This window comes from Chenopodium album, chromosome 3 (genome assembly GCF_948465745.1).
Source record: "Chenopodium album chromosome 3, dcCheAlbu1.1, whole genome shotgun sequence".
Taxonomy (NCBI): Eukaryota; Viridiplantae; Streptophyta; class Magnoliopsida; order Caryophyllales; family Amaranthaceae; genus Chenopodium; species Chenopodium album.
Genome location: NC_137836.1, coordinates 84,560,897 through 84,626,706, shown reverse-complemented (window position 1 = coordinate 84,626,706; position 65,810 = coordinate 84,560,897). Strand labels below are relative to the sequence as shown.

General features: G+C 35.4%; 8 protein-coding genes and 1 pseudogene across 12 annotated transcripts; 4 read left to right on the top strand and 5 right to left on the bottom strand.

Annotated features, from left to right (window-relative positions):
• Nucleotides 1–9,807: 9,807 nt before the first annotated feature.
• LOC145624675 (F-box/WD-40 repeat-containing protein At5g21040 pseudogene) lies at nt 9,808–15,918 on the bottom strand (annotated as a pseudogene). Its single transcript, XR_014110472.1, has 2 exons — nt 13,675–15,918; nt 9,808–9,893 (listed from the first exon to the last, which is right to left on the bottom strand). The product of XR_014110472.1 is annotated as an F-box/WD-40 repeat-containing protein At5g21040 pseudogene (transcript).
• Nucleotides 15,919–16,973: 1,055 nt separating this feature from the next.
• Nucleotides 16,974–19,441, bottom strand: LOC145624674 (non-specific lipid transfer protein GPI-anchored 2-like). The gene is made up of 3 exons (XM_081677764.1): nt 18,904–19,441; nt 17,608–17,673; nt 16,974–17,319 (listed from the first exon to the last, which is right to left on the bottom strand). The coding sequence occupies exons 1-3, from the start codon at nt 19,280–19,282 to the stop codon at nt 17,174–17,176; spliced, it is 591 nt and encodes a 196-aa protein (XP_081533890.1). The 5' UTR covers nt 19,283–19,441; the 3' UTR covers nt 16,974–17,173.
• A 3,385-nt stretch (nt 19,442–22,826) lies between these two features.
• On the top strand, nt 22,827–25,425 carry LOC145624672 (short-chain dehydrogenase/reductase 1-like). Its single transcript, XM_081677762.1, has 5 exons — nt 22,827–23,086; nt 23,172–23,415; nt 23,988–24,065; nt 24,156–24,341; nt 24,561–25,425. Exons 1-5 carry the CDS (start codon nt 23,058–23,060, stop codon nt 24,936–24,938), a joined length of 915 nt encoding a protein of 304 aa, XP_081533888.1. The 5' UTR covers nt 22,827–23,057; the 3' UTR covers nt 24,939–25,425.
• Nucleotides 25,426–26,104: 679 nt separating this feature from the next.
• LOC145624673 (short-chain dehydrogenase/reductase 1-like) lies at nt 26,105–28,345 on the top strand. The gene is made up of 4 exons (XM_081677763.1): nt 26,105–26,393; nt 27,048–27,125; nt 27,212–27,397; nt 27,598–28,345. Exons 1-4 carry the CDS (start codon nt 26,316–26,318, stop codon nt 27,973–27,975), a joined length of 720 nt encoding a protein of 239 aa, XP_081533889.1. The 5' UTR covers nt 26,105–26,315; the 3' UTR covers nt 27,976–28,345.
• A 536-nt stretch (nt 28,346–28,881) lies between these two features.
• On the bottom strand, nt 28,882–35,200 carry LOC145624671 (uncharacterized). Of its 2 annotated transcripts, XM_081677760.1 has the most exons (12): nt 34,915–35,198; nt 34,661–34,811; nt 34,403–34,480; nt 33,466–33,581; nt 32,892–32,945; nt 31,965–32,052; nt 31,746–31,838; nt 30,906–30,946; nt 30,389–30,442; nt 30,147–30,310; nt 29,768–29,837; nt 28,882–29,286 (listed from the first exon to the last, which is right to left on the bottom strand). In XM_081677760.1, exons 1-12 carry the CDS (start codon nt 35,011–35,013, stop codon nt 29,161–29,163), a joined length of 1,134 nt encoding a protein of 377 aa, XP_081533886.1. In that variant the 5' UTR covers nt 35,014–35,198; the 3' UTR covers nt 28,882–29,160. The 2 variants fall into 2 exon arrangements, with proteins under 2 accessions (XP_081533886.1, XP_081533887.1); XM_081677761.1 differs by lacking the exon at nt 30,389–30,442 and having other exon boundaries at nt 34,915–35,200.
• An 844-nt stretch (nt 35,201–36,044) lies between these two features.
• LOC145620976 (TATA-box-binding protein-like) lies at nt 36,045–39,893 on the bottom strand. 2 transcript variants are annotated; one of them, XM_081675718.1, is made up of 10 exons: nt 39,742–39,893; nt 39,227–39,325; nt 38,060–38,147; nt 37,872–37,943; nt 37,520–37,570; nt 37,375–37,419; nt 37,171–37,263; nt 36,875–36,976; nt 36,711–36,784; nt 36,045–36,412 (listed from the first exon to the last, which is right to left on the bottom strand). In XM_081675718.1, coding segments are annotated over exons 2-10 (603 nt in total). In that variant the 5' UTR covers nt 39,304–39,325; nt 39,742–39,893; the 3' UTR covers nt 36,045–36,411. The 2 variants fall into 2 exon arrangements, with proteins under 2 accessions (XP_081531844.1, XP_081531851.1); XM_081675725.1 differs by having other exon boundaries at nt 39,738–39,879.
• A 1,262-nt stretch (nt 39,894–41,155) lies between these two features.
• Nucleotides 41,156–47,754, top strand: LOC145624669 (protein FAR1-RELATED SEQUENCE 3-like). Of its 2 annotated transcripts, XR_014110471.1 has the most exons (7): nt 41,156–41,279; nt 41,992–44,337; nt 44,432–44,521; nt 45,771–45,920; nt 46,419–46,643; nt 46,952–47,068; nt 47,343–47,365. XR_014110471.1 is itself a non-coding variant. In XM_081677757.1 (6 exons), exons 2-6 carry the CDS (start codon nt 42,103–42,105, stop codon nt 47,385–47,387), a joined length of 2,637 nt encoding a protein of 878 aa, XP_081533883.1. In that variant the 5' UTR covers nt 41,156–41,279; nt 41,992–42,102; the 3' UTR covers nt 47,388–47,754. The 2 variants fall into 2 exon arrangements, 1 of the variants encoding a protein (XP_081533883.1); XM_081677757.1 differs by lacking the exon at nt 46,419–46,643 and having other exon boundaries at nt 47,343–47,754.
• A 545-nt stretch (nt 47,755–48,299) lies between these two features.
• LOC145624670 (serrate RNA effector molecule-like) lies at nt 48,300–57,546 on the bottom strand. The gene is made up of 12 exons (XM_081677759.1): nt 56,985–57,546; nt 55,952–56,067; nt 54,329–54,386; nt 52,780–52,854; nt 52,605–52,679; nt 52,477–52,524; nt 52,292–52,360; nt 51,386–52,186; nt 51,256–51,304; nt 50,056–50,324; nt 49,417–49,578; nt 48,300–48,826 (listed from the first exon to the last, which is right to left on the bottom strand). Exons 1-12 carry the CDS (start codon nt 57,431–57,433, stop codon nt 48,766–48,768), a joined length of 2,232 nt encoding a protein of 743 aa, XP_081533885.1. The 5' UTR covers nt 57,434–57,546; the 3' UTR covers nt 48,300–48,765.
• Nucleotides 57,547–61,405: 3,859 nt separating this feature from the next.
• On the top strand, nt 61,406–63,081 carry LOC145624668 (large ribosomal subunit protein eL30-like). Its single transcript, XM_081677756.1, has 4 exons — nt 61,406–61,555; nt 61,672–61,777; nt 62,446–62,547; nt 62,817–63,081. The coding sequence occupies exons 1-4, from the start codon at nt 61,535–61,537 to the stop codon at nt 62,921–62,923; spliced, it is 336 nt and encodes a 111-aa protein (XP_081533882.1). The 5' UTR covers nt 61,406–61,534; the 3' UTR covers nt 62,924–63,081.
• The last annotated feature ends 2,729 nt before the right edge of the window (nt 63,082–65,810 follow it).

Here is a 65,810-nt window from a genome sequence, read left to right as displayed (position 1 = left end):
ATGCCAAAACCAATGAAATAAATATTTTCTTACATTTTTGGCACCGGTTAACCGGTGCCTAATTGGATATATGGCACCGGTTTTGAACCGGTGCTATAAAGGGGGTATTTGGCACCCCCCACATAGGCAGCGGTTCAAACCGGTGCCTTAGACCGGGTTTGAACCGCTGCCAAACCACTTTTTTCACCTAGTGCACAGACATTTATGGCATCAATTAATGGTCATATATGGTTCCAAACGCCATTACATGACCCAATGTTGTACCCCATAAGGTCTCAAAACTTTTCGCCACCGGGCCCGTAACGTCGAAAATTCCACAAAAAAACGTGGATAATAGCCTTCAATTTTAGAATTTTTTTACTTCTTTCGCCTGGAATAAAAAATTGCTGAGATATTTACCATGGTTCCTAATACCCTCCGGGAGTCCAATTAGGTGGGTGGAACCATCCAATTTTCCTTAAAACGGTCAATTTACCAATTTGCAACTTGCTCCGATTTTATGAGCTCAAGCCTACCACAGAAATTTATTACAACATTTAATGGTCATATATGGCTCCAAACGATATTATATGAACCTAATATGTATCCCTTAGAATCTCAACACTTTTCGCCACCGGCCCCAATAACCTCAAAAGTTTCTCAAAAAGCGTGTATAATAACCTTCAATTTTGGAATTTTTTGACCTTTTTCGCCCGGAAATAAAAATTGGCGAGATGTTTACTATGATCCTTAATATTCTCCGGGAGTCCAATTGAGTGGGTGGAACCATCCAATTTGCGTTAAAACGATCAAATTACCAATTTGCAACTCTCACGGATTTTGTGAACTCAAGCCTACCACAGACATTTAAAACATCATATAATGGTCATATAAGGTTCCAAACGGCATTACATGACCCTAAGATGTATCCCCTAGGGTCTAAACACTTTTCTCCACCGGCCCCCTTAACCTCAAAAATTCATCAAAAAGCGTGGATAATAGCCTTCAATTTTGGAATTTTTTTACTTTTTTTCGCCCGAAAATAAAATTGCCGAGATGTTTACCATAGTCCCTAATACCCTCCAGGAGTCCAATTGTGTGGGTGGAACCATCTAATTTGCCTTAAAACGATCCATTTACCAATTCGCAACTTGCACCGATTTTGTGAACTAAAGCCTACCATGGAAATTTATGACATCATTTAATGGTCATATATGGTTCCAAACGACATTATATGACCCTAAGATATATTCCCTAGAGCCTCAACACTTTTCGCCACCGGGCCCCGTAACCTCAAAAACTCCTCAAAAAGCGTGGATAATAGCCTTCAATTTTGGAATTTTTGACCTCTTTTAGCCCGGAAATAAAAATTGCCGAGATGTTTACCATGGTCCCTAATAGCCTCCGGGAGGACAATTAGGTAGGTGGAACCATCCAATTTGCCTTAAAACGACCAATTTACCAATTCACAACTTGCACCGATTTTGTGAATTCAATTCTACCACGGACATTTATGACATTATTTAATGGTCATATATGTTTCCAAACGGCATTATATGACCCTAAGATGTATCTCCTAGGGTCTCAACACATTTCGCCACCGGCCCCAATTACCTCAAAAATTCCTCAAAAAGCGTGGATAACAGCCTTCAATTTTGGAACTTTTTGACCTTTTTCCGCCCGGAAATAAAAATTGCCGAGATTTTCACTATGGTCCTTAATATTCTACGGGAGTCCAATGTAGTGGGTGAAACCATCCAATTTGACTTAAAATGATCAATTTTCCAATTCGCAACTTGCACCGATTTTGTGAGGTCAAGCCTACCAAAGACATTTATGACATCATTTAATGGTCATATATGGCTCCAAACGGGTTTATATGACCCTAACATGTATCCCTTAGGGTCTCAACACTTTTCGCCGCCGGCCCCAATAACCTCAAAAATTCCTCAAAAAGCGTGTACAATAGACTTCAATTTTTGATTTTTTGACCTTTTTTCGCACAGAAATAAAAATTGCCGAGATGTTTACTATGGTCCCTAATATCCTGCGGGAGTCCAATTGAGTGGGTGGAACCATCTAATTTGCCTTAAAACGATCTATTTACCAATTTGTAACTCTCACTGATTTTGTGAACTCAAGCCTACCACGGACATTTAAGATATCATATAATGGTCATATAAGGTTCCAAACGGCATTATATGACCCTAAGATATATCCCCTAGGGTCTTAATGCTTTTTGCGACCGGGCCCCGTAACCTCAAAAATTCCTCAAAAAGCGTGGATAATAGCCTTCAATTTTGGAATTTTTTGACTTTTTTTTCGCCCGAAAAATAAAAATTGTCGAGATGTTTAACATGGTCCCTTATACCCTCCGGGATTCCAATTGGGTGGGTGGAACCATCCAATTTGCCTTAAAATGATAAATTTACCAATTCGCAACTTGCACCGATTTTGTGAACTCAAGCCTACCACGGACATTTATGACATCAATTAATGGTCATATATGGTTCTAAACGACATTACATGACCCAATGATGTATCCCATAAGGTCTCAAAACTTTTCGCCATCGGGCCCGTAACGTCGAAAATTCCACAAAAAAACGTGGATAATAGCCTTCAATTTTAGAATTTTTTGACTTCTTTCGCCTAGAATAAAAAATTGCTGAGATGTTACCCATGGTTCCTAATACCCTCCGGGAATCCAATTAGGTGGGTGGAACCATCCAATTTGCCTTAAAACTGTCAATTTACCAATTCGCAACTTGCTCCGATTTTATGAGCTCAAGCCTACCACAGACATTTATGACGTCATTTAATGGTCATATATGGCACCAAACGGTATTATATGAACCTAAGATGTATCCCTTAGGGTCTCAACACTTTTCGCCACCGGCCCCAATAACCTCAAAAATTTCTCAATCAATTTTGGAATTTTTTGAACTTTTACGCCCGGAAATAAAAATTACCGAGATGTTTATTATAATCCTTAATATTCTCCGGGATTTCAATTGATTGGGTGGAACCACCCAATTTGCCTTAAAACGATCAATTTACCAATTTGCAACTCTCACTGATTTTGTCAACTCAATCCTACCACGGACATTTAAAACATCATATAATGGTCATATAAGGTTCCAAACGGCATTATATGACCCTAAGATGTATCCCCTAGGGTCTTAACACTTTTCGCCACCGGCCCCCTTAACATAAAAAATTTCTCAAAAAACGTGGATAATAGCCTTCAATTTTGGAGTTTTTTGACTTTTTTTTCACCCGAAAATAAAAATTGCCGAGATGTTTACCATAGTCCCTAATACCCTCCGAGAATCCAATTGTGTGGCTGGAACCATCCAATTTTCCTTAAAACGATCAATTTACCAATTCGCAACTTGCACTGATTTTGTGAACTAAAGCCTACCATGGACATTTATGACATCATTTAATGGTCATATATGGTTCCAAACGACATTATATGACCCTAAGATGTATTCTCTAGAGTCTCAACACTTTTCGCCACCGGGCCCCGTAACCTCAAAAATTCCTCAAAAAGCGTGGATAATAGCCTTCAATTTTGGAATTTTTGACCTTTTTTAGCCCGGAAATAAAAATTGCCGAGATGTTTACCATGGTCCGTAATACCCTCCGGGTGGCCAATTAGGTTGGTGGAACCATCCAATTTGCCTTAAAACGGTCAATTTACCAATTCGCAACTTGCACCGATTTTGTGAACTCAATTCTACCACGGACATTTATAACATCATTTAATGGTCATATATGTTTCCAAACGGCATTATATGACCCTAAGATGTATCTCCTAGGGTCTCAACACATTTCGCCACCGGCCCCAATAACCTCAAAAATTCCTCAAAAATCGTGGATAATAGTCTTCAATTTTGGAACTTTTTGACCTTTTTCCGCCTGGAAATGAAAATTGCCGAGATGTTTACTATGGTCCCTAATATCCTGCAGGAGTCCAATTGAGTGGGTGGAACCATCTACTTTGCCTTAAAACGATCAATTTACCAATTTGCAACTCTCACTGATTTTGTGGACTCAAGCCTACCACGGACATTTAAAACATCATATAATGGTCATATAAGGTTACAAACGACATTATATGACCCTAAGATATATCCCCTAGGGTGTTAATACTTTTCGCCACCGGGCCCCTTAACCTCAAAAATTCCTTAAAAAGCGTGGATAATAGCCTTCAATTTTGGAATTTTTTGACTTTTTTTTCGCCCGAAAATAAAAATTACCGAGATGTTTAACGTGGTCCCTAATACCCTCCGGGAAGTCCAATTGGGTGGGTGGAACCATCCAATTTGCCTTAAAACGGTCTATTTATCAATTCGCAACCTACACCGAATTTGTGAAGTCAAGCCTACCACGGACATTTATGAGATAATTTAATGGTCATATATGGTTCCAAATAGCATTATATGACCCTAAGATGTATTTGCTACGGTCTCAACACTTTTCGCCACCGGGCCCCATAATCTCAAAAATTTCTCAAAAAGCTTGGATAATAGCCTTCAATTTTGGAATTTTTTGACCTTTTTTTGCCCAGAAATAAAAATTGCAGAGATGTTTACCATGGTCCCTAATACCCTCCGTGAGTCCAATTAGGTGGGTGGAACCATCCAATTTGCCTTAAAACGGTCAATTTACCAATTCGCAATTTGAACAGATTTTGTGAACTCAAGCCTACCACGTACATTTATGACATCAATTAATGGTCATATATGGTTCCAAACGGCATTACATGACCCAATGATGTATCCCATAGGGTCTCAAAACTTTTCGCCATTGGGCCCGTAACGTCAAAAATTCCATAAAATACGTGGATAATAGCCTTCAATTTTGGAATTTTTTGACTTTTTTTCGTCCGTGATAAAAAATTGCTGAAATGTTTACCATGGTCCCTAATACCCTCGGGGAGTCCAATTTGGTGGGTAGAACCATCTAATTTTCCTTAAAACAATCAATTTACCAATTCGCAACTTGCACCGATTTTTTGAACTCAAGCCTACCATGGACATTTATGACATCATTTAATGGTCATATATGGTTGCAAACGACATTATATGACCCTAAGATGTATTCCCTAGAGTCTCAACACTTTTCGCCACCGGCCCCGTAACCTCAAAAATTCCTCAAAAAGCGTGGATAATAAAAATTTCCGAGATGTTTACCATGGTCCCTAATACCCTCCGGGAGGCCAATTAGGTAGGTGGAACCATCCAATTTGCCTTAAAACGATCAATTTACCAATTCGTAACTCTCACCGATTTTGTGAACTCAAGCCTACCACGGACATTTAAGACATCAAATAATGGTCATATATGGTTCCAAACGGCATTTTATGAACCTAAGATGTATCCCCTAGGGTCTTAACACTTTACGCCACCGGGCCCCTTAACCTCAAAAATTCCTCAAAAAGCGTGTATAATAAGCCTTCAATTTTGGAATTTAAAATTTTTTTTTCGCCAGGAAATAAAAATTGCCGAGATGTATACCATGGTCCTCAATACCCTCCGGGAGTCCAATTAGGTGGGTGGAACCATCCAATTTGCCTTAAAACGATCAATTTACCAATCCGCAACTTGCACCGATTTTGTGAACTCAAGCCTACCACAGACATTTATGACATTATTTAATGGTCATATATGGTTCTAAACGCCATTATATGACCCTAAGATGTATCCCCTAGGGTCTCAACACTTTTCGCCACCGGGCCTCGTAACCTCAAAATTTCCTCAAAAAGCATGGGTAATAGCCTTCAATTTTGGAATTTTTGACTTTTTTTCGCCCAAAAATAAAAATTGCCGAGGTGTTTACCATGGTATCTAATATTCTCCAGGAGTCCAATTGAGTGGGTGAAACCATCCAATTTGCCTTAAAACGATCAATTTACCAAATCGCAACTTGCACCGATTTTGTGAAGTCAATCCTACCACGGACATTTATGACATTATATAATGGTCATATATGGTTCCAAACGGCATTATATGATCCTAAGATGTATCGCCTAGGGTCTTAATACTTTTTGCCACCGGGCCCCATAACCTCAAAAATTCCTCAAAAAGCGTGGATAATAGCCTTCAATTTTGGAATTTTTTGACTTTTTTTTGCCCGGAAATAAAAATTGCCAAGTTGTTTACTATGGTCGCTAATACCCTCCGAGAGTCCAATTGAGTGGGTGGAACCATCCAATTTGCCTTAAAATGGTCAATTTATTAATTCGCAACTTGCACCGATTTTGTGAACTCAAGCCTACCACGGACATTTATGACATCATTTAATGGTTATATATGGTTCCAAACGACATTATATGACCTTAAGATGTATCTCCTAGGGTTTTAACATTTTTTGACACCGGGCCCCATAACCTCAAAAATTCCTTAAAAAGCATGGATAATAACTTTCAATTTTGAAAATTTTTGACATTTTTTCGCATGATACTGAGATGTTAACAATGGTCCCTAATACCTTCCGGGAGTCCAATTGGGTGGGTGGAACCGTCCAATTTGCCTTAAAACGATCAATTTACACGTTTTCGTATACTCCTCCAGTATTGGCTATAAGCTTTCACGGGGATTGTATGTAGTCGAATAATGGTCATATATGGGTCGAAACAATATTATATGTCCCCGGGATGATCCCGTAATGTTCCGTGAAATTCCCACACCAGGTCCCGACACATCCTAGTTTGTTCCGATTTCGTGTTTTATAGCCTTCATATTTGGCTTCCGTATATCATTTTTTCACCCGGCGAGATTATGCATCCAAGTACTTCCTTGGGTTCCCAAAGGCCCTTGGGAGTCATAAACAGTTTCCGGAACCATCTAATTCATCCTTAAACTTCATGTCTTAAGGCCATTGGGAGTCGTAAATAGTGCTCAGAACCCGATATGCCTTGTCCTTGGGTGCACATGTCTTATGCACATGCCACACGGCCCCTTGCCCACTTGTACCATCCAACATCCCAACACTTAGGCTTTGTGACACCTCTTAATCCCGTACTTCTAAAATATAGGTGTTTTTAGGGAATAGGGTTGGGGGGGGGGGGCGAATCGAAGTGACATAGGGATGGATCTCAGTATCCACCGGGCGAGCTTAGCCTACGACACGTGCCGAAACCCCTACTGTAGGACGGCATCGGGAGGTGGGAGCATGCATCGCTTCTGGCCCGGATTTTGACTTAGAGGCGTTCAGTCATAATCCAGCTGACCAATGGGCGCATCCGATTGATCTCAGTATCCACCGGGCGAGCTTAGCCTACGACACGTGCCGAAACCCCTACTGTAGGACGACATCGGGAGGTGGGCGCATGCGTCGCTTCTGGCCCAGATTTTGACTTAGAGGCGTTCAGTCATAATCCAGCTGACCAATGGGCGCATCCGATTGATCTCAGTATCCACCGGGCGAGCTTAGCCTACGACACATGCCGAAACCCCTACTGTAGGACGGCATCGGGAGGTGGGCGCATGCGTCGCTTCTGGCCCGGATTTTGACTTAGAGGCGTTCAGTCATAATCCAGTTGACCAATGGGCGCATCCGATTGATCTTAGTATCCACCGGGCGAGCTTAGCCTACGACACGTGCCGAAACCCCTACTGTAGGACGGCATCGGGAGGTGGGCGCATGCGTCGCTTCTGGCCCGAATTTTGACTTAGAGGCGTTCAGTCATAATCTAGCTGACCAATGGGCGCATCCGATTGATCTCACCGAGCGAGCTTAGCCTACGACACGTGCCGAAACCCCTACTGTAGGACGGCATCGGGAGGTGGGCGCATGCGTCGCTTCTGGCCCAGATTTTGACTTAGAGGCGTTCAGTCATAATCCAGCTGACCAATGGGCGCATCCGATTGATCTCAGTATCCACCGGGCGAGCTTAGCCTACGACATGTGCCGAAACCCCTACTGTAGGACGGCATCGGGAGGTGGGCGCATGCGTCGCTTCTGGCCCGGATTTTGACTTAGAGGCGTTCAGTCATAATCCAGCTGACCAATGGGCGCATCCGATTGATCTTAGTATCCACCAGGCGAGCTTAGCCTACGACACGTGCCGAAACCCCTACTGTAGGACGGCATCGGGAGGTGGGCGCATGCGTCGCTTCTGGCCCGGATTTTGACTTAGAGGCGTTCAGTCATAATCCAGCTGACCAATGGGCGCATCCGATTGATCTCACCGAGCGAGCTTAGCCTACGACACGTGCCGAAACCCCTACTGTAGGACGGCATCGGGAGGTGGGCGCATGCGTCGCTTCTGGCCCGAATTTTGACTTAGAGGCGTTCAGTCATATTCCAGCTGACCAATGGGCGCATCCGATTGTTTTGCTAAGTCTTTCATTATAAATATATATAAGCCACTTAGCCCACTTGTCCAAAAACACCACTTAGCCCATTTCATAACTCATATCTAATTGTTTTTACATTATAAACAATCTTCCCTTCTTACTTTTTCCATGTGGGATAACCTCTCACACATAACATTATTATTGGAAATATTCCAACAGATATTTTCCTAAAAGAAATTTTTAGTGGCAGAAAAAATATTTTCCTAAATGAAATATCATCATCATATTCATATAACTATTGTACCTCAAAAGTTATGGGCCTGTAACAATTACTTAGCCTAATTCACATCCTAAAAAAGCAGAGAACATTTATGTGCTTATGTTCTGGCATTACTACATCAGTAGCAAAGATTAGCCTGTAAAATCAACATTTAGAGAAAGTTTAAAATCTTCACAATAGAAGCTATAATGCTAGTATGCCATAATCTTGTTTGATCTTCATGAAGGCTGTACATGTTAGCCAGTGCTTGGATGCTTAAGGGATGACAGATATCACCCAATGGCTGACCGGACCAGGCGGAGTCGGCCAGCAGAGAGTTGACAGCCTCAGATGGATTGTAAAAGTCCCACCATACATGAGCTGAAGTTTGATTACAAGCCATCTCCATGTTGTCACACCCGGATGCAGCTCCGTGCCACCCTCTTCCACAGCAGGCTCCTCTTGCATCATCAAATCCTACACCCACCAATATTTATACACCATCAATGCTAACATAATTATATATCTTAACTCAAAATCATAGCCTATTTACATAATTATTGCAGATGTAAAACTAAGCTGGACTACGCTACTACTTATGTACTATATTATAAAACCAACATTATGATTTATGGCATACATAGCTTGTAAAATCATTAGTTAAAATGAGTAGTGCAAGTGTAACAGTACAGAACAAATGTGCTTACCAAAATTCTGTGGACTGGACAAAATTTGCATGAAACCTTGGTAAACATCACAGAACACAAACTGTGCATCAGAGTACTGCAAATTGAGGTCGACGATGTGATCATTCAAGAGACGATTATGCTGCATCATAAGATGATTAATGTCATTAACACAAACCCTCACCCTTCTCCTGTTTCTTCCAGTCAGAAAGTACCAGTTAACCACTGTCCTAGGGGCACATCCAAGAGGGTAGACTCCCATGGTAACAATTTTCTTCACACCTGCATCATACAGGTTTCGCAAGGCATTGGTCAGCTCGTCAACCAGAAGCCTAGGAACCATCTGTGTGTCACCACTGTAACCCGAGGAAAACGATGAGTTCCCAAAGAGGAAGTTGATGTAGTCATCCTTTCCCAAGGAAAGGTAAAAGATCGAGGAGCTGATGAATTGGTGAGCTTCCTGTTCACCTAGTTGTAACTGCAGCAGTTGGATAGTCTCAAATGCCTGCCTTTGCTGCTGGTTAAGGGACTGAAAAGTTGGGATGTTCGCGAAGGGGAGGATCGTGGCTTGAGCTGATCCGTAGTTGATCCCGCTTAGTATGCCTTGAATTGTCCCATTTTGCTCATAGAATGTTGGTGTGTTAGGCAAACCCATCTTCTTGGCTGCATTTACATGTCACAGAAATGTTACTTTATACATCAGTAACTACCAAATTATGAATTCAGAGCAGAAGAAGATTTAATGGTACAAGACTACATACATTGAGACATGTACAACTAACTAATCTTACGAAGTTTTACAAGTTTAATATTATTCAAGCATCAGTGGCATACAATATTCAATTCAAACTACTCATAATATGAAATTATAATAGAGTGATCATATAATTGTGCATAAGATAAGATAATGGCTCAATCACTGATTAAAGTAAGATAAAAAGTTCTGATGCATCAATGAAATTTCTGCATAAACTTCACCCAGATTTTTCAGACAGCAAAAATTCATCATCATACAATAACCCAGAAAAAGCAGGGGAAAACAGAGCATTAAAGTAAACAACATTAATTTCGAGCAATGTAATTAACCCAGGTAGAATTTAAAGCATTCAACATGAAATGAACACCCAGAATTTGAATCAAGAAACCCATATGAAAAAACAGCAAGAATTGAAAATTAAAATAAATCAAGAAAGAGAGAATATACCAAGAATATAGGGGATGAGAGTAGAGTAAGAGCCATTAGAACAAGGAAATAAGGAATGGTAATGGCGAAGAAGAGGGTAAAACAGAGTATTCGCCCCACAATCAACTGAAGAATCCCCCATTACAAAGAAACCTCGAGGTTTCAATGGTGATGAAGTGAACAAATTCGAAGTGTCGTTGTTGTTGGTGTTGTCATCATCAGATTGAATAAGACTGTCAAGAAAGGAAAATGGCGGCGGCGACGAGGACATCGGTGTCGAATGATGAACAGCAGTGCTACCGTAGTGAGAAACATGAATAATCATGGCAATTAGAGCTGTTGTTAACATGAATAACAATGTTCCAGCAATTACTTCCTTGTTCATCTTTTTTTTTTTTTTTTTTTTTTTTTTGGGAGTGGAAGAATGAGAGAGAAGAAGAAAGTTGGCGGCAAATATTTGAGGGTGTGAAGAAGGTTGTGAAGTGAGGATGAAGAAGAAACTGATATTTGGATTCTGTTATAACTAACTGTTTTTATTTTCTTTTTCTTTTTTTTTTGGGTTAGTTAGAATTGCCACTTGTACTTTTTTTAATGGTTAAGTGAGTATACTTGAGTCATGAGTAAGTTTAAAAATAATGTCATTATTTCCTAAACGTTGTTAATTTGCTATGTCACATACTTTTATAAAATTACTAGTGTAATGTAATTACATATATCGTGGTCAAATTGATATACTTAACTAATCTAATTAACTCGACCAATAATCACTAGACCTGATTCACAATAAATTCGATTAGCTCGATTGTACTCGGAACTTAACACGATCATATAATCCATATATGACTAAGGGCTAAAACTCTACAACGGATGTATATATGGACATGCAAATTTTACGACAATTTTTTAAGATAAACTTATTTCATCACATTCATAATTACCATACTTTTAATCTGATTAGTACATACTTATAATTACTCCATATATTGCATAACACAATAATTTACCATCTAATTTATACTTCCTCCGTTTTCATTTAGATGCAACACACCCTTTAGCGCAGTAATTAAGAAAGGTGGAGTTTACATGATATAATAAACTTTAAAATAGTATGAGTGGTTGTTAGGAGTGTAATTTAATGGGCCATGTGCTTTAAATAAGGGAAATGGTATAGTTTTTCCCTAAATAACTTTCCTTTTATAGTGTGTTGCAAGTATTGTGACATTTCCTTTTTAGGGAAGTGTTGCAAGTAAAAGAAAACGGAGGAAGTACATAATACATTACAGGTGTCATATTGTCATAATAATCGAATACTTAGAATTAAATGCAATTAAAATTACTATAAGCTACATAAATCTTGGTACATGGTGATGGCTTAAGAAGATTAAATAAGAACTAATTAAAATGCCAATCACATAACATAAAGAAGAAAAAAAAACCAGCAAATTATTTAATGCTAAGCATAGAACAAAAACAGAGAATCTAAGCGCTGAAAGTAATATTTAATGCTAAATTTTAGTAGATTTTACGAGTTTAATCTCAGAATCATCAAGAAGCATAACAAAAATAGAAGTAACCCAGTTGAAAATTAGCAAGAAAAATGAAATTATAAAACAGAGGAAAGATAAAATACCCAGAAAATGAGGAATAAGAGTGGATTGATGAGTCTTTGAGCAAGGAAACAGAGACAAATTACGGCGAAGAAGAGGGTAAAATAGAGCATTCACCCCACAATCAACAGTAGAATCTCCCATCACAAAAATAGCCGGCGATTTCATTGGTTCTGCAGAGTTGTTGTTGTTGTTGCCATTGTTGTTGATGATGGTGTTCTTCCGAACATTAGACTCAACCAGAAATCTAGGAAATGAAACAGACGGTGACAACGAAGGCGGAAACGAAGGTGCAGGGGAAGGAGGAGGAGGAGGAGGAGGGTGAGACTTTTGAGTGGTAGCAATGATGACTAAGACAAGGGCAAGTATAGCCATTCCAGGATAAAATACATAGTTAAAAAGACGTTCTAAGTCTATCATTTTGGTTAAAAAGAAGAAGAAATTTCAGGGTTTCTGGTAACAATGAAGTTGGTAGGAAATAGTTTTGAGGAAGAAGATGAAGAAGGAGGAAGTTAAGTGGGAGAGTATATTATGATGAATATCAAACTAATTTTTGGGTTTATGCGTAACTAATTTTAGAATTTTATACTTTTTTTTTTTTTTTTTTATAATTTTTAATAAATGGGCAAGTGGCAGATTATGAGTTTATTTGTTATGGAGTATTGTGCATTCAAAAATATTGGAGATTAGGGGAGTAATTTGATTAATTTGAATATGGAAATGAAATTATATGCAGTTATAATCATCACAACTTAATACGTTGTTAAAGTTCATGTAATTTTCCAAAAAAAAAAAAAAAAAAAGAGACACAATAGTTAACAAAGTCTCCTCACAAGACTGTTCCAGTCGAATTTAATTGGATTACATGCAAGTCCGTTATTATTTAGCTGATTAATTACCATTAAATGACACACATTACGATTATACTCCCTCCGTCCCTAAATTACATTCTTATTTCTAGCATTTATGTTATTTCTCACATAATAGAGGAAAACATGAATGTAATTTAGGGACGGAGGGAATTCGGTGATAAAGTACGAGTAGATTGAGCCATATCCTAATTCTTAAACCCACAACAACTTACTCTAAAAAAATGAAGTAGTAATGGTCCACAGATAAAATTCACTTGTTCAAACACTTAATTTTCATCAAAACTAACCAAAACAATCGATAGTATGAAAACTCCTTTGGAATGCTGCACTAGCTGAGGAACTCAAATGCGCCTAAAGATAAAGGCTAGGACCGAATTCATCCAACAAATTTGCTCCAAAGAGGCAGGCATACATGTTCAACATTTTATGGATCCCTGAATCAGCTATATTCAACCAAAAGCAAAGTCGCAAAGACATAACAGCATCAATCACACTAGACGCAAAAAACCCATATATGTCGTATATAGTTACAAACATAACCATATTGTTATGTTTGCGGCTGATTTCAACCGAAGTAGTAAAGCAATCACAGTATACCTCAAAAAAAAAATGACAGGGCCATACGAAGGGGGAGGAGAGAATACTCCATAACATGAAAAATTAATATTTCCTTGAATGAGCAATCACATTAAATTAGTACTAAAGCATGCAATAAAACACTGATATAATGCATCTGTCAAGTAGATCACATCAGAGTCAGAATCTGACTTACGAAGTTGTACCTATTTTGTACTTGATGTAACTAAAAAGAGTATAAAATCTTGAGAGACCTAGAAGCAAATCCTTGCGTACAAATTATTCTGCTACGCCTTCACCTTCCCATTAACACTGCGCTTACTATGCCAAATGCCATTTCGGTCTCCGTTTATGGGATTCTTCTTTGCTGCCACTGAACATTTATCGGCCTTGCCACTCTTTGCATTCATCTCAGCTTGGAGCCTACGCTGCCTCAACCTGTTCTCCAACCTAATAGCCTTCTGAGCACGAGATCTCATTTCTTTCTCTAAAGCGTGAGAGAAGTCCCACAGCTTCACGACACAATCTTCTCCTCCACAAACAATACGATCACCACCAATATTCACAGAAAACAAACTAGCCCCAGAACCATGCAGCATCCTCTGAGGAGGCTCAATTGTTGCCTCCTTCCTGTTCCGATATTTCATCAGACAACGCCGGTTGGATTTCAATAGTTTCCTAACATCAATCAGAGAAAGGTTCCCATCACTAGAAGCTGATACAACCCATGGAAACTCGAATGCAAGCGAATTCACAGGTCCTGAATGTGGGATCCAAGAAGCCACCTTCAAGACGCCATCATCAGCACACTCCGAGATTTCAAACATGTGTATTGATCCATCTTCTCCTCCAGTAAAGAGAAAGTCTCCTGAATAACTCCTTGCTATGGCATAAGTGTTTCCTGCATGAGCATGAGGAATGATGGCAGCCAGAGTTCCATCAGTAGTGTCCCAAATATAAACATCGGAACCTGATGTGCTAGCTAAAGTAGTGCCATGAGGTGCAATACTCCATACCCAGTCACTATGCCTTAAGACCATAACACACTGCAACGAGGCACGGTCCCATATCCTCACAGTCATGTCCCAAGATCCACTATAAATCCTTGAAATATCCAAAGCGAGAGAAGCTACCGGTCCCTCATGCTCCCAGAGTCTAAACTCAGAGTGTTCACAGTAAGAACCCTTAAGGTCGAACAAGTGAGAGACTCCCTCAACAGCCTTCCAACATTGGATAAAACCATCAGTCACCCCAGCTACCAGCAGATTTGTATCAGCAGCCACAGCACGAATTGTGCAACCAAGAGGCCTCGATGAAGCAATAGACAACCCTTCTTCCATGTCCCAAATCCGGACTACAAAATCATACCCAGCAGTGAAAACAAGCTTTGCAGACACCAGGAGGAATACAGCACGAACTGGTTCTGTGTGGCCAGTCAAATAATCACGCCTACAGCGCCCTAGATAGGTCTTGCTCCTAAAATCTCTCTCCACAAAGAGTTCCTTCCATGACTTCTCCTCAGGTAAACCGGGATTCAGAGTCTTAGTTATCGGAAGACCCCATCTCTCACAATAGAAATCCTTCCACACATGATGATCAGATGCAATCTTATAAACGGTAGTTGAAACACACGAAACAATGCCAAGCTCTTTCGGGTCTAAACAGTTCAGAATCTCCACAACCAAAGCCGGAGGAAGGTCGGTAATAGACCGACGACTTTCCAAGGCATCCCCCTCATCAGTTGTCACCAAATTCCCAGTACCAACTAAGTTTCCAACAATCTTATCACTACCAAATCCTGATTTAGGCACTAATTTTTCAGACCCCTCAGCTTTCTTTCTCCAAATACCTTTCTTGCTGTTACTATAACAACGAACAGGTGTTTTTCCAAATTTCACACCCCCAAATTGTTCTTTCAATGGATTATGAGCAGTAGAATTCAATAATTTCTTCGACAAACAAACTTCAGAAGTATTTTGGCATTCAAATGCCATAAAAGACTCTTCCTAACCCTCTAAAATTATTGTACAATTGAATACCTAAAGTCCCAAAACTTGTCAAACTAATCAAATACACTCAAACTAATCAAACCCTTTTCAAATTTTGTTTCTAACAAAAAAAATTAAGCGAACCCCAGAAACTGTACCCTCAATATCAATCAAAATCGAGCATAAAAACCCCAGAAATCAAACCCTAAATGTAATTGGAAATTTTGGGGCAGCAAAAGGAAATTGGGATATAATTTGGCAGATAACAATAGAAAAGGCAAAGAAATTAAAAGGGTAAGAATCCAAATGTCCCAAGAATTAAGGGAGATTGCGAAGATTACCTTTACAACAACAACGAGAAAGCAGCAACGAAGATCGAGCGAAAGAATGAACGTAGGAAGAAAGAATGAGAGGAGAGAGAAAATAAGAGTCCCGGCACCAATACTGATGGACGGTTTATGATGATTTGATGACGCAATTTGAGCCGTTTGATTTGATAATTTTTTCACATTCACAATCTCCACACAATTTCTCAACTTAATTATCTAGTATATGATGGTTAATTGAATGTTCTTAACTTCTTATTTAAAAAAAATGTTGCTAATTGATTTTTTTTTTTTTTTTAAACAATTGAATTTAGTTTAATGAGGTAAACTTAAAGTAAAATGTGGAAATCTATAAAGTATAGGTGTACTCAAGTATGTATATACGAAGTACAATCATGATCAAATAGAATAAATTTTTCGATAATATTAATTCATTTTGAATTTATTGTAAATAAAAAGTTGATGAAATTGGCGGTGATTGTGATACCGTAATAAATTGATAACATAAAGTGAAAACATACTAAACAAGGATAATATTAGTACCTTTAATTTATCCTCTAGGAAAACATTTCAATTTAGTTAGGCATCAAGGTGTAATCTATGCAGTATGCACCCAAAAGACCATGCTATTTGGTGGTCAAATACTCAAAGTCATCTAATTTTAGTCTTGATAGTTGATACAGGACTTTGCATCCCTAGTAATAAACTAATAATGTCTTAAGTGGCCTACTTTGGTCATACCAAGTTTTATTAGGATCATATTCATGTCTTGTCATCCCAAAAATACCCTAAGACGAGTCAAGATGCTACACTTGATGACGATATTATAGGTGTTTTTTTTTTAAGGATGAAGCGTTTTTGTCAATGATTCATGCTGGCGCGTTGGCTGTTGAGTCATTGACTAAGCTACAGCGCCACTAGACCAATGTCCATGCCTTGACCTTGTGCCTTAGGTAGTTGGGTGGACAACAGCACCGCCTTTGGGCCTTAAGCTGGCCATGGACAGCACCAGCCACTAAGGCCTATATCTAATTTGGATCAATTTCAGAAAAAAAAATTCATAGATATCACATTTTCTGGGGGATCAGGGGATAATGCATTCATATTTCACAACATAAATTCTTCAAAAACATAATTGGTCAACACTTAAAAATGAAGTATTCCGTACTCCATATTCCATACTCCATAGTATAATTGAATAAAATCTCCTGCCTTAATTATTATTATTAATTTGAATAGTTGAACTAGGAGCTAAAATTAAGTACAGTAACAAATTCCAACAGCAACAAATACAAATGTGAATGGTCAAATAAATAGGGAAGTATAATTAAAACATTATGCAAACATGAACTAAATGATCATCCTTCAAAGGACATAATTTGATCTACTCTTCAAAGTTTAAATAATGTGAATGCCATTGCAAAGCCAGCAACAAGATAAGCTACATTGAAATGTGCACTTGATGAGGCTCCATTCTTCCCTGAGTCTCCTCCTGCTGCCTCCGGCGACATCCCACCTGCGTCCGGTGACATCCCAGCTGCACAACAATGTTATTTGGATTAAAAGATGTATCAACAAAAACGACTTAAGAGAGTTATTAGTTATACAACTTATATGTCCAGCTACTTATATTGTGTGCTTGCTAAGGAAATCGCCTACTTCTCCTCAAGTTTTACACTCAACAAAGTACTCCCTCCGTCCCTTATGGAGAGAGTATACAAAAGAATGACGAAATTAATAATCTTAAACAAATATTAAAAAGAAAAAAAAAAAAAACTGATGTTCTTATTGATAAAATGTGTGTAACCAAGAATGGTGGAGTTACCTAGTGGTGCTGAAACTGCTGATGAAGGTCCTCCTGCTGATGGTGCACCTACTGGGTACCCAGCCGCTGTAAGACAAAATTAACTAAATTTTAGTTTTTCTTCTAAATTTTGTCACAAAAATATTTCAAGATAAAGTTTCACAAATGAATTCATTTATATGATCATATTAAACCCAAATTTCCTAAAAAATAAGCTAACATTATTTCACATTACATAGTCAAATTATAGGAAATTGAACATTAGCATGTGATATAGTGTCATAGTCATAGTCCAATGAGCCTTGGCTAGTCTAATTTGCAAAAAGTTGTGTATTGAGGTCGCAAAATTTTACACAACCTAAAAAGGAAAAATGGTTTGACCCAAAATTAACCTAAAACCGACCTACATTAGACCGGATTTATTTGACCCGAAACCGATTGACCGACTCATTTGACAGGTGTTGTTGGAAATAATAATCAATGAAGTAGTGTCATGATACTGTAATTGCAGGAGTGTTAGTTAACTTAGTACTGATACAAAATTTAATGGCTAACTTCCCAAACCCCACCAACTTTAAGATTCAGAATTGCTATGAAATAAATGTACTGTTTACCAGATAACCATATCGTGTCTTATGCATTTATGTTACAGCTTATGAGTTGGAGGGTGGAGCACACAATTCAATGCTTCAAGAGATTAGGTTTCATTACCTTGTTTGGGAGGTTAGATCAAGTAAATTTGGGTTTGGTGTTGAATAAATTTCAGTTTTTGAAACTTAAGCTACAATAAAAGTGTGTTCATCTTGAGAAAAAATGAGTTTAAACCGTGCAATCAATTGAATTCCCCGTATATTGTCCTAAACATACTCTACTATAACATGATTTTTAAAGAATCCGACTAATTAACAAGTGGTGAAATGTCAACAATATACTTATAACTACAAAATGACTCGATTTTTTTGAAGATAATTAGACCTTCTTTTTACATATATTGTACATTCCTAAAGGTGCCCTTGAATTAAATTGCAATGATATGCTAGTTATAATAAATTAACTACATTTAGAATACCATCATATGATTATCATATTAATCACACCATACCAATCAACTTTACCAATTGCAAATAATATAAAACCATATATTATAATTGCTAGCTAACTTTGTTAATCATACTTCCAAATCATTCTACTATAACTACTATATTTAAGACCACAAAAAAAATTAGCATACTTAAATAACTTAATATACCAACCCAAAATAAGAACACATTTCACTAAAAATGTTATAACTTCAAAATCGAACAAACAAATTCATACCTGAACACAAGCTAACATCAGGAGTTTGAAGACCACAAACAGAAGGCAATTTAAGAGCTTTCTTAAGATCCAAATCAATTGGAAAATCCTTACTTTTACCCAACATTTGACACAAACAAATTGGATTAGTATCCAACATTCCAGCTAATTCAGGGCAACAATTTTTATCAGGTTTTGCTGATTTACTCCCTTTCTCAACATAAGTCAAACAATCTGACATATTGTATATCAGACTCATACAGTCTGACCCCGCCGTTCCCGGCCCCTCCGCCGGAGCCGACGCCGGCGCCATCATCTGACCCTCCACATTCAAGCTTCCGATTGAAATTAGCCCAAAAATCACAACTACCCACATCATAGTTTTCGAGAAATTCGCCATTTTTAACTTCTTTTCTTGCTCCCCTGTTTTTTGGGGTTGCTCTGTTTTTTTGGGGTTGCTCTGTTTTTGGGTGTTGAGAGTGAAGAGAGTTAAATGGTGTGGTGTTGATATATATGAAAGAATATGATGGTACTACTATATGATATACTTGTAGACGTTGTAGTTATATTAATTTCTAGAGTAAGGTATAAATAAATAAGAATTTTATAGATGAAAAATTAATAAATGTGAAAACCTAACTTCTAACTATCTTATTGTTTTTGGACTTCAATGTGCTCACCTCACTCTTGCCTCTTCCATGAAAGATGCCGTGACAATTACAAACTTTTCTTTTTTATTTTTCTCTTTTTCAACTTTTTTATTTTTTTTTTATTTTCTATTTTTCTAAAGTAAAATCATTTTGAAACTAATTAATTAGTACTATTACTGATATGGAGTTTTAGGTCAAACAAGTCATCATTAAATTACTAGTGTTTGTTCAACTCAATTTCCATTGCAGAATAAATGGTTAAAGATTGATAAATATTATTGAAAGATAAAATTTGTCGCAGATTTAAGATAAAACATTATATATTTTGTGTACTTATCATTTTAGATTTCTAATGTAAGATAAGATTGTGTACATCTGAACCTCTCTAAACTCTAACTATTTAAACAGTTTATCAAGAGTAATTTAGAGATAAACAATACTAATTATAATTTCTCTTTTAAGTAAAAATATTTTTAAAAAAATGTGACTTTTATTTAAGGAAAAATACACTTTAATAATCCCAACTATTGGGGATTTACCTAGAATAATCCCAACTAAAGATTATTTTCTAACAGTACCAACTTTGCCTCTTATTTTCTTCCAGCGGTCCCAGACCGGTAACCTATTGAATAGGTAATTTTTTTAAAATTTTTTTATAAATGCCACGTGTCAACACGTGATTAGTTTATAATTTAAAAAATTAGAAAATTAAATAAAATCAGAAACTTCAAAAAAAAATCAGAAAATTGAAAAAATAAAATTAATAAAAAAAATCAAATATTATAAAAAAATCAGAAAATGGAAAAAAAAAAAAAAAAAAAAAAAAAAAAAAGAAAATTAGGGGAAATTTTTTTTTTAAAAAAAACAGAAAATAAAAATACAATTAGAAAATTCATTTAAAAATCAGAAAATTAATAAAAAAAAACAGAAAGTTAAAAAAATAAGAAAATTAGAAAAAAAAAAAAACAACAAAAATCCCAAAACCCTCCCAGCCACCCTCCCTCCCCTTTCCCCGCCGGCGGCCAACCCCCAAAACATCCCGAAATGGCCGGCCGACACCCACCCATATCGGAAAACACTCGACCGACCCAAAACCACCCTCCGAAACTACTTCTCGCTATTCCCCGACCCCTAAAACCACCCCCTCTCACTTCCCCGGTCATCAAAACAACCCCTCCTCCTTTCCCTTACCGCCGATTTTGACGGTGGGGGAAAGGAGGTGGGGTTGTTTCGAGGGTCGGAGAAGAGGAGATGGTGGTTATGGGGGTCAGGGAATAGTGAGGGGGGGTGGTTTCGGGGGTATTTTGGGCCGACCGGATAGTTTCCGAGTTAGGCGCGGGTGTCGGCCGGCCATTTTGGATGTTTAAGGGGTTGGCCGCCGACGGGGGAAGGGGAGGGAGGGTGGCTGGCTAGGGTTACGAGTTGGTGGGAGGGTGGCTGGTGGGTTTTGGGTTTTTTTTTTTGTTTCTTTAAATTTTCTGATTTTTTTTCTAATTTCTGAATTTTTGTTTATTAATTTTTTGAAATTTTTGTAAGTGTCTGATTTTTTTTTTAATTTCTGATTTTTAATTTCAGTTTTTTTTTCTGTTTTTTTTTTTTATTTTCTAATTTTTTTATAATTACTTTATGTTTTTTTTAATGTTATATTTTTTTTTGTTTTTATTTTATTTTGGACCAGGTGTGTTGACACGTGGCATATGACTTGTACAACAGGTTATTGACCCGTAGTTGACCGGTTAGGTCTACTAGAAGAAAATAAGAGGCAAACTTGGTACTGTTAGAAAATAATCATTAGTTGGGATTATTCTAGGTAAATCACCAATAGTTGGGATTATTAAAGTGTATTTAGACGGTGGAAGATTATAATACGAATTGCCTTACACTGAATTATAAGAGAATGATACACCATCCAACCACCAACGAAACTCTAATGTAAAAGCCCACATGCAAGAGGACCGCAATATTTGTTGTCCACAAGTTATACCAAGCAAATTTGCTTCCTTTCTTCTTCTTGAAGATACTCCAATGTAGGTTGGACTTAGAAAGTTGTGAGGTTTTTTTTTTTTTTTTTTTTTTTTTTTTAACCAAAAAGTTGTGAGTTTGTGACAACATTTTTAGGCAACCGTCTTCTTGTTAATAACATAAGCATTGCCAAAAAAAAAAAAATGTTAATACCATAAGGTATATACAATGTTAAATGTTTTTCCACCCCAAATATAAAACTAGGAAAGAAATTTTTTAAACTTTCTTGAGATCATGGTCATTTTGGTTTACGTTTTCGGGAAATTTTCCTACTTCGTAATTTCGTATTAGATTAGAGAGTGGAGAGCACTTAAGGAGTTGGGGGAAAACACAAAATAGATTTTTTATTTTTTATTTTTTAATGACCATTGCACCATTGTATGTACATTCATTATGTAAATTAGATTTTTGTAAGTTAGATTCTTCTACATTGAATTTAAGTATAATTAATAAACTACACGTTTCGAGTTCAACTAGTTAATTTTAGAATTAAAATTCTTTTGAGTTTAAAACGAAAATAATTTAATTATTACTCCACATAATTTAGAAACTTATTTGAATTCAATAAAATAAATTACGGATTAATAATTATAGACAGAGTATAATGTATTAAAATATAAGTAGAGGTCTCTCATTTTCATCTTGCTAAAAGACAGCATAAATAATGCGTTATTTGGGCCTACAAATATGCACTGCTTGATTTGTTTCCCACAAGTTATTGGACCTTATTTTTATTTTCTTTAGTTTTTTTTTTATATATATAAAAATTCCTTTAGTTTATAATTATTGGTTAGACATAATTAGGCAATGTGGAAGCGTTTTTTGTGACTTGTGGTAGATAGCTGGTATTGAATTGATCCATATGAGCTGTTTACATTATAACAATATGGATGCATTAAATGAAAAATCTTCTAAACTTGGAATTGTTAGGAATGAGATATGGAGCTGCTCCAAGTTTGCAACACCGACCAACAACGCGACCACTAGTGTACAAAACTCTCCAATTCCTTCCAATTGAAAAAACTGGTACCTAAAATAACGGTCGGATATGCATGATAGCAAATTAGTAGAATTCATTAAGATTATTTTTTTCCGTTTCTACCTTAATCTTAATTAATGGGAAAAAATAAAGACATTGCTTGTGTAATGATTAACCTTGAGAAAATTACTTTTGAAAAAATCATTAGTAAGTTAATCATGTGATTGCTCTTTAATTGCAACCTTTTCAAACAAAGAAAGGGACAATATATAACGGATATATAGAACTTTGTTTTTACCTCATAAAAAAAGTCTAAAGTTTTGTTGTTCACTATGGTTTACTTTGATAAAAACAAAATTGTATTATTTGTAATCTTGTCATATTAATATACAAATTGTTAATGTGTCCAAGAAAAAGCTAAACAAAGTTCAATAATTTACGTACATCTAATACTTCGTAGTATTATATATGTTTTTTTTAACTCAAATAAAGTATCCTTGCTAGACTCTACAGTTCAAACCAAAATGGCCACTAATGATGAGAAATATGAAAGGTAAGATATTCTATGTAGGTATAGAAAAAAAAGCTCCTTGATTTGTATGATAAATCTTTAACGATGGTATATATATTTATGACAGGATTGCAGTGGTCACCGGGGCTAACAAAGGCATCGGATTCGAGATCGTTAGGCAGTTGGCGGCGGCAGGGGTGACGGTGGTGTTGACGGCGAGAGATGAAAGGAGAGGGGTGGAGGCCACCTCAAAGATTCATAGCTTAGGCCTCTCAAATGTGGTGTTCCATCAGTTGGATGTCACAGATATTAATAGCATCACCTCATTGGTTCATTTCATTAAGGCTAAGTTTGGGAGACTAGATATCTTGGTATGTTTTCTTTTATCAGATTGGGCACAAGGGTAGTTAAATTGGGCACAAGGGTAGTTAAGTTGGTACTTGGTAGTTACCCGTCGGTCTAGGGGTGAGACCCAAGGTTGAGTCCCCACGAATCGATGGGTTTGGGAAATCGATAGGTGGGCTTGGCTTAGGCCGAACCATCTATAGATCTAATTGAAAAAAATTTAAATCGGATCAAATGCTAGTTTACTTAGTTGTAAACAATTTGTAAATCTTTTTACACACGTACACGTATGTGAAAAGAACAATTGAACATTTGCTACTGAATCAAAAGATAAGTTGGACTATTGGCAATTAAACTTGATCAAAGAGCAAAAAAAGAACATAGTGTTGGTATTTTTTGACAAAACACAACATATGAGAGGGTTTCATGCGGAGCTTACCAAATATATATAACCATTGGGCTAGGCCTAGCATGTGTTTTCAATCAGGCAAGCAAGCGGCTTGTAAGTACGAGCCACGCCATTTGAGCTGAACCCGTGGTCTGCAGGTTACTTCTGCTGTCACTGACTGACTAACAATAAGATACTGCATGCCCACAGGTGAACAATGCTGCTGCTTCTGGAATGGAGGTTGATGATGAAGGATTAAGAGCCTTAAATATTGATGCAGCCACCTGGGTAAGGCTAACACATACATTAACATTCAAAGCATCTGTCCTAAATGTAAACAAGCTTGATGATGGTGTTTGTTCCTGCTCTTAATACTAGTTATCTGGAAAAGCAGCTAGTTTGGTTCAAGAGGTAATGAAAACAACATATGAGAAAGCAGAAGAGTGTTTTAACACTAATTACTACGGCGTTAAAGGAGTAACTGAAGCTTTGCTTCCATTATTAAAGCTTTCGACTACTGCTGCAAGGATTGTAAACATTTCCTCTCTTAGAGGAGAACTGTGGGTATGTGCATCAAGTAACCTTTATTTTTCATAAATATTTTACACATGTTTCTCAAGTACTAGAGCTAGTCTTGGCCTGAAATGTGACCTTACCTGATGAGTCAGGTCCAAACGAGTGGCTTGATGCAGTGGTGCCTAATATCTGGTTCATTCTGGCTTGGACCATCAGCTCTAGAAAACAACAGAAGCATATATCATAATATTAATTCTTCGTATGCAGAGAATTTCAAATGATCAAATCAGAAGCGAGTTTACTAATATAGAGAGCCTTACTGAAGTCAGGATTCAAGAGATACTGCAAGAATTCTTGCAAGATGTGAAGCAAGAAACATTGATAGAGAATGGATGGCCCTTGATGCTGCCTGCATATGGCATTTCCAAGACAGCACTTAATGCATACACCAGACTTCTTGCTCGGAAATACCCTGAAATGTACATAAACTGTGTTCATCCGGGCTATATTGATACAGATTTAAACTGGCATACAGGACTAATGAGTCCAGAAGACGGAGCCAAAGCACCTGTCAGTTTGGCCCTGTTACCTGAAGGTGGACCTACAGGGTGCTACTTTGATCAGACGAAAGTAGCTAGCTTCTGATCTCATCTAGCAAGAGGGAACTACAAATTGAGGGCTGTTTGACTCCAAAGAACACTAGGTTCTCATCTGTTTGTCATTGAAATTCAAATGTATTACTTAAAGAGACAAATTTGTAATAAAAGTAATAAAATCTTCTGGCCACAGGTCATAAAATGGTAGTATCATAATCTAATCCTCAGCATAGATTATAGTTACTACATGTCATATTGTAAATTAAAGCAGCAAACATAAAGATCAAACAGTTCTATGTAAAATATAGGCCCAAATTCATCTTGCTAAAAGACAGCATATAAAATGTGTTATTTGGGCCTATAAATATGCATTGCTTGATTTGTTTCCCACAAGTTATTGGACCTTATTTTTATTTTCTTTAGTTTTTTTTTTTTAGTTTATAATTATTGGTTAGACATAATTAGGGTGGAAGCGTTTTTTGTGTCTTGTGGTAGATACTAGATAGCTGGTATTGAATTGATCCATATGAGCTGTTTTATATAACACTTAAATGAAAAATCTTCTAAACTTGGAATTGTTAGGAATGAGATATGGAGCTGCTCCAAGTTTGCAACACCGACCAACAACGCGACCACTAGTGTACAAAACTCTCCATTTCCTTCTAATTGAAAAAAATCTGGTACCTAAAATAACGGTCGGATATGCATGATAGGAAATTAGGAGAGTTCATTAAGATTATTTTTTCCGTTTCTATTTTAATCTTAAGGGGAAAAATAAAGACATTGCTTGTGTAATGATTAACCTTGAGAAAATTACATTTGAAAAAATCATTAGTAAGTTAATCATGTGATTGCTCTTCAATTGCAACCTTTTCAACCAAAGAAAGGGACAATATATAACGGATATATTGAACTTTGTTTTTACCTCATAAAAAAATTCTAAAGTTTTGTTGTTCACTATGGTTTACTTTAATAAAAACAAAATTGTATTAGTTGTAAATCTTGTAATATTAATAAATTAATTGTTAATGAGTCCAAGAAAAAGCTAAACAAAGTTCAATAATTTACGTACATCTAATAGTATTATATATGGTTTTTTTTTTTAACTCAAATAAAGTATCCTTCCTAGACTCTAGAGTTCAAACGAAATGGCTACTAATGATGAGAAATATGAAAGGTAAAAATATTTTAGAAAAAAAAAAAGGTCCTTGATTTGTATATATGACACATCTTTAACGATGGTATATGTATATTTGACAGGATTGCGGTGGTCACGGGGGCTAACAAAGGCATCGGATTCGAGATCGTTAGGCAGTTGGCGGCGGCTGGGGTGACGGTGGTGTTGACGGCCAGAGATGAAAGGAGAGGGGTGGAGGCCACCTCAAAGATTCATGGCTTAGGCCTCTCAAATGTGGTGTTCCATCAGATGGATGTCACAAATATTAATAGCATCACCTTATTGGTTCATTTCATTACGGCTAAGTTTGGGAGACTAGATATCTTGGTATGTTTTCTTCCAATCAGATTTTTAATTGACGTAGTAGTAGATTAACTGGAACAAGGGTAGTTAAGTTGGTAGTTACCTGTCGTTCTAAGGGTGAGACCCGAGGTTGAGTCCCCCACAAATCGATTGTATTGGGAAATTACTAAAAAGCTAGTTATTACACTTAAGATAAGTTTGACTTAGGCCGAACCATCTCTGGATGTCAACTAGCTTAATTTAAAAAAAAAAATAAAAAAAATTAATGAAGTAGATCAAATGCTAGTGTACTTAGCTGTTAACAATTTCTAAATCTCCTACACACGTACACGTATTACATTGTGAAAAGATATATTGAACATTTGCTACTGAATCAAAAAATAAGTTGGGAATATTGGCAACTAAAATTGGTCAAAGAGCAAAAAAAGAACATAATGTTGATATTTTGTTACAATACATAAGCAAAAACACAACCATAACATATGAGGAGGGTTTCATGTGAAGCTTACCAAATATAACCTTAGGGGCTAGGCATAGCATGTGTATTCAATCAGGCAAGCAGGAGGCTCATAAACACGAGCCTGTCCTTATGAGCAACGCCATTCGGGCTGACCCATGGTCTGCAGGTGAGCTCTGCTGTCACTGACAGACTGACAGTAGGATACTGCATGCCCACAGGTGAACAATGCTGGTGCTTGTGGAATGGAGGTTGATGATGAAGGATTAAGAGCCTTAAATATTGATGCAGCTACCTGGGTAAGGTTAATACATACATCAATATTCAAATCATCTGTCCTAAAAGTAAACAAGCTAACTTATGGCGTTTATTCCTGTCCCTTTAGAAATCTGGGAAAGCAGCTAGTTTGGTTCAAGGGGTAATGAAAACAACATATGAGAAAGCAGAAGAGTGTTTTAACACTAATTACTACGGTGCAAAAGAAGTAGCCGAAACCTTGCTTCCAGTGTTAAAGCTTTCGACTACTGGTGCAAGGATTGTAAACATTTCCTCCCTTAGAGGAGAATTATGGGTATGTGAATTAAGCAACCTTTATTTTGTCACAAACATATTACACATGTTTATAAGTACTAGAGCTAAGTTGAACGAGTCAGGTCCGAATGAGATGCTTAGTGCCTAATATCTGGCTCATCCCAGCTTGGACCATGATCAGCTCTAGAAATAAAAAAAAAAAATGATGCATATATCATAATATCGATTCTTCTTATGCAGAGAATTCCAAATGATCAGATTCGAAGCAAGTTTACTAATATAGAAAACCTTACAGAAGCCGAGATTCATGAGATACTGCAAAAATTCTTGCAAGATGTGAAGCAAGAAACATTGATAGAGAATGGATGGCCCTTGATGTTACCAGCATATGGCATTTCCAAGACAGCACTTAATGCATACACCAGACTTCTTGCTAGGAAATACCCTGAAATGTACATAAACTGTGTTCATCCAGGCTATGTTGATACAGATTTAGCTTGGCATACAGGACCTATGAGTCCGGAAGACGGAGCCAAAGCACCAGTCAGATTGGCCCTGTCACCTGAAGGTGGACCTACAGGGTGCTACTTCAACCAGATGAAAGTAGCTAGCTTTTGATCTCATCTAGCAGGATAGAATAACAAATTGGGGGCTGTCTGATTCCAAAGAACATTAGGATCCAATCTGTTCATTTCTGAAAATTCAAATTTATTACTCAAGAGACAAATTTGCAATAAAAATAATCAAAACTTCTGGCCACAGGTCATGGTAGTATCATAATCTAATGGTCAGCATCTACATTTCATATAACTCATATTGTAAATAAAAGCAACAGAGATAAAGATCAAACACCTAGCAGTATCTGTAATCATCTTATATTTTCCAAGAACCAAACATATTGCGAATTGCAGAAGCACAGGCAGAATCAGATTCATCATCTGACTGATCTTTTTTCTGTTGTATCATCATTCAATTCGCAACATGAATGTTCTTTTGGTACTTTTTCATGTTAGTGCTAACCTCCAAGACCAATGGATGTAAGAAGCTGATGGAGAAGCTTGTGTTCCTAGGATTTTTTTTAATTTTTTTTAATTATTGGCTTGAAGAAGTCCTGCATAGCCGGATCATTAAGCTGGCCATTGAGTATGTGAACTCTAAGAATCTCAGAGCCTCAGACAATTCTTGGAAGAGATTTTGATGAAGAAGCCGGGTCCTCTGACGTATGTAGGCCAAGATGTGCCAGGGAAAAACATCTGCGGCTTCAGCGCCCATCAAATGAGCAAAAACGAAGTGATACAATTGAAAAATGAGTGATTATGGAAAGAGATGCACTTAAAAAAAAATAAAATAATAAGGGAATTAACAAAATTTGCAATAATTAATACCTTGAAAAACTACTACCTCCAGTAATAACTAATATAGTCAAGCAATTCCCAATCAATCATCGATTAAGCATAAAATAATTTCAATCACAATTTTTTTAATAATTGAACCATTCTCAAAATCTTCCTCAATAACTAGATCTTGGTGAAGAATAGTAAAATCATTCACAAAGCATTATTAACTACTTTAGCATATGATTATTTTTTCAGTTCGTTCTAAAAATTGTACAAGTGACTAATATATCCAAATGGAAGGAATAACTTGCTTGCCACGGATATAGTCAGAAGATAAAAGCGAAGCGCTGCAAATCATTTGTTACCTAGATCTAAATCCTGAAAACACTGGATATATCCCCTTTTCTGCATCTTGGAAGCTTGCTAAACAGTATTTTTATTAAAGTTGATACAAATAATTTCTTGATCAAGTAAAGAGATCCTGTAAATCAAGGATATCAGCAAGGACACCAGCTGCTGTCGTGTCATTACCAGCTCCAGCTCCTTGGATGATCAATGGCTGCTCGCTATAACACCTACTGTATACTTCCAGCTGCAGGTATCACACTTCAATAGTCAGGATTACAGGTTACAAGCACCTTACCAACTTAACGCTCAATACAATTATAAAACTTCTACAAATCAATCTCAAGCATCAACAAAAGCATTGAAATGCCCACTGTGCCAGGAAGGGCTGAAACAAAACACAGTATCACGAGGAACGACCTGTGGGCCTTTTTATATAAAATAAAAAATCATTGGTTTAATTTACACAGCTATACATAATTTTCATTGAAAACAAGCGAGTATGACACTTGGGTAGATATCCATGTGACCATGCCTGACACAAGTACCTGAATTCAAGTAGCATAGCACAGATACCATATCCAATTATAGATAAAGAGAATAAGATCCAGGAAAATCAATGTATTTATAAGAGCTCCACACCAACAGACAAGCACTATACTGAATTGCTGTCATAAGATGATGTCATATACAGTTGGGCATTACACACCAAATTTGCAAATACTTACCACATTGTCACTTCCTCTTAGTCTTCCCAAGGCAGAATTTTTGGGAAGTTCCTGAATCCCAACCTCGCACCTACAAAAGATGAGAGCCACAGCAGCAGAACATCTTTCAGAACTACACAAGATTAATCCCCTGGCTAAAATAGCAATAACACTTGTTCAGTACCAAAGTCTCCTAAATTATATAGGATAGTAATGGTGTTTTAGTCAAATTTCTTATAATGACTTCAAATAACAGGGCCTATTATTTAAGGATGGAGGGTGTAAATCTAATTTAGTATCTGTCGTCTAAAATTGGTACCTGCTTTGGCTAGAACATTCTTTTCTTTTTACAAGTATTAAATGCATAATCAGGACAAAAAGAAAGAAAGATAATAAATACCTAGAACCCTCAATGACACAAACATAGCGTAGCACATTTCCATTGGAAGCTGCTTTTTCAACTCTATCTGCAAGACTGTTATCAAGTTGTGAAACACCATTAGCAAGAAAATCTTCCACGCTCATTGCATTAGGTCCCATTTCAGCAGGATATAAACTTTCCACCTATATATCATACAAAAATTAGGAGCTCATTCATGCTTTGCCTTAGGCATAAAAGGTTCAAAACACATAAATGCAAACCTTAATGCTGTCCAACTCAAGTCGTTGTCCAAGAAGACGAGCAACAATCAAAGCCTATTTCAAACCCACCAAAATAATTTCAGAATACAGACACCACAAGGCCTGTAGTTATAAGCGTCAACAGCTGATTAATAGTACAAAAAACAGCAGCCAATTTAGCATCACAGAATGATTAAAATAACATTGAGTCAACGCATACTAGTAGTTACAAACTAGCTTCCTGGCTGAAACAATTGCTAGTGAGTTCTAAATAATATTTTAAGCATATAATGAATTTTCAAGCTAGTGAATTGATCGAAGACTGATGGGGCCACTGGTCTATGAAAGTACTTTCCAGATAACAAATGCTCAGTATGCAACAAATAGCAGTAAAGGATTGCTTAGTGAATTCTTGGGCATTGTTAGCAATAAAAGTTCATATTATTATCATGATAACTGAATGACCAAACAACGATACAAGACATAGTAACAAATTAATAATACTCCGAAGCTAATCATGCTTGGTTCTAGCACAAACCTTTCTTGCAACATCCATACCACCCAAGTCATCTCGAGGATCTGTTGTCACAAGAATTGAATCAATCAATCACAATTAAAAGGCACTTTTGAGACATTGTGTCTCAATTCTGAAAAGTGAAATATTCAACTCCGGTCAATTCTATGATGAGACAAACAATCATATATGTCGTATCTATTGACTGTTCAATATGTATTAAAAAATACACTCGGTACCTTAAGATCGCAGCAAAAACATAAGTAAATCATGTTCAACTTTAGTTCAACCTATTATAACAATTAATGCCAGATGCCCAGATCTAAAAAAGAGATCCCTTTCATCATTACTCATTTACTCTTCCATACCCCATAACGTTGGGGATGGAAGAAGAACAGAGGTTATAGAGTGTGGAAATGGCCATAGGTCATAAAATGGCAAGCATTATAATCTTACAATAAGCATTGGCTTTAGTTACTATATGTCCAAATAATGTACAGTAATGCACCGGAAACAGATATTAGACCAAATGTTTCACATTTTGTAGTTCTATCACTTCTATATGTACTATCTTACCTGTTATGAGAAGCACATGGTCAAATCATTCATAAAACAGAGAAGTGACATACCTAATTATATCTCATTGTGTATTTTTCTCACCTTAAGCAGAAAGAGACAAATTACATTTATAAATAAACCACAGGTCACACAGTAAATGATCATCTGACCAATAATAGATAGCTCTCCAATGCTAATAAAATGCACAACAGCAACAAGTTGCATCATATTTTCCCAAATTTAGTATACCACATGCAAAAGCCATGAATACATGATTTTTTCGATAGAAAGAAAATAACTACACACCTGGTTCTGTGTAACCAAGAGCTTTAGCAGTTTTTACAACTTGACTGAGAGGCTTCCCATCTTCTACTTCACTCATGACATACCCCAATGTACCTATCAGAAAGAGAAATGATACACTTAAATACTTCATGCACTAATTATGGCTTACAGGCTACAACAAATTTAATTAAGATGAGAGGAAAGTGCAGGGTCAGCAGCAACACAACAAAGTAGTAATACCACTCAAGCTGCCAACAATACGATGGATAGTGTCCCCAGATGAAAGCAAGCGATTAATGGACATTATTACTGGAAGACCAGCACCAACCTACCAAAAATACAAGACCCCCATTAAAAAAATGACACAATTGCATTTAATATAAATTGAAAGGGCTGGAGCACAATTAAAAAGTTTAAAACACACAAAGCATTACTACATGAATCTTAGAAGATCAAGGTTGATTCATACAGCATATGTTGTGTAATAAAATATCATGATGAATTAATTCATGGAATGGGACTTTCTATATAAATAATGCAAAGCAGCCAAAAAGACAAGGCAACAGAAAAAAGATGTGTAGCAATACAAATAGCATGCAAGATAGTGGATAAGAGGTATAGACCTGATGTCTACAGCCTGCTAGTGATGGATTTGAGGGTTAAATAGTGTAAATGTAATTATGATGCATTTACAAAATTTCGTACTTCGGATGAGAGATTTTTTTCAAGAAATGGGGAAGAGAAAGCATGGAATAAGTATTACTAAATCCATCCCAGTAAAACTGTCAGCTTTAACTTTTCACATCTAAAAATTTGTTATTTTTACTTGTCATTTTTTATGTATTTGCCAGAAGTGTATAGTTTGAAACATGAATTATGTGGTTGTGACTTGTAATTGAATCAAGTGTTGTATCACTCACACTTTGAGAAATAAGTAAAAGTATTATGGAATATTGATTGAGATAGTAACTTTCAGACTAACACTAGTTTTAGTAAGTGGACATTACCTCCCAAAAGGAAAGATGGCCATTTTTTATTTTATTTTTAGGGGAGAGGGGTAAAAGTGTAGGCTAGAAAAATCAAAATGGAGGGGATAGGATAGCCAAATTCATTCAACACATTCCATTCACCATACTTAAGGTCACTGGTAAAAGGAATAAAACTTACAGTTGATTCATGTCGAAGGCGACGTGGGTGCAATACCAACTTATCATAATCTTCCTGCAATCCAAAAGAGCATCTGTTTAGATTGGACTTGATCAGCATGCTAACGTATGAACAATACACCAAAAGGAAAAATTCTACTTTGCACTAGAATATCATGGTGCTTAATATGCAAAATTACAGATGATACCACAAAACAAAAGAAAAGCTGGACTAGTGGCAGAATTTTCAGGACATGGCACTGCTATATCGTGAAGAAGAAGATATCAATGGAGGACCAAACTGCAAATAATACAGGTGCATAGGGGAAAAAATAAAAATAATAAAGGCTTAACTTCATTCTGTCTAGTTGAAGAAATAGTCTGAAAAGTTCATACATCCAAGGAGGAGAGATGAAATGTATATATCAGACAACAATTAATAGATCCATCAGTCTTCTAATGTATAGGTAAATCCGTAAATTTAAGATGCTAAGGGATAAAAGAAGAACGGGAGAACCTAGAGGAACCACTTCTTCAATATTCTTAAACCCCAAAATTAGAGAAGGCGCACACAAAAAATGAAAACAAATCATTACCATTGAGGATGTTAGGGGCTTCTTATTTGCAAGTACAATGCAGCCATTCATTTCAGCTACCTTCTGCAATATCCCTATAGTGTCTGAACTAGCAGAGCAGTCTACAACAGCCAACCCTGTCAAGCCAAGTTTCAAATGCCACAAAGCTTAGTGTTAACTACGGACGCAAAATGGGTTCCAAGCTTTAAGCAAGGTTTTATCACAAAATGAAATTATAAAAATAAATTTGTTTGGCTTAACAGTTAGGAGTGTAAGTTACTACATCACAACTTATCATGATTCATACATAATAGCATGATGGGTAGACCTCCTATCATGGATTAGAGGGTATATTACTATTCTTCTTTTCATCTTATTGCAGGGTAGAGACGAGTGAGAATAGGGAAGCAATGCAATTAAGTGATGCAAAATCAAAGTTCGTAAACCAGCCTTGTTTTAGGAAGTGCCTAGTAAGCATCTGAACTACAAGTTTCAGGGAAACAGGAATAGATTGAATTCAGTAAGCAGAAAATATCCAACAGAGATCAATTCCTAGTTTCCTACACCTCCCTCCAACATCCTACACAAGTGGCTGTTACTCAAGAGGGTAGATAAATGTCACTTTGTCGAAGTCATTTCTTTACCTCAAAGCTCATTTAATAAAGGAAAGTAACTTTCTTCCCAAATTTACAAGAATAGGTAAACCACTACTAATTATACTAATGTCAATTCAATCATTATTACTATACCAAGTTTCGTTAGCCGTCATAAAATGTTTACATTTAACTTCTTGTATCTTCCTTTAGTGGTAATACTAGAAGTAGTAGAATGTCAATGCAATATTACTTGTCAACTAAAATTACAAACACCGTATTACTTATTAGTGATTACACTAAAATGCCATTGCATTACTATCAAATCCCTAGGTTTACATTTCAATAAAGGACTAGGAACAAACCTGTGGATCGAACCAAATGACTAGCAATCTCAGTAATATTAGTGATTGTCTCAGAATTGGAGAATACTTGGTAATCACCTACATTTAACCAAACCCATCAAAAAACAAACCACAAAGTTTCATATTCATTTCTCAAAAATCACAACTATCAATAAACAAAGATAAATAAATTATGGGGTAGGTGCTACTACACCGGTACACCCCAATACCCGAGATCAAATCATGTCTACATCATTATCCGTGACTCCAAATACTCACCATAAGATGTGAGAGAAGAAAGAGAAGAACCATTGGATTTGAGGCGACAAATTTCATCAACAGAATGATCATCAAGCATAGTGGTGAAGATATCCGGCACAGAAAGCAAAGACTTGCTATCTGCAACTCCCACCACTCTTAATCTTACTCCCTGTAAAAATCAAACAATCAAAATGAAACCCAGAAAAATTCAAAGAGAATATATTCAATTCTGAGAATAAATTCATGGAAAAATAAATTTTAGGGGGTCTCACATAATTTAGGGCATGAATGTCTCTGCAAGAAACAATGTGTTGGAGAAGCTGACGCCCAACACCTCCACAACCCATCAATATCAAAGGAATGCTCTTCATCTTTGGTTAAATTCTGACTGAGGTTTTGGGTTTTAGTTGATTTTGACTGAGACTGGTAGAATGATAGATTGATAGATGATGTTGAGATTTTGGGTTTTTATATTTTGGGTTTGTTTTTGCATTGAATGACTAGTTTTTGCAAGAATGATGGTGGATGAAGCGTTGTGTTGCCCGTGTTGGCATTAAAAACTCCACTATACATGTAGATCGCTCGTATCGGGTTTATTTTTCCAATAATAAAGTTGATTCTTTACATTATTGGTGTTTTTAAGAAAAACTAAATTGAATTAATTCTACGTCATTACTTTTCTGCGCTCTTATTAAGACTAAAAAATTATGTATTCGCGTCACACGTTTTCTATTTGATTTGTGTTTAAACTCAATCAATTTTGGCCGTTATTTATCTATAATAGTTTGGCGATTATACTTCTCTATCAGTTTGGCATATACTCCGTAGTAGTTTAATCTCGTTTCATGCCAAATCCATCCGGTATTACCATATTAGTTTATGGTTTCAAATGTGCTCTTGCACAAGGGATTTGAGCCCCCCATTTGCGATTTGCGACTACCCAAGTTCTCATTTATTTTTGCTTAAAATATTTCAATCTAAGAAACACCCATCATATCTTGATGGTACTACAAATCACGCAACAGAACTTATGGACCTGTTGAAAGATTAAATGGATAACAAGGTAGGGTTTTACAATCAATACAAGGTCACAAAACTCACAACTGCGTAGTATATAACAAAGCGATAGAAATGTATCCCAGAGGCTCAGGGCCTCTATCTCCTAGCTACTTCGATCATATCGGATTTTAAAGCTAAACCTATATGCTTTTACTGAAAAATTCTTTTATTTTGACAATTAATAGTGCACATATTAGACATACATATAATTAGGTTACACACTTACACATTAACACATTATATAGTCTCAACAGCCTCAAGAAAGAACTAGGAAGGCCTGAGTAACATAACATAATCTACAAAAAGATTAAAAAAAAATGGAAGACAATAACAAATCAAAAGATGTAAAAAAGCATCCAAAGAAAGTAGTATTACCGGGATTGATTATGATGAGCACTAATCCAGACAGTTTCATTATTAACAGTAAAAGAAACTTCAATACCAAGCTCAGAAGTTCTAAATCTAGACAACCTTCAAATCAAAGTTTAAATTCTACTTGTAATTCTAGACAACCTTCAAGTCAAAGTTTAGAAGTTCTAATTCTAGACAGCATTTACTAACGCGCAGCTTATCCAGGGGTGGAGAGATAACTCTAATAAACCCACAGCGTTTATCTTCTACAGAAAACAGTACTGCATGCCGCATCCCCTTTCATCTATATACAGTTTGCCAGAAATTTGCATGGCATGCTCAGCAACTTCTGTAACTTATCTGCCATAACGGAAGAGCAATTTCAGTTAAATAAGTCCATAACACTGCTCATAAAAGAAAGGACACTGATAAGAAAAACAAACAATCAAAATAGTTATATATCCACTCGTTACAGGAGCGGGTGGAACTAAAGGTAAAATTTAAGTACTTATCCTCCCTACCCCAATCATATTCTCAGCAACTTATCAGAATAATTAAGACTTAGTATGTGACTAGTAGCAACAACATTCAGTAAAATTTCAATGGACAATAAATTAAAATAATACGAAGTATAAACGAAAGATAAGAAATTCAGTACCACTGCTGGTTTTTCTTAAACTCAGTAAGCACTGGATATATGTTCTCAAAGGCAGTGTAAGTCTCTTCTCTCACCTGCATGATATCCAAAGTTAAAATTAATCCGTGGTAGAAACCCTGGGTCAGAATTTGACACAAAATTCACAAAACACAAGATAAATTCACCTTAGCTCCTGTCAGAACTATCTTTCCTGAGACGAATATAAGCAGCACAATCTTTGGTTGTTTCATTCGATAGATCAAGCCAGGAAATAGTTCTGGTTCATACTGTAAACCAAAAACATTTCATGGAATTCCTGACATTGTTAATACAACATTCCATTGAAATCTCTGACTTTGTTATTACTAACACTTTGTTGGCCATTTTACGGAGGAACATGACATATATTAACATCAAAGACCTGATACTTCCAATCAGAAAAGAGACAATGCCAGGCTCAAACAGAGATGATATTACTCACACTAGAAAAGGCACCATGAGAGTATGCAAGCCCCTCCAGTCTGATAGGAAATTTTACATCACACGATGCCACTATGTTCTGGATTCTGAAATTCTGCAAAAGGCAACTAAAGCGTGAGATTTACTTGCCTACAAAAATAACCCTGCAAATTAGAAGGCAAGATTTAAGGAAAAAGGATGCACAAACAAAGCAAATAAGGGAAACCTTGAATGTGGCAGGGAATCCCAGCTTCTGAATAATTCGAGCATACTGAAAAAGAAAATAACATGAGATATAATAACCATACATCAAGAAACAAAATAGTCAAGTACACAAATCTGCAGCAACATAATAATGCAAATTGACTTACCTTACGAGCAGCTAGTTTTGAGTCTGCCTCACTCTTAGCTCCAGTGCAAACCTAGATATCCAGATAATCATCAGTGAATGAACACACATAGAATAAAAACCCACTCAAAGACATTTTTAATGAAAATTTCTTAACTTAACTAATAAGAACAAGGAAGAAAACCAATATAAAATGGAATCATAAGTGAAGCTATGGTTTAACATGCATGACAACTCATATTCAAGCGCTATAAGTGAACACGAAACAATCAACACGGTAGTCTGATGAACATAATGAGAAATTCATTCTTTTTTAATAATGCATATATATAAATATCCTTCCCCATATAGAAAGAGCTAAGATACAAGCTCACCATCTTTCCAGAAGCAAATACTAGGGCTGTTGTCTTTGGCTCCCTTATCCTCATAATGACAGCCGCAAAACGCTACAGAACAGCAGAGTAGGAAACAAAAAAGTATTTTAGGTAATTATAAAAAAAATTATACAATTCATTGAATGTCAGACACGTCACACTGCACATCACAAACCCTAAGAATCTACCTTTGGATTATACTCTGCATTACGAGCTTGCAGTGCAATAGATTTCAATTCCAACTTGCAGTCCAAGTTGACAGTTGATACAATGTTCCTACAAAATAAACACGTCAACATGATAACAACGTTCAGATTTAGAAACAGTCTGCATGTTGACGTCAAAGCTTTGTATCCCGCCAATAATGAGGCAGGAAGACCAAATCAGAAACAAACACATACAAGGAAACATAAAATTTAACCCAGAACATTACATCATATGCATCAACTCATGCATAAATACTAAAATCAAAGAAAAAATATCCCTCATCAAATAACTACCATAGCACTATCACACCCTAACTACATCTACCACTCAGAAACAATAATCAGATACAGTCCCTCCCTACCTGAATTTTCTTCACTTTGACTTCAAACAATATACTTCATATAAGTGATATAACACTGTACTTATCCCTTTGTCCCATAATACATGACACAATCAAACGTTGCACACATGCCAATGCTTAGTTTGACTCCATTTTTATATAATTAAATATTAATGAAAATTATTTTTAAAATTATATTAGGAAATTTTATATCAAAACCTATCTAACATCATATTTATTGATAAAATATATTTTTATTATGTTAGTAAAAAATTATGGTCAAACCTAATGCATGAATAGTGAAAAAAAGTCCAACGTATCATGTATTATGGGACGAAGGGAGTATAATACAAGAAGCAGCGAATAACTCGGGTTTACATTATTATGTAAAATTATTCTAGGTTTTGTTTAAACTATATTTGTGAGGCAAACAAAATAGAAATAACAAGATTACTCTTAGAGACCATTAAAAGAGGGTGTGAAGAAAATTCAATTATAAATCTTCGATGAATAGGGTAATCTTTGCGGGAAACGACAAAAATCCTTCAATTTCGTAAGGCAATTAAACCAATTATTGCTGGTTTGACTCATATTTCATTCTACAATCCAGATGCAACATTGAAGTATCACTTTGTAATATCAATGCATGATTACATAGGTCGTTTTGCACTACTAATACAATATAATCTACCAATTTCTAAAAAAATTAAGTACAGTATAATTTGAAGCATATTATTGATGATTCCACTCAAAATAAACCCTAACTACCAACATCAAGGTTCAAAAACCCAAATTCAATCGAACATACTGGAGAGTAGGGATGATCCCAGATGGATGTCTCGACTGATCTACAGGTTGACCACCTTCCAAGCCCTGTTCTTCCATGTCAATTCCTCTTTCTTTCCTTCTGTTCAAAATCAAATTAGGGGAAATTATCAACTAATTCACCACTAAATCAAAATTAAACCCCAATTTCCTAACTACTAAGATTCTCTTTTTTAACGTTCTATTTTAATTCCATTCGCTTTTAATTTCTGTTGAGAAAAAAAATGACAAAAAAAAGAAATACCCAATTCATCATCATGCTTGAATCAACGAAAATTGTGAAATAAACAAGAGGGTTTTTCAAGAAATTCTTCTTTTACCTACATATAATTAGGGTTTAAGTAAAATCCGACTATACTAAAAATTGATGAAAATTGTTGGCTAATTTGTGAAATTAAGATCGTTAAATCTAGTATTAATTGCAATTTCAGGAAAAAAAAAAAAAAAAAAAAGGATAACGGAAATTGAGAAAATGGGTATTAAAGAAAGCTCACTGACGCTAAAACGGTGATCTGATCGTGAATTGCAGGTGAAGTTAGCAGATCTGGAAATCGCCGGTGAAAGAGAAGAAGAGGAGAGAGAAAAGGAAAAAAGAGGAAAAAGAAGGGTCAAATAAATTTGAAAGATTGGGGATTTTATATAAGTTTTCTAAATATCAAGGTATTTATAATAGATTATGATGCATAAACCGCCTCTATTATTCTCTTAATGGCCTTTTTCTTAATTGGACTTGGATTGTACAAAGTTACAAACCTCCTTTTATTTTCTTCATTAGGGCTTGTTTGTTTTCGTTTTTTCACTTGTGCAATGCTAGTATCTTTTACATACTCCGTATTATGTTAAACTTTATCAGTCTCAACTTATAGTCAATCCAGAGCCACACAGGGCGGGGGTGACAATCGATCCCAAGATCTCCTGGAACCGGAAGAGAAGCTCTAACCACTTGAGCTATCCCTCACTCTCGTAAAAATAAACGTTGAATGCAAGTAAGTAGTCGATATTAATGTGTTTCCAAAAAAAAAAAAAAAGATAGTCGATATTAAAATTAACCTCAAAATCTTATTTAATTACAAAATACACATGATATTAAAAATTTATATGAGTGGTGTTGTTTGTAAAAACTTTGTATAACACTTAAATATATAACCCAAGACTAATTAGCTCAAAAGCCTTAAGTCTAAAATTGAAGTCTTCGATTTAACTATCGTAGCTTACTTTTAGATCATATTGGCATGCTATTTACCATTATAAATCATGATATGTAAGTAAGTAATGATTTATCGTGGAGTGAATTAATATTCCAAAATTTTCATGCACTAATTTTCACTAACCCAACTAGATTTCCTATAAAGGTATTTCGATTGGTTAATATCCAAAGCAAAATTAGTCACCCAAGTTCAATAAAAGCGAACTAAACTAGCCAGTGACCAAATATTATCTAAACATGCCTCATATCTAGGTCATGAGAATCTATACCAAATATGATATAAAGTATTTAAACATATTACGTATGATATACGAAGTACGAGTAATTGATATTTGTATTTATTTCTCTTTAATCTTAGACCGCATACAAAAACATCTAATATTAATTAATCACACTTAATATTATTTTTATTATTATTACTCGTATTATATTATAAAATAATTATACATATACAAAATACTTTGTATCAGGTTAATTTAACATTTTACGTCATAGGGTATCACACGGACCCAACTACCTCATACTTGTATTAGTTCATTAGTTGTACACTTATACATACATTAATACATAGGAGTAGTTATTTATAAAATAATCATATCGCGAGAACAAAACTTAAATAAGAATGAACGTAGATCGCCGATAATTAACATTTACATCCGACGGCTGACAATATATGCGTGTCATTAATCATCTTCCAATGTTTTAATTTTAATTGCTATAATTCACTTTTTCGCTGCACCTTTTTCTCTCTCCTCCATTGAAGCGTTGTCTGAATTCTCCATTGAAGCACCTTCCGAGCTTTCTCTCCTCCGTTGAAGCAGCTTTTGGGGTAAGATTTTTTTTTATTCTAATCATCGAATATAAATTTTAACATTAGGTTTATATTTCACACTTATGTTATTTTATTTGTCAATAGTCAATTTAGGGTTCATCTAAGGTGGATTATTGAACTATTATTGGTTATAATTACTGAAGTATGAAAGGTTATAGTGAGCGATTTTATTGCTAGAATTTTGGTATGTGTAATTTACGTTGATGTTATGAAGTGAGAAGAATTTGTGTGATTTTTTTAGCCTAATTTATTGATTTGAGTATTGCATTTATTGAGCCTAATCTAGACATTTGATGAAAAGTAATTGTCTTTTATTTTGATTAGTTATCTGAGCTTCTTAAATCGTTTTTTAAATTCAGGAATTCTATGTATTTTGTGATAATATTGCCCCTTAATTTAACTGGTTATGATGCTTATTGGTGTTCATTCAAAATTTAAATTTTAGATAATTTTGGTAAGCTGAGCTTCATTATAGGGGTTTTAATTTCTAGCTAGTATTTTCTGGATTGCTTTAAGTGGAGGCTAAAATTTTAATTTTTGTTGTTGTTTCTGTTGTTAATAATGTGGGAATGATCTTCTTAAATTGCTGAAATTTTTAATTTTTGAATTGAATAATGAAATTTTGATCATTGCCTTCAATTAGAAATGTGCAATGTGCTACATTGCTATGTATCCTCATTCTTCAATTCTACTTGGTATTGTTTTGCAGTTGGGAGTTGGTTGTATTTATACATTTTGTGTCGTTGCATTGGAAGGATATGAGGTAGATTTCTTGGTAGATTAGTGGTGCATATGTTTTGGCCTTACAATATGAATTGGCATGGGTGTTGATATTATTGATGTAGAGGGCGGGAACATGAGGATCCGTGCCTCGACGGATAATGGAGATGCTGAGGCGATGGGAGTTGAGGTGTCTCCTACTGGTGTTTATGTAGCTCAGGATGAGGTCCATGTCCTCGAGCCTCATGTAGGGATGGAGTTTGAGTCTGAATCTGCTGCCAAGACATTCTATGATGATTATGCTAGGCGTACGGGCTTCAGCACAAAAATCTGTCAGACTGGCCGCTTCAGACCCGATAGTGCTGTCACATCTCGACAGTTTGTGTGTACAAAAGAGGGGTTGAAAAGGAGGCCTTCTGAATGTGAAGCCATGCTGAAGATAGAGTTGAAGGGTAACAAGTGGGCAGTGACAAAATTTGTCAAAGAGCACAACCATGCCCTAGAGAGCCCTAGTAAGTTGCATAGTATTCGACCACACAAGCATTTTGCTGGTGCTGTGAAGAATGTTGCTGAAGTTTATCAAGCGGGTGTTATGGTGCCAAGTGGTGTTATGTATGTAACTATGGACGGAAATCATGTAAGCCAAACATCTGTTGAAGCAAATCGCCTAGCAAGAAGCATATCTCCTCTAGAATCAAGCCGACTGGTGAAAACCTCTAATTGCATAAATCATGCCATCAAACCTGCTACCCCTAAGAGGACATGGGGAAAAGATGCTCAAAATATGCTGGACTACTTCAAAAAAATGCAGGCAGAAAACCCTGGGTTCTTTTATGCTATACAACTTGATGAAGATAATCGAATGGCTAATGCTTTTTGGGCAGATGCAAGATCAAGGACAGCTTACAGTCATTTTGGTGATGTGGTTACGCTGGACACTTCATACAAAGTTAATCAGTATAAAGTGCCTTTTGCTCCCTTCACTGGAGTGAACCATCATGGCCAAACAATTTTATTTGGTTGTGCGTTGCTTCTAGATGATTCCGAGGCTTCTTTTGTTTGGTTGCTGAGGACATTTGTTACCGCTATGAGTGATCGCCCTCCAGTGTCTATTGTTACTGATCAAGATAGAGCCATACAGGCTGCAGTCAGTCAGATGTTGCCAAAGTCCCGGCACCGCATCAACAAATCGCATATCTTAAGAGAAGGCCAGGAGAAGCTAGCTCATGTTTGTCACATGCATCCTAATTTTCAGGCTGAGTTGTATAATTGTGTTAATTTAACTGAAACAATAGAGGAATTTGAATCTTCTTGGGACTTTATTATTGATAAATATGATCTCAGAAGGAATGACTGGCTTCAATCACTGTATAATGCTAGAAGACAATGGGTACCAGTATATTTTCGAGATACATTTTTCGCTGCAGTTTCCCCCAATCAAGGAGTCGAGTGTTCTTTTTTCGATGGTTATGTAAATCAACATACTACCCTGCCTATGTTTTTCAGACAGTACGAAAGAGCTATGGAGTACTGGTTTGAAAAGGAAATAGAAGCAGATTTTGATACAATATCCAATACACCAGTTCTAAGTACACCCTCTCCTATGGAGAAGCAGGCTGCCGACCTTTACACCAGGAAAATCTTTACAAAGTTTCAAGATGAGTTGGTAGAGACTTTTGTATATACTGCAAATAGGATTGATGGGGATGGTGATACAAGCACATACAGAGTTGCAAAATTTAAAGATGACCATAAAGCATACACAGTAACTCTGAACATCTCTGATATGAGGGCAAGTTGTAGCTGCCTAATGTTTGAGTATTCAGGCATTCTGTGCAGACACATTTTGACAGTATTTACAGTAACTAATGTTCTGACCTTACCTCCACATTACATTTTGAGGCGTTGGACCAGAAATGCCAAGAGTGTGGTCTCATTGGATGAGCCTGGTGCAAATTATGCACAGGAATCAACCCCATCAAGGTATAACAGTCTTTGCCGAGAAGCTGTTAAATATGCAGAAGAAGGGGCAACAGCTTCAGACACCTATACTGCAGCTTTAACTGGTCTGAAAGAAGGGGCAAAGAAGATTGCTGCTGTGAAGAAAATTGTTGCGAAGGTTGTTCCTCAGACTCCTAAAAAGTCCACTTCTGGCTATGATGATAAGAATATATCTGCAGCTGATTCACCTTTGTTATGGCCGAGACAAGACGAAGTTACCAGGCAGTTCAACCTTAATGACTCTGCCACCCTTCCTCATTATGTCAGTGGCATGAATCTTCTGCGCGTGGCCCCCACATCTGTTCAACGGGATGATGGCCCCACAGACAACATGGTATGCTGGAATATATTATGATATTCTTTTTTATTGCTCCTCTATGCATCAATAACAGTGTTGCTGACTATGGCCTTTTTATCTCCATGACTAGGTTGTACTCCCTTGCCTTAAGTCAATGACATGGGTCATGGAGAATAAGAATTCGACACCAGCAAATAGAGTAGCTGTAATCAACCTAAAGGTTTGTATATTCTGGTTGTGATTCCCTTGGAACTCTTCAGCCGTCTCACATAGTTATATAATAAGAAATTTAGATGCTTGCATTTCTTTTGGTGAAAAGATAAGTTAAAAGGTTGGAAGAGGTTTTCCGTGTTGGCACCCTTGAGGCCTTGACTCCTTGAGACCTTGACTATTGGCCAAAACAATGAAGAAACTTTGTGGATGATATTTGTTCTTCCTATCCACGAAACTAAACATTTGGGGAAATAATTGGAATTATTTGCTTTCAACTTTGAAGAAAGAGAAGGGCTGCACGCGTACCCCATTGAAAGAGATCTCTCGTTGTCTTACTTTTTTTAGGTTATACTAGGGTTCCCTCCCATATCATTGGCTAATGAGATCTTCATCACAAAGGGTGAATAATGGCAATGAATCAGTAAATGATGAATGTGCATGCAAGATGGTAATTGTTTGTTTACTGGTGTAAAGCAGTCTACCACACAATTTTTTACACAATTTTTAATGCTAAAATTTGTGTGTTTACCAGGGAAAAGCAGAATAGTCTGTGTGAGCTTACTTTTTATCAATTGTTTACGAGACATACATCATTGCTTAGTGATTGTCTCGCTAGATGTTTCAAATAAGGCATTCTAATCAAGGGACAGAACCAAAAACTTGATGGAAGTGGGGTGGGCCAAAAGACTCAAGGGACTATTGTTTCTTTGAATTTTTCATCTCCTGTACTTTTTTGGAATTCGAACCACGTAATGATTGAAGTAAATTCTATTTTGGATTCTGCTGTTATCCTTCTCAGAACAAACAACCCTATTAGTGTAAGAAGTGTTTTGGTTGTCTTGATAGTTACATGGATGCAAGTATCTCGGATATTGTATTTGACTTACCGAGTCATTGAATTATACATCCCTTCTCCCTCTAGTGTTGAATGATGACTGTATTGCTTCTTGTGATGGATCATTTAATTAATCCTCTCTTTCACATGATGTGTGATTTTAGACTGCTTGGGATCTGATGCTGGAATATTCAGTCAACCCTTAATTAACATTTTGATCCATCCTCTCTAACTTTGGGTTAGGTTAATTTCCAAGTAAAAAGAGCAATTGGTGCATTTAATGAATTAGTACGATACAATTAGTTTTTTCAACCCCTCTGAGTTGGTCAAGCGCTTTAATCCTGATTACCTGAGTTTATATTCACATTCTAAGAACCTGACATTGACCCTCCTTTCTCCTAACTATGTTTTGTTTTTGCAGTTGCAAGATTACAGTAAGAGCCCTGCAGTGGAGTCTGAAGTCAAGTTTCAGCTCTCGACGGTCACATTGGAACCTATGCTTAAATCTATGGCCCAAATCAGTGAACAGTTGTCCACCCCGGCTAACAGGGTTGCTGTTATCAATTTAAAGGCATGTTTCTCTAATTTGGCAGTCTTTTAATTGGTCAGAGTTATTCTCATGGTTGATCATAATCACCCGCTATGGTACTTTTATTGGTCAACAGCATAGCAAAATATTTGTAAATTCATAGACTATGGCTGCTGTAGTTCCTTTTAGACTGCCCAAACCTTGTCTTTCCTTTCCAGTTGAAAGGTAAAAATTAAGGTCATCTTAGAAGCATGTGTTACTATCTAACTGCTACATACCTAACTAGTTTATGTCTTGTAAGATTTTGAGTGTGTGATGGAGAAATGCATATAGCAACTTCTCAAAGACTGCTCTCCTCTTTTTTTTTTTTTCTTTTTATATATATATATATATATATATATATATATATATATATAGAATGTACTAATGCCCATAATGTGATATCTTAAAGTATGATTCGACGTAAAATAGACCTGACTGCTGAATATTAAAAGTGCATAAGAATGCTTGCCTTTAAAACTAATCACATCTTTGTCATAGCTCTTATATGGAATTCTGGAGAAGTTACTACAAACGCCTTTCTTAAACACCCAAGTGATGGGAGGAACTGTGTGACTACTGGATTCATTTCTTCTCTTCTTGGATAATTCTAAAGATTATTTTCAATCAATTAAAGATATTGCTTGAAGGAACTTTTAAGAGTTGCATGTTAACCTGGATTCAAATTCATCTTGTTATGCATTGCTTTGCTTCAACTAATCCAAAGTAAGTAGTAGAATCATTTCATTATGGTAAAAAATCAAATATGTAACAAGCTAATGAGCTAATGTTGCTATTAGTTCATTATCTACCTGTTGCCATGTTTGGGTTATCATTGTAAACAGAACATGATACTTAGAAATACTTGTCAGCTATGTCACACTATGAACAAGAAATCTTTTGAGAAGTTAAGCTTAGGCGCTTTTAATGAATCTTTATACGCATTTAATGCTTGTTTAACCAATCTCAATGCATTGTATTATCAATCCTGGCTATGTTAAGTAATCCTTATACGTGATTTTCTTATATTTTAGCTCCAAGACACTGAGACGATCTCTGGAGAGTCTGAGGTGAAGTTTCAGGTTTCCAGGGATACTTTAGGTGCCATGTTGAGATCAATGGCCTATATCCGTGAGCAATTATCAGTTTTGGTAAGTTTTCTGACCTCATTATGTGATCTGGAGAGCAATGTTGACTAATTTCTATACTACAAACTTGCAATAAAGCATTATGGCTAGCATGCACCTCCTTTCTTTTTCACCCATACCAATCTATCATAAATCAATTTCCTAATCTCCCACTCTAAAAGAAATTTGATGTTTCTATTGCTGTGGCTTGTGCATTTGATTGTTTTTATTGTTAAATAAATATCTAATATCAAACTACTATACATACTAAATTACTATACATATATACCTTTGGCAGGTTGAGGCACAGATAGAACAGCCATCAAAAAAGCAGCGCAAGTAACTGCTTGGATTTTGTAATGCATGTGTAGAATTAGGTTTGTGGCTCCCACTTAGGAGTGACTCTCTTTTTTAGTTAGGTTTTTGTTCTTTCTCCCTCTCATCCAACCTTTCAATCCAAGGCCACAGGTACATAAAACAGTTTGCCATTTGTTGAACAGTTGAAATGGAGATGGGGAGGTACTAGTTTTGTTTCATAGCGGGTAAGGTCGTCTGGTCACTTTCCCTTGAACGGGGTGTCACAAAGTTGTACATACTCTGTTTTTTCATTACCCTGTAATCATAATTATTGTTCTTTGGTGTTTGTGTGCTCCAAAAAGCACATATGAATACTTATGAATGTTATTCATTATGAAATATGTTTGGCACTCTTTGACTCTGTTGCATTGGACTTTTGGAGTTTATGGATTTAAATGATTAAACAAGGAATGTAGGATTAACCAAGTGAGTTCTCAATAAGTAACGCTTTCCGATTTCTGTAGCAAAATTACCTCGATTTATATTTATTTGACATACTTTTAACATTGAAAACTAATCTTTAAAATATTTTTAATTAAAAATTATGTAGTATTATTTTAATATTAGCATTAAGGTATATCCAAATCTTACTAACATTTGTTTTTATATAAGCAACAAATAATGATTTAAATTGTGTTAAAACTCGAAACTTGCCAAAACTTTAATTCAGCCCTCAATTCTTCAGTCAGTAAATTGGTGATCGATTTTGACCTAATACTTGATTGCAATGAGATTGCGAAAATATCTTTCAATAATAATACAGATGATGATGGCATTACTTAATATCATATAGATTGAAACTATAAATTCAGGGGATATTTCCCAGGAAGATAGTATGAGATTGTACACAGCATGAGATACAACTAATGTGAAGTTAATAAAACTTAGCTTATGAATCTTATCAACAGTCCATAAATAAATTATCCTCATTGAAATATTTTGTTTCAAAGTACTGACAAATGCAAATCCTGCTAATATCTGACTGTCTACCGTAGAAATAACTCACAATGGAGACATTGGAAGCCAAATTAATGAATTCTTTGTACTCTATCTACTCAATTTCAGCTTCTCTTTTCCACAACAGGCTTCGGAAATTAAGATGTAAAAGTAAAAAGTGCCTCCAAAAATGACTACAGTCGGTCTCAATTTACACGAATCATCAATTCAAGATTGAAGTCCGGGATTTGACCTAAATCACAAACAGTAAACACCCCCCCCCCCCTCCCCCCAACCCAAATTATGAAGACACGGCAGTAAACATTGATCACTGTCTAAATCTCAAATCCAAGCAGAAGTAGGGTCGGTAAGACAGCAAGTGCACCACAAACCCCTTCAGAAGGCAAAATTATTTGATTCCATCAACCTTACAAACTTCGGTAGTCGATCACAGTGACTTCATCTTCTGGTGCATCTAAATCTTGGTAGCTGTATCAAGAGCAATTATTGTGTAAGTTGATTAACAGCAAAATTTATTCTTCATCAAGTTACCAAAAATACAAAATTTATGGTACAGATGTACAGTGAAAGAGATTACATGATACCGTGTGAAAACAAGGGGACCAGCATACCACATTTAAGAATTAGCAAGGCCTCACACTAGTCTAGTACTGAGTAGGTCATAGAGTTACAAAAGGATCACATTTCTACTTAGCCATGCAGTAATTAATAATTTCAAGTATATTTAGGTTAAGATTCACCTATAATCTGTATCGTTCATGCTATCTCAGGGAACAGTTTTTTAAACAGAGACAAAATAAAAGTACAGCAATATTTTTTTTGGCATCCAGCACTGCAATATTTAACATAGGACACGACAACATTTTCCTTGTGTCATCCTTCAAAACAGTATATCCTAAGAACGTCTAAGGCATTTAACACAAGTGACTCATTTCAACATAGCCTAAGCTAACAGCAAACCATTAAAGATGAAAGTTAGAAGATGCAGAGTATATACTAGAAAGAAAACCATATTAAGCCAAGAAAACGGGATAGTGAAATCTTCAAAAAATAAGTACCTTCGCAGACGTCTAGGATCCTGCCGAAAAGAAGGCGGTAGAATAATCGGAGGTGCGCCCATCCCATTTCTTCCTGGCGCATCAAAAGGAGAGGGTCCACCCTGCTCACGTAGCATCCGCATTGCAACATCAGGAGGAGCTGGCACAAAGGGTCCCAATGGGCTGCATTCACAACTCAAACTATTAATACTGATATCTGCCTCAAGTTTCTAACAGTAGCCACCATAGTGATCCTAATAAAGATTAGCTAGTACAAAGAGTCATAGCCTACGAACCCTCTAAGAAGTCTAAAAATCTCATCAAAACATAAATCTTATGCAAAATTATTGACTGGCGTATCACATAGACAAAAGCCTAAGCATATCATTACAGTTGAATGATATAGTGTCCATTAAACATTTAAAAAAGAGGGAAAACTACGAATCATGGAAGAGGGAAGGAGAGAGTTGGTAAATAACTTATTCTCCTTGTTAAACTGTCCCATAAATCCCCTTTTTTAACTTGATGCTCTACGTAGAGAGAAACTTGGTCTCTAAAAAATGGCATCTTCCATTGAGTTATTAACAAAAACAGCTTTCTTCAACAGTCAACAGACAGACACATACACACACCAGAGAGATACAGATAATCCATACATACCCAGCACCAGGAACAGGCATCAATACAGGTGGGGGGGCAATATCAGTGGCAAAAGGAGCAACGTGCATGCCCTGTCCACCAAAATTCTCAAACATTGGTTCATCAGGGTTGCCCTTCTCTGGAGCATCTTTGTTTGGAGGAAATTCATTCTGAGGATTCTCTAATCTTTCAAATCTCTCACCACCATTCCGGTCTCTTTCTCTACGGTTGCCTCGATCATCTTTCATACGGTTGTCAGCACCAGGCCTTCGTCTTTGCAGCTTGTCTTTCTACATGAAACAATAAAAGATTAAAATCAATATAGAAGACCTAGCTTGGGTAATATCAATTATGGACGCTAGTAGGTGAGTTAAATTATCATGCAACTGTATAAACAACCTCTATTGTAGGTAATAGATTTCTGACATATCTCTATTGTCCATATAATCTCTCCATTCCTATAGAATATAGATGACTGTTAATTAGGTGTCATTTTGGACAAATTGAGTTGATACACCATAACTATCCTTCTGTAAGAAAGTTTTGACATCACCAAACCACAAAGAAATTTCATTCAAAGGTGTCACCAAGATAATTATGGGCAAATGGAAAGTTGAACTTACAAAATCTATACAGTGGCCATTTCATTTGAAGATAAGGAGCAATTAACTCAAAAAGAAAGCTGACAATTCGCAGAGTTGACAATGCTTTACAACCTTTTCCACCAAACCCTTATTTTAACCTAACTGATTCCCACTTACCCTTCATGCTTTATTCCAAGCATAGCCTTGAAGTGATATATAGGAATAGAAGATCGACCATGATCCATTAGCTTCAGCATAACACAAAAAACATGCATGAAAGCTTTATCCTTATCTAATTTTTAACTTACTGATAAATTAAAAGTTCTCTAATTGAAAATTAATAAATGTTATTTAGAGGAACAGCCCTTTATTGGTAAAACAAAAGACATGATACAAACAGTATCAAATCAAACAACGTTTACCTAGGTAGGGACATGAAAGAAGATTATTAAACTCCAGGTAAACAACTCATAAGGTCTAACATTAAGAAACAAGTATAGAGCTTGTACTTTGCTTATGACTCACTGGTTTGACTTTAAAGTGCAAAGTTTACTTTATTCAATATATAATGGTAACAAAAAATGGTATTTATCTAGTATGCATCTTTTAATATATTGAATAACTCAAAGGCACATACCGGGACAAATTGCTGCATCACAGGTTGCCCACCGGGGGCATCTGGGTCACTGCAGAAAGAAAACATGTAAGCAATTGAGGATCCTACAATCAACATAACACTGTAGAGAAGAACCAAGGGAAAGGCATACCTCATATAGTTCTGGAAGTATATATCTTCTCGTACTTTTGTTGTAACATCCATCGAGAGTTCTGGATGTTTAAGTTTCAAATGCTTGTGGACATACTCAGCAGCATGGAAGAGCTTAGTGCAACTTTTAGCACCACAACCATATTTCCACCCATACTTTTCATCCCTAATTTTTCTAACAAAGGGATCCAAAGCTTCAACAGCAGCAGCATCTATCTTCTCCTTGGCAGTCATGACCTCAAGTGGATCCTGACTACGCAACCTGTCTTGCCAATGTGAATCAAGCTTCTTTTCCCAATCTGCAGCACTACTAGAAAAATCAGAATTCTTCCCCTCAGCTCTCACATGCCGGAGGCCCTTAGGTTCTGCTGTTTCTACCATGCCATAATAATCCACCCCATGAACACGCCAAAGGTAAGTTGCAAGAGTATCTAAAAGCTCAACGCCTTCAAGGCCCTTAACAGAAGTTAATCCACGTATGATAATAACAGGACCAATTGATCCACTATGCGATCTATCTCTACTCATTTTGTCAGCATCATCTTTGGATAAAATGTTGTCCTCAATTCCCTTTTCAGAGTCAAGTTTTGTGATAAGTGCTTGAGCTAGTTCAATGTCGATTTGAATACGTCTGGGCTCAGAACTAACAGGATGAGCCTTAGGTGCAGCTGATACATCAGCATCCTTCGCCTGAGCTCGACCATGCCGCCTCCTTTTACCATTAACATCTGTCTCATCCTCAGAGTTTGGTTCACTAGTCTGACCTGATTTATTAATGGTCAAGGCATTTGCACCTGGGCCCCTGGAAATGAATATAACAAAGAATAAATATCTGAATGAAACATAAAAGCATCTAATCCTACTCCGCACAAAATATTGCCTCAGAATAAAAGAACAGGAATCTCACATATCAAGGCTCCCACTGTGCAAGTCCAACAAAAAATCTTTCGCAACTTTGCGTGCGAGTTCATTCCTCCTATATATCAAACAGCATGAATATAAGAGGCATTGAGATATACACTTGAACATATATTTGACAAAAGAGCAAGCAGTGGCAATGATCAACATGCTTCATATAGAGATGCACCATACCTTTCAATGACAGTCAGCAAATTTGTGGGGTGATATTTATTCTTCAACCTGAATCGGAAGTTCAAAAGCAATTAGCAAATTGCAAACTTGAAACATTATTGCCTATTAGAAGGAAGAAAGATAAGTACCATTCTTCATCTTTGTGAGCCTCAAAGTATGTACGTTTCTGAGTTGAGATGTACTCTGACTTGTACTCCTGATACCTAGATATCATCAAATGACATAAATATAACATCAGGTGTAAAACAACTGTCAATATTTTATCTTCAATATGGCAGTTTTACAAACTAAAACTTTATATACCTACGCTCAGCTTCAGCTGGTACTACATCATCTTCAAGTTCCTGAATAAATTGCTTGTAAGACATCAACCCTTCTCTGGAAACCCCCGAAAAAAAAAACAATTGATTAGTTTAAAAATATTTGTAAACTGAATTTAAAGATTGCAAAGAAAAAGTAAATAGTTGATCACCAGCCCGTACAATGCTGTAGCTATAAGCAGGTGAAATTATAACTTCACAATCTAAATTTAAAAATAAATAAATAAAAACTGTATGAATGGAGCTTTCCCAGTATAAAAACATATAGAGCTTCACTTATGCTGCAAAGTTGTTGTAGGGTGTCATTAGAGATGCAAACCAATGGTCATGCACATTTATAGCATAATTGTCCAAAATACGGTGATCACAAGTAAACAACCCAAACCTCTATCGTCAAATTGAATTCAGCTAAATTTTCCTATTGCTCTGTACCACTATTATATTGTGCAAAATGAAACAATCCCCGTACAGAGGGAGCATAGACCAATAATAGGTATTATTTAAGCAGAAACCAAAAGATACGAGCTAACTTTAAAATTCAACACACTCAAATTCTGCAAAAAAATGTACAGAAAAAATGCACCGTGTTGAAAATTGTAATTGCTTGCAAGTTGTATTGACTCCAAAATCACACAAAATTATACATGCTCATATAGTTGATATGAACTTTGGACCTAGAAGTGCTGAAGAAAGGAAAAGGAAAAAATAGTGACATAGAAGGATGGCTAAACCTCCTTTTATTTAATCTTTTATCTATTCCCCTTCTATTTTCCCTTAGTATCAAAGGACAGATATAAAGGTATGTGCATGGTCAATCAAATTTCATCACCCTAATTTCCAATAGAAGTTAAGGCATTCCAACCCACCCTCCTTCACCACTAATAAAACTAATAACAGAGACAAGGTATTTCTACCAAAAAAAACACAACGGCAAATATAACCTCTGACCAAATTCAAAACAGCTCCTTACTTTTAACTAACAGCCAAAAATTAAGTCTGGTAGTAACCATCAGTTAAAGGCCTTCAAACTCCAAGGGAGTCAAATTTTCACTATTCAATGACTGTTAGAAGTCTTAGAAAAGACAAATAAAATAGCTAATTAACATCCAGTACTTCTTTTACAGTAAAGACAGCTAATCTGGGTTGACTAGATCAGATACCCTGCCTAGATACATAAAAATAGTTTTAGCTGACTTTTTGAATAAACATCAAGGTAAAGAGGACACGGACTCTATAATAGCATAGAAGTACTAAGCAAATGATTTTCAACAAGCACTGTTTATCCCTTGCATTTCAATGTAAATACAATGTGGTTTACTATAGTCATGTAGTGACAAGTGTAAAATCTGAGAAAAAACCTATGAATAATCTCACTGATATTCAATAATAATAAGTGTAAGAAATAAGAATAAAGATCCATTAAAGGACTCACATAAGATCTACCAAATCAGAAAGCAGTTGAGAAAGAAACACGAGATATAAATACGGAGAAATTTTAATGATATAAGTAGAAGTAGATATCAAACACTTACCTTTGAGCATTCCCAGCATTTGATGAGTCACCATAACCACCACGTCCGGCCTCCCAATCTGGCAGGTTGCAATACAAATTACTTAGAATAATGGAAGAATAACAGCAAATTCAAAATCTAGCATAAGTACATAGAGACAATCAAAACAATATCTAATACAACATAAACCAATATCCATTACCAAGCATGATATTGGGACTTAGAAGAATCAGCACTATGGCTGAAAAAGAAATTTGGCTGCAGGCAAGGGTGGAAACAAAAAAGAAGGGAAAGCGGAAGAAGGTTTGAAAAACAAAAAAGGTAAAAAGGGACAGGACAGCATGTTACTATATGAATGCAATTAAGCAATCAGCAAAAGCAGGGAATTATATGTTTTAGCTCATTCACATCACTCACACCTGCAACCAATTATTTAGATCACTTGAATAAAAAGGGGAAATTTGACTGTATATCACCAAGAAGAATGACTAGATCTGGCCCGTCTGGGCAACTTGGACTCTGCTTGGAAAAATAGTATCACAAATGGTTGAAGAAGAAATCCTCAATCCAACCATTTAAAACACTATTTCTTCAAGAACTGTCCTAGCCCAACAAGCATAAGATATCCTCACAAGTGTCTAAACAACTCATCAACCAACATTCAACAAGTGTAGAGCTATTTCTAAGGGTGAGAAGAAATATGCAAACTTGTCTCTGAGAAAAGGTGATCTTGCAATATTTGACAGGTCATAAGGGCTGGCAGCACCATTACATAAAATATACCGAACTTCTGGAACCAAGCTCAGAAACCCAAGTTAATTCATAGCAGAGTTCATTAGGTTCAACCCTATATCAGTGACATATTTCTTTGCCTCTTGAAAGGCGATAGTGTTCATAACATGTCCACACTCAACAGCCCAAAGGAAAGTAATCCAAATGATGCAAGAAACTTCAGTAAAACAAAAGCTGGTTGCACCGCTTAACAGCCTTCCACCAATGAAGTGCATCTACAACAAAAAATGAGAGCATAGCAGGACAAAGCTTGAAGGATCACTTCAAAGTTCCACAGCCTTTATATCTAACAGCAAGTAGCTCCCTTTTTAAAGAGCGAAAAAATAAAGATGCAAGGATAAGGTAGATACACTAGACTTTCTCATGGTATAAAGCATACAGTACAACCCCATTTGTAATTCACAAGAATAAACAGTCAATCTAATGTGACGTGTCAAAATGACCAACTAGCTACAAATCTACAATACTGGTATCCATGAAAAAAAAGGAGTTTTTCAAAAGCATCACTTGGCTTACATGTCAATAAATTAAACACAAACCATGTAAATTAATCAACTAATTAAGTTAACAAGGCGTTGAAATTGCTACATCTTGCTGTTTCAAAAAAACTTGAGAGATAATTAGACTCCTTTGAAGAATACTTTGTAATTCATATTATTATTTTTTTGTCAAATTAAATTTGTGAAATACGTAAAATAACTACTAGTCAGACCCTAATAACCTCATGAAGAGCAAACACTTTAGTTCTTAGAATTGGGACACAAAAAGGCATCCCAAAGTGACCACAGCACCAAAAAAGTGAAAAGCAATAATTTATCCCGAAAATTTGAAGATTAAAGAAGCAGTAATTACCAGATGGTCCGCTAGGATATCCACCGGAACGAAACCGACCATGCGGCCTGTCATCACCGTAACCTGGCCTGCCTCCCATTTCACGGTCATACCCACCAGGGTGATCATAGCCAAACCTGTATTATGGAAAAACATTGGCCTATAAATAAAAATTATAATTACTTTACTGATACATGACTAAAGTTGAGGATCGTATCCATTTACAGGCAAACAATACTACAAGAAGCAATACAAAAACAAATAAATGCAGCCAAACACTCGAGATTTGAATAAATCAATTCCCCCCCCCCCCCCGGGGGGGAGGGGGGGTAGAGATATACAGCCAACATGTGTGTGACATAACATAGAGCCTTCTAAAGCCTTGAGAGATGGAATAAATTAATAAAGCAATTCCTATAACTTGCCCTAATTATATAATCAGCAAGCTTGTGGCTATAAGCACAAAGAAACACTCACAGCTAACGGGGAGATAGACAAGGACCTTCTGTAACGTTTAACAATATGCACAAAATCTATACCCCGTCTTTAATAAGCAACTCATTGGATCCCCAATAGGCAATAGCGAAGCCTACTGGTGCATGAAAATCACCAATCAATTACAACAGAGTAAGACACTCGTCTAACAAATCCTTAAGGCTATGGCTGTCGATCCAATGTTCAACTTACAACTCACGAAATTAAACATGACAAATTCCAAACCTTCGGCTTTACACTAAAATGTCGGGATCATCAATCAATATAATCAGTCTAAAGTTCTACCCATCAATGAAACATAACAAAAGAATCCACTTTCATCCAAGCCAATGAAGAAACAAAAAAAATTCACAGATTTCCCAGTTAAAGCAAACAAAAGTCCACCCAATTCAACAAAAATAAGCCTAATCTACTTAAAATTGCATAAGCAACACGGCAACATCCCAATTCATCAAAGTGCATAATATTAAACACTCAATTCAACTGCAATTACCACTTAACTAAATCACATAACCAAGAAAAACAATCAACCCAACCATAAATTCAAAACCAAACAAACCTTCGATCACCGGGGCCGTAACCACCACCACGAGGACTACCTCTTCTACCATCATACCCATCGTCTCGCCTCGAACGCTTAAACGGAGGATAAGGAGGAGATCTTCGAGGAGGAGGAGAATAATTATTGCGACGATTATCTCGATAAGGAGGAGGATGAGGAGGACTAGGGCTAAGACCTCTACTTCGCTTATTGTAATCTCTATCCCTATCTCCTCCACCACCACCACCACCACCTCCTCGATTATTGCGATCGTAGTAGCGATTTGGTGGAGGACGGTCGAAATCTCGGTCATCTCTTCTCTCTCTGGAATCGCGATCTCGGCGACGGTGCGGTGGTGGAGGCGGAGGAGGCGGCGGGGAGGAATCGGCGGGAGTATCGTCGGGTTTTTCCTTGCTGCGACGGCGATTGTCGACGGAATCGACGGGCATGTTCATGACTTCCGCCATTGATGAAAAAATAAGGGGAACGAAACGAAACGAAACCCTAGGAGAGAGAAAAAAGTGTGAGGAATTTGGGGGTGAGAGAGAGTGAAGAGGAGGAAGAAAGAGGGGATGAGGAAAGAGAGCGCGTTAATCCGAATTGGGAAACTGGGTTTTTTACGGGTTAATTTTAAGGAGTATTCGGGTCGGTGTGGGTCAATGGGTTATTAGATTGAATAAGGATTATCACTTGTTCTCGGGAATCTCAGCTCAATAAATCTGAACAAACCTTAAATCAATTTGAATGAGATAAAATAAGGGTTACTGTAATAAGTTTGGTTTATATATGGTTTTAAGTCAGTTTGAATAAGATAAAATAAGGATTAATAAGGTTGGTTTATATATGGTTTTAAATCGGTTTGAATAAAATAAAATAAGGATTAATAAGTTTGGTTTATACGAAGTATCCTGTTTTAAATCGGTCAGATAAAGTAAGGGTTAATAAGTTTGGTTTATATAATAAAACTAGTTTTGTGCCCGTGCGATGCTCGGGTTATTTATTGAATTTTAAGATAAATTTTTAATCTATATGTCAAATTTTAAATATATATCGTTTATACAAAATTAGTTAGGAATTGATGTGTTTTTGTGACAACTTAAACTATGTAGTAGACATGTAATGATTAATAATAATAATAATAATATTGGTGAAAAATATTTCTTGACCCGTAACCGAAATTAAATAATGACCCTGTTTGAAATGACTTGTAACCAGATTCGATTGACAATGACTGGTCTACACACAGTAATAAAATTATATTAGATTGTGAAGTATATATTATTTAAATGGATTAGAATATATTATAAATAATGGATGTGGTGCATTTTGAACTAATTCCTTCTCTCTGAAAAATATTATGATACAAAAAAATAAATTTATATGATAATTTATGAGAGTTATAATCTAATTATTTTTTGAATAAAATAATAATTCAATTTGTACATATGAAATATTGGTACTTTATCGAAAATAAAATTCTAAATTAATAATTTTATCCTAAAATTCTATCGAAATTTGATTGAAAATCATATCATATCATATATAACTAATATATAAAGCTAAATTTTTAGCCAGACGATGAGACAGCGACACTTGACGTTCTAACTTTTTGCCAAGTGTCGCGCCACGTAGGATAGAGTTATATAAAATTCAATTTATAGGATTAAAAAGTTAATTTAGAATTTTATTTTAAATCAAATTTGGATAAAATTTTAGGATGAAATTGTTAATTTAGAGTTTTATTTTCGATAAAGTACCACCAATATTTCAAATGAACAAATTAAATTATAATTTTATTAAAAAAAATTATAACTCTCATAAATTATCATATAAATTTATTTTTTGTATCATAGTTTTTTTAGCGAAGGAATTAGCTCAAATGCACCACATCCATTATTTATAATATATTCTAATCAATTAAAACAATATAATTTACAATCTAATATAATTTTATTACTGTGCGTAGACCTGTCCAGGTCGAGTCACGAGTCATTTCGGACAGGATCATTATTTCAGGTTACGGGTCAAGAAATTTTTTTCACCAATGTTATTATTATTAGTCATTACATGCCTACTATTTAGTTTAAATCATCACAAAATCACATCAATTCTAACTAATTTTGTATCAATGATATGTGTTAAAATTTGACATATAGATTAAAAAAAACTTTGTAATTTTAATTAAATTTAATGGTAGGAAAATGAAGATCAATGATATGTGTTAAAATTTGACATATAGATTAAAAAAAAACTTTGTAATTTTAATTAAATTTAATGGTAGGAAAATGAAGTATTCAATATTAAGTCACGTAACATACTTAAGGTAGGGTCGATTTCGGCATATAGAATTTATCATTTTAAGATGAGGCGGTGGTTGTTGAGAATAATAAAAATAATAATAATTATATATATATATAATTGCAATAATACAATTTATGTTGTATATAAATTTATTTTGTTGCATTTTGGCTTTTTTAATTTTAGAATCTTAAGAGCTGTTTAGAACAATTTTTTTTTTCAATGATATGACTATATAATTAATTGATTAAAATTATTATTGTATAAATGGTCATGGTGTATGTATGCTTAATTACTTATACATCAACTTTATAATTTTTGTTTAAACAAAAGCATTATTGTAACTCTCGATAATATTGGCATATGATCAACACCGTACCATCACAAATTTAGAATACCATTAAATACATGTAGATACGTATACACTATTGTATTTTTATTTAACAAAAATATGAATTATATTACCAAATCAGTAGATGAAAAATATCATAAAGGTAAAACAAAGTTTGTTGCCAAAAAACGCTAGCATGATTGCAGAAGTGCTGAAAATTGCAAATCATGAATCCAACCCAAACCAAGAAAGTGATAAAAAAACATAAAGCAAGTAAATGTAAAGAAAACTATGGAGAGGATAGTATTTTCAAGTCATTTTCATGTCATATGATGTTTAGTTAATAACAATATAAATATTTACTATTTAATAACTTTTATTCGATTCCCGTCTTTTTTATTAGGAAGGATTATTTTTTGATGTTTTAAATTTTTTTAATTATTTTCAAATGAACCTTCATGACATTATAATCACAATAGAATTTAATTTAAAAGAGTTTTGTTGAGCAATGTAGTCAATGTGAAAAAATAAATTGTTGTATGATATGTGTTTTCTTGGTCATATGTCAACTATACCCCTCAAAATGTCTATTATAATAAATTGTTGTATGCTATGGGCCGGGATTGCAAATACTAATTCCAGTGAAAAAAAAATGATCGCCATGGTATTATATGAGTTGGGTAGAAACAAGATTATGACACATAATATACACTTATTTTTTTGAAAAAAGATTATGACACTTATAACTTCTACTCAATAAATATCTTCATTCAAAAAACACCAAAGAAAAGAAAAATCATACTTCCTTTTGTTTATATTTTATTACTCAACTTATATACTTCCTCCGTTTTGTTGATATTGTAACAAGGAGGAAATTACGCATCTCAAAACACATTTTATATGTTAAATATCTATAATTGTGTAAGAGTAAAAATTATAAAAAATTGATATTGTAAAAGTATTATATGAGACGAATCCAACAAATTCCCACTTGACTATATTTTGCTTAATGTATAACTCATATTATATGGTCAAACAAGAGTGATAAATAGTACAAAAAGTCCATTGTTACAACATTAATAGAACGGAGGAAGTATTACACTTGTCAATGTATAAATTTTATCATCAACATATTCAATTTCTCGGCTATTTTGCGACACTCGGTGAAGGACCAACAAAAAAAAAAAAAGCAACCTAATTAGTATATTGGAATCATTGTAAAAGATAATCTTACTACTGACGAGTTTATTTGACCTTTAGTAAATTTTGTTAATGCCATTAAGGAAGCTAATGTAGTCATTCATCTACAACTTATCCTGTTTCCTTAGATTGATTTGACTAAAGTATGAGTAGGGCTTTATGTCGACATTTGAGGAGGTAATCGCTTCTGATTTTTATTTAGCCATTTAATAAATTATTATGTTATTATCAAAATAATATAAATAAAAAACATATTCAATTTCTCAACATATACCAGTAAAATAAACCTATAACTATGTACTTAACATTTGTAATTTGATAAAATAGTGTAAAAATCAAATCAATGACCTATTCTGATTGACTGAACTGAGCAGAATTAAACTAAATTGAATATTTTATGAGAGAAAGAAAATAAAAACTGAACTGAATATTAAACTGAAAATAATCCGAATAGAACATACTCGAGTCAAGTAAAAACAACAACCAAAGGACTCGTGTATCAAACTTACCTAACATTTAATATCAAAATGTATCGTAGACTTCCACCCATAGTAAAATGGGCCAATTAGTAGCCCAACAAAGATAAAAGTCTATATTTTTTGATGGGCTTACAGAAATCGTCAATCTATAAATAACCTGATTTCTACTAAACCCTAATTCCCACCCTAAACAGAGGAGCAAGCCGCTCGTTCATTTCTACTTCTTCATTCAACCTCGCTTTCTCTCTCTTCAAGCTGTCATGGCTCCCTCAAAGAAGACGGTAAACCCTAATTTCTTATTCTTACTTCGAAATTCATGTTATTGTTTCCAGTTTAATTGATCTATTTTTGATTTCATGGATAAAAATTGAATCTTGAATGTTGGGTTGAATTGCAGAAGAAGACTCATGAGAGCATCAACAACAGATTGGCTCTTGTTATGAAGAGTGGAAAGTACACTCTTGGTTACAAGACTGTTCTCAAAACCCTCAGATCTTCTAAAGGTGTGTTCTTTTATAAACCCTAATTTTTGTTGGCTGTAATTTTTTGTTCCATTTGCGTTGATTTGAAATGGGTTTATCGTATTTTTTGAGGAATGATTTTTAATTTTTTGTTTAAATTTATAGAAATTTGTGGTATTCTGCTTGTTTGCAAATCTAAATTTGTATTTGAGATAATTTTAGTTGAATATAATGTTATGTTAAGATGTTAGGTAGATAATCCAGTAATTAATGTTATTGTTTAGTTCCTAATTAAATTGTTAGAATGATTGAGAAATATTGGTGTTAGACAATTTGCAGCAGTATAGTGATACAATTATTGATATGTTGTTTAATTGCTACTTTACTTGGGAATTTATAGTATTAATGATGAATAGCCGAATGTGAGGGTTGTGATGAAATGAGTGTTTTGGTGATTCATGGGTTAGAGATATGTATTGCTTATTGGCAGTATACTGGTATGTGATTGGTAGGGTTCCGAAATGACTTGTTGAAAACTCGTGTTAAATATTTTCGGTTTTTAGGCACGTAGATTTTATTTGCCCGATTTGCACTTGTAGTCATTGAATTATGCATTAGTTTGGGTTTCAATGGTTATTATTTTTGCTGTTGTTGAACTCTGTTTTGACGATGTCAAAATGTCTTCTAAAACGTGTTATTATTTATTTCAGCTAAGTTGATCATTATCTCAAACAATTGCCCACCCTTGAGGAAGTCTGAGATTGAGTACTATGCTATGTTGGCCAAGGTTGGAGTTCACCACTACAACGGAAGTAAGTATTTCTCGGTTTTTTGTACATCACTCACCTCTTGATACTTGGTTTACATAACATTAGTTACAACTTGTTGTAATGGCTATTGGCAACTTGTTCTTCTGTTTAGTTTGTACACACTACTTTGGTAGCCCTTCCATCCATAATGCAAGCTCGTTTATATGTAGTTGGATGAATTCTACAGTTCTCAAATTCTTGGAGAAAAGTGATTGTTGTTGATGAATAATTCGGTGTATATTAATTTGGAAACCTGTTTGCGTGATTTACAGACAATGTTGATCTTGGAACTGCCTGCGGGAAGTACTACAGGGTGTGTTGTCTCAGCATTATCGAAGCTGGTGACTCAGATATCATCAAGAACATGCCTGACCACTAAATTTGCTGCCTTTAGGTTGATTTATTTTGGGAGTGCAATTTTGAGAGTCACAATTCATAGGAACTTTTTTCTATTTCAGTCTTTTGGACCTGTTTCTTTGTAGACATATTTTGTGTTTCAATCACTTGAATGAAGCTTTATATCTATGGATTCATGTACTCGTATCTTGCTTAATCTTAGAATGTGATTGAATGCCAGTTTGAGTGTTGCTATGACTATTGATGTGGTTTTACAAATCGATTCTCTGCTCCAAACACTTCAGATTTATCTATATAAATCATATATCCAAAATGTTTAGATAGATCAACACGGCTAAGCTGACGAATGTGTTATACAAGTTCCCATTGTCTAGCAAAGCTTATTCATCGTGTTGATCCTCCATTTTAGTAGTGTTCAGTCATGCAGTACACCTGTAGAAGTATGGGGCTGCTAAGAAAAGCAAACCATTTGTTGAAAAAAGTGTAGAATGAAAATGTGGCTCAAAGAGTATGAAATTCGTGTTATCATTTGATGCATGAGTCTAAATTTTTTTTTTGATGCAAGCTGGGGAATAGATTAATAAAGAGTTCAAAATTACAAAGCAATTAGGAAGGTCTGTTCTCCATAATTACATCAGCTAGAAAGTTTGGCTAATAGTTCAAAAGAATTAGATTACAGTCGTTAGTCGCTCTAGTTCTAAACTAGCCAAAAGATCTGCTGCCTTGTTGCATCCTTTGGGTTCATGGCTGAACATTAGGCAACACCTCTAGTAGATCTTTGAAAGTCTGAATTTTATTGTCATCCATTTCAATGACAATTTTTTGCTTATTACATACAACTAGTAATTTTCGCTGACTTTTGAAAGTTTTTATATGACTTCAAGTTTATTTTAAATTAAATATAGGAACTGTTGTTGAATTTGCTACTTTTCAATCAATCTAAAAACGCAACTACTCAAGGAAAAGATCAAAAGGTTTATTTGCACAAGTTGTTAACATGATATCTAAGTTTTTAGGCATTATATCATCTCCCATTCTCCCATAACTTTAGCCTTTGTCTAACTTTAGCCTTTGTTGAAGATGTTTAATCGAGAGAGTTTTGGAACAAATTTAACATACTTTTAACCGGTTCAAAACTTCAAACCCCTAAAGGAAGTGTTTGGTTGAGCAAAAGCTTTTGTGTATCCATGATTCAACAAATCCTTACAAATTTATTCTCTTTATATACAAAGTATATATATATATATATATATATATATATATATATATATATATATATATTTTTTTTTTTTAAAAAAAAGTCCATATTCCATAAAATTTACTAAATATAAAGTTTATTTATTCAACAAAGGTCAAAACAATGAGAGTAAAAAGACTTCTAGCTTGAAAATCGTAAAAATCGAAAAAGTAAAATTTTATTTTATGTGACATTACATTATCAATATGAAATTAAACATGCTTGAAAATTGGACTAAGTTGTGGTTAAACAACAACACTGTGTCTTGTCACCATAAGGAACACAAAGAGAAAGGTCGGGGAGGTATCCTTTTCCTTCACACGGAGCCCTGCAATCATCTTTTGTTTTGCATGGAATGCCTATAAAATCACAGTCTGAACTAGAATCATTGATTCTTATTGGGATTCCTGCATCACATTTTAAGAAAGATTAGAACATAAATAAATACTATCGTTTATACTAAGGGGGTACGTTGCTAAATATAGCAATAGTATAATTAATATTATGCGTGTAGTGTCTAACAATGTGAATAGATGTGATAACGAGTTTTCATGATGCAAACACAATTAAGTACTATAGAAATATAGCTTATGTCCTACCAAAAAAAATAAAAATAAAAAAATATATAGCTTACGCACTTGCTGCCTGAATAAAGAAGATGAATGACAACGCAAACAAAAGAGTGAAGACAATCTTTGAGGTGCAAATATATTTTGGTGCCATTTTGAGTTTTGCTACTTTATCCTTTAAAAGTTTTGTGGAAATGGATTAACAAGATCTATTATTTATATAATGTCTAGCTTAGTGCTTACCAATGCAAAATCGTGAAGGATGTGTTGCAATCTCCATGATTAGAGCAAATCATATCATTATAGAAGAAAAAATAATTAATTGCAATTTAATTAATGTGAGGAATATTACAATTTTTTAAATTCCAATTTAAGACGATTATACATTGTATATACGTAGTATCAATAATTACATTATCCAAGATATTTGGTTAGTAAAAATTAATAATGTACCTTGTAGGAAATGATTATAAAGACATATGATAAGCATGATTTCACGATGATGATCAATTATCATATTCAATTACCTAAATAAGTTGTTAGAGCTTGTTCTCATACGTTGAAATTCAGTTTAGTTCAGCTCCTAATTTCTTTCTCTTATAAAATATTCAGTTTACTTCAGTTCAGTTCAACTCAGTTCAATCAATGAGATGCCCTAAGGCTTGAATTGACATATTTGATTATTTGACAATATGTCAATTATTCTATATTCCTCTATAGTTAAATCTCAAATTCACACAAAGAAAATTTGATTGACCGGTAACAGATAGCAAAGGCTTACTTGTTCGGCGTGGTTAAATCTAGGTTTGGTTGAATGAGCTAGACACGGTGAGGTTGTAGAGTTTGGGCTAGATTGAGTTGTGGTGTGGGTGATTATTGGGCTTGAATGGCTTAAATGAGTCTGGGTAATCAATCATTACGTACGAAATAATAAGAATTTAAATGTGAAACTGAAAATACCATTATTGTGAGGATTCAAACAATGATCTAACCAATTTTTTGCTTTAATTATGCAAAAATATCTTTATAAATGATAAAGAATTATCTCTAATTAATTAAGTAAACTTTTATTTTAGGTACTTTTTCGTGTTAGACCTAGGGTG

What these genes read in the sequence shown, in the direction of transcription:
- LOC145620976 (XM_081675718.1), bottom strand. Translation starts at nt 39,303, where the DNA reads ATGGAAGAACAGGGCTTGGAAGGTGGTCAACCTGTAGATCAGTCGAGA. An exon ending in TATTTGCTTCTGGAAAGATG is followed by an intron (nt 37,571 to 37,871) that starts GTGAGCTTGTAT and finishes CTGGATATCTAG; the next exon opens with GTTTGCACTGGAGCTAAGAG. An exon ending in GATTCCCTGCCACATTCAAG is followed by an intron (nt 37,264 to 37,374) that starts GTTTCCCTTATT and finishes TGCCTTTTGCAG; the next exon opens with AATTTCAGAATCCAGAACAT.
- LOC145624672 (XM_081677762.1), top strand. Translation starts at nt 23,058, where the DNA reads ATGGCCACTAATGATGAGAAATATGAAAG. An exon ending in ATATTGATGCAGCCACCTGG is followed by an intron (nt 24,066 to 24,155) that starts GTAAGGCTAACA and finishes TCTTAATACTAG; the next exon opens with TTATCTGGAAAAGCAGCTAG. An exon ending in CTCTTAGAGGAGAACTGTGG is followed by an intron (nt 24,342 to 24,560) that starts GTATGTGCATCA and finishes CTTCGTATGCAG; the next exon opens with AGAATTTCAAATGATCAAAT.
- LOC145624674 (XM_081677764.1), bottom strand. Translation starts at nt 19,282, where the DNA reads ATGGCGAATTTCTCGAAAACTATGATGTGGGTAGTTGTGATTTTTGGG. An exon ending in TGATGTTAGCTTGTGTTCAG is followed by an intron (nt 17,674 to 18,903) that starts GTATGAATTTGT and finishes TTTGTCTTACAG; the next exon opens with CGGCTGGGTACCCAGTAGGT. An exon ending in AGCAGTTTCAGCACCACTAG is followed by an intron (nt 17,320 to 17,607) that starts GTAACTCCACCA and finishes ATTGTTGTGCAG; the next exon opens with CTGGGATGTCACCGGACGCA.
- LOC145624670 (XM_081677759.1), bottom strand. Translation starts at nt 57,433, where the DNA reads ATGGCGGAAGTCATGAACATGCCCGTCGATTCCGTCGACAATCGCCGT. An exon ending in ATATCCTAGCGGACCATCTG is followed by an intron (nt 54,387 to 55,951) that starts GTAATTACTGCT and finishes GCAACCTGCCAG; the next exon opens with ATTGGGAGGCCGGACGTGGT. An exon ending in CCAGCTGAAGCTGAGCGTAG is followed by an intron (nt 52,680 to 52,779) that starts GTATATAAAGTT and finishes GATGATATCTAG; the next exon opens with GTATCAGGAGTACAAGTCAG.
- LOC145624673 (XM_081677763.1), top strand. Translation starts at nt 26,316, where the DNA reads ATGGATGTCACAAATATTAATAGCATCACCTTATTGGTTCATTTCATT. An exon ending in ATATTGATGCAGCTACCTGG is followed by an intron (nt 27,126 to 27,211) that starts GTAAGGTTAATA and finishes CTGTCCCTTTAG; the next exon opens with AAATCTGGGAAAGCAGCTAG. An exon ending in CCCTTAGAGGAGAATTATGG is followed by an intron (nt 27,398 to 27,597) that starts GTATGTGAATTA and finishes CTTCTTATGCAG; the next exon opens with AGAATTCCAAATGATCAGAT.
- LOC145624671 (XM_081677760.1), bottom strand. Translation starts at nt 35,013, where the DNA reads ATGAAGAGCATTCCTTTGATATTGATGGGTTGTGGAGGTGTTGGGCGT. An exon ending in GCCTTCGACATGAATCAACT is followed by an intron (nt 32,053 to 32,891) that starts GTAAGTTTTATT and finishes TATTTTTGGTAG; the next exon opens with GTTGGTGCTGGTCTTCCAGT. An exon ending in TCTTGGTTACACAGAACCAG is followed by an intron (nt 30,947 to 31,745) that starts GTGTGTAGTTAT and finishes TTGTGACAACAG; the next exon opens with ATCCTCGAGATGACTTGGGT.
- LOC145624668 (XM_081677756.1), top strand. Translation starts at nt 61,535, where the DNA reads ATGGCTCCCTCAAAGAAGACG. An exon ending in TGGCTCCCTCAAAGAAGACG is followed by an intron (nt 61,556 to 61,671) that starts GTAAACCCTAAT and finishes GTTGAATTGCAG; the next exon opens with AAGAAGACTCATGAGAGCAT. An exon ending in AACCCTCAGATCTTCTAAAG is followed by an intron (nt 61,778 to 62,445) that starts GTGTGTTCTTTT and finishes TATTTATTTCAG; the next exon opens with CTAAGTTGATCATTATCTCA.
- LOC145624669 (XM_081677757.1), top strand. Translation starts at nt 42,103, where the DNA reads ATGGGTGTTGATATTATTGATGTAGAGGGCGGGAACATGAGGATCCGT. An exon ending in TAGCTGTAATCAACCTAAAG is followed by an intron (nt 44,522 to 45,770) that starts GTTTGTATATTC and finishes TTGTTTTTGCAG; the next exon opens with TTGCAAGATTACAGTAAGAG. An exon ending in GTGAGCAATTATCAGTTTTG is followed by an intron (nt 47,069 to 47,342) that starts GTAAGTTTTCTG and finishes TACCTTTGGCAG; the next exon opens with GTTGAGGCACAGATAGAACA.